This window comes from Cucumis melo, chromosome 10 (genome assembly GCF_025177605.1).
Source record: "Cucumis melo cultivar AY chromosome 10, USDA_Cmelo_AY_1.0, whole genome shotgun sequence".
NCBI classification, from domain to species: domain Eukaryota; kingdom Viridiplantae; phylum Streptophyta; class Magnoliopsida; order Cucurbitales; family Cucurbitaceae; genus Cucumis; species Cucumis melo.
The window spans coordinates 27,028,721-27,100,809 of record NC_066866.1 but is presented as its reverse complement, the minus strand read 5'-3'; the positions used below and the strand labels follow the sequence as shown (position 1 = coordinate 27,100,809).

Here is a 72,089-nt window from a genome sequence, read left to right as displayed (position 1 = left end):
AATTTTTTGTCTTTTTCTTTTAAATACTTGACACGTTAAAATTGTCAAGATTATTTTTAATTACTTGACATTTAAAAAATTGTCAAGTAATATATAATTTTTTCAATTAAAATTTTTCCTCTTCTAATTTTTACTTTCCCAACCTTTTTCCCCCAATTTTATAAAAAAAATTAAACCCTAACAATTAATTTTCCCTCTTCTAATTTTACTCTTTGCCAAATTTTTTCCCCAATTTTGTAAAAAAATTAAACCCTAAAAATTAATTTTCCCTCTTCTAATTTTACTTTCCCCCAAATTTGTAAAAAAATTAAACCCTAACAATTAATTTTTCCTCTTCAAATTTTACTTTACCAAAATTTTTTCCCCCCAAATTTTGTAAAAAGAATTAACCCTAAGTTTTCCCCCTCCCAATTTTTAGAATTAACCTAAGTTTTCCTCCTCCCAATTTCTCAATCTCCCTCACACAAGGTCCTCTAAAGCTTCTGCCGCTCACTATAATGCATATTTCCAAGAAACAACCACATATAATGCATATTTCCAAGAAACAACCACATAGTATTCCTATTGTCAAGAAACAATTACATAATATCCAAAATAGTGCATATTGTGAAGAAACAATCACATACTACCCAATATAATGCATATTTCCAAGAAACAACCACATACTACCCAATATAATAGATATTTCCAAGAAACAACCACATAGTATTCCTATTGCCAAGAAACAATTACATAGTATCCAAAATAGTGCATATTGTGAAGAAACAATCACATACTACCCAATATAATTCATATTTCCAAGAAACAACCACATACTACCCAATATAATGCATATTTCCAAGAAACAACCACATAGTATTCATATTGCCAAGAAACATTCACATACTACCCAATATAATGCATATTGCCAAGAAATATGTGTACACTTACCTTCACTGTTTTCCATATTGGTTGTTTACGACTTGTTTGAATATTCTTCTGAGATCGGAAGATAGTAATAGCCCTAATACCAACAAACAACTAGACGTTATAATGAAGTAATCTTTAAGATGGAAAACATCATATATGAAGAAAGCTTACTTACGTGTTAGTGACATATCTAATATCTACTGTTGATGTTGTTCGAAGTGAGTCAAGATAATAGACTGTCTCATCATATGCGTTAATAGCTAGAAGTGCCCAATGACCATTACATAGAAAGAATAAAGTAGATTGTTTTCATATAATTTAATTTCATAACCCCCCTCCCCCCCCACCACCACCACCACAAGATTGTCTTTACATAATTCATTGATTAGTATAGTAATTACTTACCATGGATTGAATGGAGCAAGAACGAGTTGGTTTGGTTTTGAAGCCATTAATCTACTGCAAAGATTGCGAGCTCTAACTTCTTGGGTGTTGTGTCCAACAGATATAAGGGATGGATCAACGAAGATGTAATTTGAAAGTTCGTCTTGTGAATGCAAATACCTAAGAAAGAAAGAGAAATCAATAAACAAGTATTTATATAAAAAGATTGGAGTGGATGAATGAGTACTTATGCCATATATGCAACCAATGTCAAAGTCTTCACTTCTCGCATGTTACAAAAATTAATAATATCTTCTCGAAGAACACACGTCTTCCTACAGATACCAAACAACGAGAATGGTAATTTCTGAATCTTTGTCCATTGCCTTTTAAGCAAATCTGAGTATTGTCTTCAAAGGTAGTGGCATCTTCATATTAGACTCACATAAAACTTCTTTTTCATTACGAACCTAAGAAAGACAAATCCAACATTAATAAACTTAATAAGACTTATAGAAACTCATGCATCAAGTTGTGCCAAAACATAACTAATTATCTCTATAGCATCCTCCTGTAGATCATTCAAAATAATCACATCTACATTCACCTCCTTTTTAACTACCTCCTTTTCCACATTTTTTTACATTGAATATCGTATTCCAATCTTGGTCTGGGAGCAAGATCCATGTGCAGACGTCGGTGTAGATTGTGTTGATATGTGAATATTCTCTAATTCTTGAACTCTCAAACGAAGCTTTTCATTCTCTTCACTAAGCTTGTCAATTTCTTCATTCCGTTTCTTTGAGCGTTTTGCTGTGTGAAAATAAGTACTTGGGGTGACAAACCCGCCAACTCCACGTACACGTCCACTACTCTCTCGTGTACCTAAAGCTTGTGTCAAAACATCGTTTGGAGACGGCTCTTTATCAGCACAAGTTTTGGAGATATCATTCTAAAAATGCACAAAAATATAATTTAATTTCATAAAACTTTAAAACTTTAAAGAATATAAAATTGTAATATGTCTTACTATATGATTCACAACTTCTTGGACATCTTCATTGTCGTATTATCCCTCCTTATCTACACGAGCCTTCTTCCACATGCTAGCTTGGTCAAGCTCACTTTCTTCTGAAGGTATATTTTTCTACATTTCAACATATACATTCATTACATTGAGTAAGAAGCTTTTAAGACTAAGGCAAACATAAACTATTTCTTACCAATTCCTCTCGAAGATTAGCATAACCTTTTCTTGAAAGTCTATGGTTATACTTATTCTTCTTTCGTCTCTCTTGTTGAAGTTTTCTTTTGACCTACACAATATAACATCGTATTGAAGTTTTATAAAGTTTCTTAACAAATATTTAATACTTAAAATATAAATAAATTCAATGATACCTCAAAATGTGGACATAATCTAGATCTAACAAATTCTTCCCACTGTTTTTGGTCAATATAAGAATACATGTATGGTGGTCGTTTCAAGAGTTTAGGTTCATTCTCGAAAGGCAAAATATACTTCTTCCTCAACCAATGCTTAAATTGACGGAATGTTGTTCCTGCAGTCTTAAGAATGCTCTTCCTAGATCTATTATCGATTATAAATGCAGCCTGAGATTAATGGTCAGTTAGTTTCATATTGCCAATTTAAATAAACTTGTACAAAAATTACTATAATTAAATTTACCTCAACTATGGTATATATCTTTTCCTTCAATTCTGCAGGCACATCTATCCATGTTGCATAGATAATAGGGATATGGTAGTGTACACACGACTCGATAAAGGAGTTAAGCTTCGCCCCATTTTCTCCAATGGGTACGCCATCTTCGTTGTATTCAACCAATTTTCTCTCACCTTTGCTTCGAACACGTGTCACATCAAACATAATCGTTGGTCCCCGCTTTCTTTATTGTTTAGGTTTTTCTACATGTTCATCAACGACTCCAGCAACTAATCTATCAATCTCTGCTCCACCAACCTCCTTGTCTTGATCGTCTCGTACTATCGTTGGCTCCATGTGTAAAGAGAATATCCTGTCAAAGAAAGATGAAGATTATATTAGGCATACTAGGCATATACAAACCAAACATAGCATATACGTACGTAATAAGTAGAAACCCACCCACAATGTGTTATTTAGGAATCCATGTGTCTTCACAGCCTGATCGTACATATGTTGACATATTCTCATCCAAATCGTTACCTCCATCGACATTTGGCATATCACTAGATACTCCTTGACAATGTAACATGATATCTCCAAGTTCATCGTCATTTGATTGATCTTCACAATCTCTCTGTGGTGGAGTAAGCACAATTGACCATCTAGCATCACTTGGATCTTCAACGTAAAAAACTTGTCTTGCTTGGGTTGCCATTATAAATGAATCAGACTTATGACCTATTCTTTTTAAATCAACTAAGACAAAACCAAGGTCATCAATCTTCATACCATTATTGTTCTCAACCCAATCGCATCTAAACACTGCAACATTGAACGTATTGTAATTAAGTTCCCATATGTCTTGAATCACTCCATAAAAGGACATATCTCCAATGATGGGATTTTTATCTTTCGAACTAGACACTTGCATTGTTTTGGCCATTAAACTAACTCCATTATTTTGAACACTTCGATTCTTATCATAAGACTCCGTGTGATAGCGACATCCATTAATGACATAACTATTATACTTAATGACAAAAAGATGAGGGTCATGAGCAATCCCTCTCAAGTTATCTGAAATTTCAACATTTTCCATCCCAACCTCATATGCAACCTACCAGACAAGTACCTTAATGTAATTACAAAATTTATCATAAAACAATATCAGTAAGTAAGTTTAAAATTTTACCTTTTCTCTTAACCAAGATATGAAAGTTCGATTGTGTTCTTCTTGAATCCATTTTTGATGAAGAACCTTATTTGGGTATTTCAATTGCAATACCTCCACGTGTTTACTTGAACATTGAAACATTGTAATATATAGTTAAGTTTATGTCATTAATTAAATAAAAAATCGAAGACAAGGTAATTGAAACTTTAACTTACTCTATATATGGTTGCACATCAATTGTATTAGCCAAAACATACCGATGAGCTTGGTATAGAAGATCTTGTTCAGGTTTGAAGGAAACTCCTGCAGATAATGGTCTACCAAAGCTTGAATTGTCTAAAGATTCATATAATCTATCAATGCCTAGTCCAACAGGCTCAACCCCAGATAAGAAGTCTGAACAAAACTCAATATCTTCTTCTACTATATAACTCTCAGCAATACAACCCTCTGGACGATGTCTATTTCTCACATAGTTTTTTAGAACTTTCATGTATCTTCCGAAGGGATACACCCATCTAAGATATACAAGCCTACAAAGTTTGACTTCTCTGACAATGTATACAGTGAGATGCATCATAATGGTAAAAAATGAAGGAGGAAAGTATTTCTCTAGCAAACATATAGTCACCACAATATCTTCTTCCAACTTTTCCAGTTGTTGCACATCGATGACTTTATTACATATCAGATTGAAAAATATACACAACCGAGTGATGGCATACCGAACATGTTTTGGGAGCACAGATCTTATTGCAATAGGAAATAATTGTTGTAAGAGCACGTGACAGTCATGAGATTTTAAACCATTAAGTTTTAAATCAATCATCGACACAATGTTTTTAACATTGGAAGAATAACCTTCTGGTACCTTTACTTCTGACAATATCTTCAAAACACAACGTTTTTCTTCCTTTGTAAGAGTATAACAAGCAGAAGGAATGAAGATTTTTTTCACCGTTCATAGGTGCAAGCTCTGGTCGAATTTTTAAATGGACTAAATCACGTCTAGCATTCAAGCCGTCCTTACTTTTTCTAGGAATATCAAGAAGCGTACCCAATATATTCATACATATATTTTTTTCAATGTGCATCACATCTTGACAATGTCTAACATGAAGATCTTTCCAATATGGTAGCTCAAAAAACAAAGACACTCTGTTCCAACAACTCCTTGCACTTCCTTTTATAGGTTGTTTTTTTTGTCTTCTTCTTTCCTCTTGGAAATTCAAGGTCTTTTATTCTTGAATATATAGCCTCTCCAGACAAAGGTTCTGAAATTGTTTTAAGCTTCTTTTCACCATTAAATGAACTTTTTTTGACACCGGTATGGATGGTTGCGTGCTAGAAATCTTGGATGTCCAAGGTGGTATGCCATTTTCTTCCCATATTTTAGTCTTATAGCGAATGTATTATCTCCACAAATTGGGCATGCCTTATACCCTTTCACACTAAATCCACTAAGATTTCCATATGCAGGAAAATCATTTATTGTCCATAACAAAATAAATAGAATATTTCTTCTTGATTAGCATCACAACATTCAACACCACTTTCCCATAAGAGTTTTAAATCCTCGATGAGTGGTGCTAAATACGTACCAATGTCATCCCCTGGTTGCCTTGGACCCGATATCAAAATTGATAACATCATGAACTTTCTTTTCATGCACAACCATGGTGGAAGATTGTGAATAAGAATCACTACGGGCCAACAACTATATTTAGAACTCATTTCACCGTGTGGGTTGATTCCATCCGCTGACAATGCTAAACGAATATTTCTAGGTTCAGAACCAAAGTCTGGCCACTTCAAATCTATTAATTTCCAAGCTGGAGAGTCTGCAGGATGTCGTAATTTTCCATCAATTACTCGTTCATTAGAATGCCAAATCAAATTTTTAGCATTGTCAATACTTCGAAACAATCTTTTGAAACGTGGAATCGATGGAAAATACCATACAACTTTTCCAGGAATCTGTTTTTTCCCTCCATTTGCATTATTAGCATACTTCCACCTTGATTCACCACATTCAAGACATTCAGTTGCATTAGCATGTTCTTTTCTATACAAACAACAATCATTATGGCATGCATGAATCTTTTCATAACTCATTCCTAATGCACCTAAAGTTTTCTTTGCTTCATACATGGATGTTGGGATCTCATTGGAAGTAGGCAAAATTTCCTTTAAAGTTTTCAGTAGTTCCGAAAATCTAATATCACTCCATCCATACCTAACTTTTAAATTATACAACTTCACTAATGTGGACAACTTGGTGAATTTTTTGCATTCTTCATATAGTGATTTTTCGGCATCATTAAGCAATTTCTCAAATTCATTTGGATCTTTTGAATACTCCTCATGAGCAACTTCAATCGTTTCATTTATACTTCCAACATCATTCTCTTCATACATATGAGTGTCAAACTTAGAAGATTCCTCGTATAAGGATGACTCAGGTAGTTGTTCACCATGCCAAAACCAAATTTTATAACTTTCATCTATTCCATTGACATATAAGTGATCTCTAATAGTAGTACGACTTTGCTTTTCACAATTCCCACATTTCAAACAAGAACAACGAATAGAGGCATCTTTTGTATTAGAAAATCCAAAACTTATGAAGTTTTCTACACCCAATCCATAATCTTTCGATAACCTACTCTTGTGCATCCATGATCTATCCATATGTGTAAGTCCTAAGAGAATTTATTGAGTAATGGTTATCAATTTGAATTATAATATATGAAAGAATACAAGAAATTCATAATATGAAAGAAATTCATAATATGAAAGAAATTCATATGAAAGAATACAAGAAATACAAGATTTTAGCAACTCCTACTAACAAAAAGAATACAAGTTACTATAGGCCATAACCAAATCTATAACATTAAAATCCAACAATCAAAATACAAAGAAATAAGAACTTTCATGCAAACAAATGCAATTATTAAAACAAAGTCTAAATGGGTACTCTACCTTCTTCACAAAGGAATATCAAAATACATAATATAAGTGCTTATTTTGATTGGTTTTTTTAGGTTTTTTAAGTGGATGAAATCAACTATAAAGTACATACAAAACAATTCCAAAACGTTTCTAGTGAGTATTTCAATATAAGATAACTTCAATATCCTCCCAAATAGAAAAGCTTGGTGGTCCATGATTTCCCCTATAAGATAACTTCAATGATATCCCAAATAGAAAAGTTTGGTGGTCCATGATTTTCCCTATAAACTTAATTGAAAGTAATACAATAACAAAGTCGTATTGGCCAATACACACAGTGGGTTAAAGTGAACACTAAATCTCCAACATCAAGAAACTTCATATCCCCTCAATCTCCAACAACAAACAAAATTGAAAACAAATAATAGATAGATGCAGAAATTAGCATGAAACTAAATAAAAAAAATGAAAAAAGTAAATGACATCAAAACAAATCTAATTAAAATGACTTACGGATAAAATTAGGAGGAAAATATGGCAGAATTCACGATGGCGGTCGGTTTCGGCGGCGGGTTGCGACAGACTGTTGCGGAAGACGAAACTTGAAGCGCGGCGGTTACAGAAGAAGAAACGTGAAGCAGCGACGGGTCGAGACGGGTTGTGTTGTGTAGGGGCGGCAGCTTGCAGCCGAGCGGGTGGGTGGGTTTCGGTCGTGGGGCGGCGTGGCCGGTAGCCGAGCGGGCTGCAGTCGTGGGCGGTGTGGGCGACAGCCGAGTGGGCGTTCATGGCGGTGTGGGCGGCAGATGCGAGCGGTCGTTCGTGGGCGGTGTGGGCGGCAGCCCAGCGGGTGTTCGTGGGCGGTAGACGAGCGAGCGGCGTGGGCAGCAGATGAATCTTCACACGACGGCGGCAGACGACCGACGGATGGTGAGCGGCGGCAACTTTGGAGGACCTTGTGTGTGGGAGATTGAGAAATTGGGAGGAGGAAAACTTAGGTTATTTTCAAAAATTGGGAAGGGAAAAACTTAGGGTTAATTCTTTTTACAAAATTTGGGGGGAAAAAATTTGGTAAAGTAAAATTAGAAGAGGGAAAGTTAATTGTTAGGGTTTAATTTTTTTACAAAATTGGGGGAAAGTAAAATTAGAAGAGGGAAAATTAATTATTATGGTTTAATTTTTTTACAAAATTGGGGGAAAAAATTTGGGAAAGAGTAAAATTAGAAGAGGGAAAATTAATTGTTAGAGTTTAATTTTTTTACAAAATTGGGGGGAAAAGGTTGGGAAAGTAAAAATTAGAAGAGGAAAAATTTTAATTGAAAAAATTATATATTACTTGACAATTTTTTAAATGTCAAGTAATTAAAAATAATCTTGACAATTTTAACCTGTCAAGTATTTAAAAGAAAAAGACAAAAAATTTGGGTTTTTTCAATCTCTCTTATTCTTGACACTCTTTTATGTTATTTGAAAGTTTTTCTTAAAACTGTCAAATATATCAATTGTAAAAGCGTCAAGTAAACCCAGTTTTGTAGTAGTGAGTGTTCCCTTAAATGGTGTCTCCAGAACTTGAACAAAGTGTTCTACCATCTCTATGGCATGAGAGGGGTTTTTGTTTAGTGATTGGACTATAAACAGGTTATTCGTTAAAGGAGCACTGGTATTTAAGGACTATAAGCAACCTAGGGATAAAAAGTTAATTTGACCCAACTGGTGTTACGAACACTTGTGAATGACTAACTTACTAGTATTGGTCTATATCCATGGACACAAAAATATATCTATAGCGAGAAGAGTTCAGCTATGAGTCTTTAGTGGAGTGTACACACAGTTAACGACTCTTAATTAAGGTGGTTAATAAGTTTAGCCAATTAATCTCATATTGTTGTAACTTTTGATTTGTAGGTCTATTAGGTCCATTTCCTAGCTCGTAAAGGGTAATGAGATTTATTTATATTAGTTGTAGTTTGAAATATTCAAATCAACTTTGGGAATTAATATAATGTATGATGATACATTATAATATAAAGTTTATATTTTAATTAAACTTTATTATATAAATTTAATTGTGGATAGGATTTAAAATTAATTTATGAGATAATAAAATATTTGAATGAGTTCAAATATTAATTTAATATGAACGAGATTCATATTAAAACTATGGGTTAAAATTTAAAGCGTATATGATACACATTAAAACTATAGGTCATGAGAGAAATTTCTATTTGAATATGATTCAAATTTGGATTAAATTAAATATATGATATTTAATTTAGTAATTAATTAATTAGAGAATTAATTAACAATTTAGTTTAATTTTCTTTAATTAAATTAATTAAATTAAAACTATAGATTATGTGAGAGATATTCATTTAAATATGATTTAAATGAAATATTAATTAAATATGATTTAATTAATTAATTAGTTAATTTAATAAAATTAAATTAATAGGGAACGTGGTTGGTATTCCCACGTTCCTTGATTCTCTCTAACTTCTTCAGAAGAGGGAGTTATACATAAGGCAGAAGAGATACATAAGGGTTCTGTAACTTTTGCTACTGCATATTCTCTCCAAAAACGAATTTTTCTCTGAAAAAATTTCCTTCCAATTGGTTCCCACAAATCAAATCTCAACCTAGAGAATAGAAATGTTTCCAAATGGTGGTGCCCCAATTTGAAGTTTTGTTGACTTGGTTAATGTAGGAGGGTGGAGGTCAGATAACGAGACCTCAAACCCGGTTACTTGGCTCAGTTGGTGAGAATTCTGGGGGAGAGGATGTCAGGATGCAATTTGACGTTGACCACTATTATCGAAAGTTGGATCATGTTATTGAATAGAACGGTCTAGGCAATTACTGAAATGTAGGGCCCAGCATGCAGTGGGTTTGGATGGAATGACAAGCTTAAGTGTATCATCGCGGAGAAGGATGTTTTCGATAGTTGGGTCAAGGTACGACAATAAGTGAATGTGAGCTTTTTACATCATTATAATCGAAAACTGACGACTATTTTTATATTGTTTCACAGATGCATCCTGCAGCCAAGTGCCTACAGAACAAGTCTTTCCCATATTACGATGAATTATCGTATGTCTTCGAGAAAAATCGTGTGACTGGAGCATGTGTAGAGACATTTGTTGATGTCGAGTCCAATGTGTTGGGTGAAAGCGAGGGATTTCAACCAGAAGATGGGATCGATATGGAGTTCCCGACTATGTACAACTAGGGACAAAACATGTCAGCCGAAGACATGATGGACGCACGACCTGTGAGGTCTAATAGCTGTAGGGCGAGTTCTAGTGGATCAAAGAGGAAGCGTGGAAGACAGACTATCAAGACTATGGTCGTCATTCGCGATGCCATGGATTGTGCGAATGACCAGCTTAGGGTCATTGCGAACTAGCCGAAGATAGCTAGGTAGGAGGAAGACACTGTGGGGCAAGAAGTTATTAGACTATTGCAGGCTATCCTTGAGCTCAGTAGAGCTGACATGGTGTGTTGTATGATGATAATGACACAGAAGCTACCCGTCATGAAAGCCTTCTTGGACATTTCCAATGATATAAAGATGGACTACTGCAATGTCCTTTTACACGATAACCCGTGATTTTTGTCAAATTCAATTGCTTAACCCAAAATTTCTTTTGCTCTAGCATTGTGTTCGATGTAATTGACTTCACTTTATAACTCCCTTTGAATTTGAAACTATTTTGTTCTTCGTATATCGTATCATTTGAATGAAATTATGTTGGCAGTTGGTTTAAATCAATTGTTAAAGATATGCAATTTCTCTATTGCATTTAGAATGTCAATTAGAAAACAAAAGTATAATTTATTCTCACGTAACGACCCAATGTTAAAAAAGTTTGAAAATGGACGCGTCTTTGAAGAAATTACTAGAGATTGTTATACGAAAACTAGGATGATTTAGTAAATTAAATATATATAATTTGTGTATTGGAGTTAGAATATGAATTTAAAAAATTAACAATTTATTAGCATGAAACGCTTGCGTAAAAAACGTTGAAAAAATGGACAACGTATTTCATAAAATTGATGGAACTTGTTTTCCAAAAATATGACATTTTGGCAAATTAAATATACGAATATTTGTCTATCGGATTTATAATACGAATTTAAAATAATAATAATAAAAAATAGTTCTCATAATCCTTCCCCAAACACATTTTACTGTAATACTTCCTTCATAAACCAAGGATTATCATAATCCTTTCCCCCTATAACTCTTTCCTTTCCCGAAACGACCCCTAATCGATAAGGGCAACCATTTATCCCTGATATATTTTGTAATAGAATTTGATTAGTAATCAAACATATCATTAATGACTTCATTATTGAACAAATGGATCAAATTTGATGGTACAATATTGGGTCTTTTCAAAAATATAACAAAGCGGCAAAATATTTACACTGTACAAAACAATTCCAAAAATGGAAAAAAGCCTAAAGGCTCACCGTGGAAAATACCAAAGATACCCCGTCAACAACACGAGTAATATATTTGGTTCAAGATCGTTTATATTTGGTACCCTAAACGATTTTTTTTTTAAATTCTCTGTATACGATCATGCCAAATCTAAACGAATTTTTTTCAAGATTTGGTACATGATCGTTTAGATTGGCTAAAGGATTTTTTTAAGATTCTTTTTGTACACGATCTTTAGATTTGACAACCTCAACCTAAACAAATTTTTTAAGATTCTTTGTACAAGATTGTTTAGATTTGACTATTTTTTTTTTGTACACGATCATTTATATTTGACTACCCAAATCGTCGTTTTTTTTCCAGTCTTTTATATTTATTACACAATCTTGAACAACCAAATAAGAAAGTTTAAATAAAAAATAACATACGATGAACCAAATAACAATTTGGAAAAAAAAGAAAAGAAATAGACGAAGATGGAAGAAAAGAAAAAAAACTTTTATATTTATTACACGATCTTGAACAACCAAATAAGAATGTTTGAAAAAAATAATACACGATGAACCAAATAACAATTTGAAAAAAAAAGAGAAAAGAAGAAACAAACAAAGATAGAAGAAAAGAAAAAAAAAAAGAAAAGAAGAAAGATGATGTAATAGACGAAGAGGGGAAGAAAGACAGAAGGGCAAATTTGGAATATTTAAAAGATAACTAACTTTAGGAACTTTATTATATAGACCGTAAATATTTTACCCGTTATATTTACGAAAGTTTCATACACTATTTGAATTATATATTTTGGATTTTTTAGTGGTCTTACATTAAATTTGGAAAATGTTAGATAATATTGGTATTAATTTAATTTTGGATAAAGTCGCGATTTATGCAATATTTGTTTCATATTAATATTAATAAAAGGAATTGTGAAAATGGGCGGGCTCTAGAATGACCGTTACCTTCTAGACTTCACAAGGTGTTCCGTTGACAGACGCAAAGTTCCTTCAAATCCCTCCTCCACACAACACATCATCTTTCACTCTCTCTTCTACCTCCTACCATGGCTTCTCTTCTTCAAAATCACATCCATTCTTCTCTCTCCTCCCCTATTCCCAACCTCCGTTGGACCCCAAACCTCCACCCTTCCCGTCCAAGACCTCACTTTTCTGCCAAACCTAGGGTTTTAACTTTCCGGGTAAGTTACAAGTCTCGCCTCGGCGTATCTTCTTTTCGTTGCTTCTGCAGCTCAGGGACCGAACTTCAAAATGCATCGCTCCAACAACAAACTGAACGAAGGCCCTTCGATATCAATCTCGCTGTTATTCTTGCCGGTTTCGCTTTTGAAGCATACACTAGTCCCCCTGTAATATGATTACTGCTTACTTCATTTTTTTTTGTTCTTGATGGTGGTATCATTTTTTTTCTTATTAGGAGAGGGTTACGAAGATGGATTTTAGAATGTAAGTTGGATGAAGGGTATTCTTGAAAATTCTTGTGATCTTTTATTTATCTATTTTCCCTTTTTTGGTACAGGAAAATTTTGGGAAGCGTGAAGTTGACGCTGCAGGTTGTACGACTGTATATCTTTCAGAGTATGTAATTGCTATGATGAACTTTAACTGACGATAATTGTTGTGCAGAAGGAAGTCTTGGAATTTTTAGTTGCATATTTGTCATTCTGCAATCATAAGTTCCTTTGACTGCACCATTGGACGTGCCAATTTTTTATTCATGAATCCAAATGCAGGTCATTTGTTCGAGAGATATATGATGGTCAACTGTTCATCAAATTGAAGAAGGGCATTGATTTACCTGCAATGGATCCATGGGTAACTCCTTTCCCCTCATTATTATCATTTTAATGTTCTTAACTCTATAAAATCACCACTTTTTGTTTATCTTATACTATTTTTTATTGATAAACATATTTTTTGATGGATGAAATGGAAAATTACAGAACCATCCCAACCACACACACACAAACACACAAAAACCTTAAATTCAATTGCACCAATTTAAACCCGACCTTAAAACTAAAGAGAATAGTCTTAACTTTTAAGGGTAACTCAAGACATTTATCCTTACTAAACAAAAGGCACAATAAATGACAACTGCTATATCTTGACCAATTACTACCTTGGTCTTCTTTATTGACTTCTAATGCAATGCAGTCTTTGCATGTCTTATTTGATTGTATTTGTTCCTCGTTTTGATATGCTTTTAGGGAACAAGCGATCCATATGTGGTGTTTCAACTGAATGGTCAGATTGCTAAAAGCAAGACAAAATGGGGGTGAGCAATGTATTCGTACTAAAATCCTTCATTGTGTTTAAGTGGTATTACAAGTAATGATTAGTTAACAAAACTATATTATCTTAATAGAAAAATAACAATGGATAAATATCAATCAGGACTTGGTCTTGAAGTCCTCAAAAATTGGGTCTTGGAAGAGCTTTGGTGAGGTTTTTTATGGTATGAAGCTATGTAGGTGTTCAAATGAGAGGTCAAACTTTTTCCTCTTCAACGAAATGTAATTCTTTGTAATGTATTTCATATAATCACGAAGAGAGATTTTTGGTGATATAGATAGCAACACGATTATCTTCTTTGAACTAGAAATAGAGCCCATTGGAGAAATGGATAGAGACTATGCTCTATGTAACGTCCCAAATTTAGAACGAGACGTGAATGAATTGAGATCACATTCGAATGAGGAAGTTTATGAGGATATAAAAGTATGGTTAAGAAAGGCTTAGAAAAATTGAAAGTTGCTACCTATACCAACAAGGTAAACCTTCATTTTCGGTGGCTTAGTTATAAGAACTCCAAAGGTAAACATGCTCAATTTGGAGCATGCTTATGTTGGGTGACTTATGAGAATTTTTCTCAGGAAGCATGCGAATGAGGATAAAACATGATGAATGGACCCGTGTTGGGTTACGAGGATATGCTTCTCTTTTAGCATCAACTTAAGACAAGCAAAGATGACATAGCTGGGTTGCAAGGGAATGTCGGGGCAATCAGGTGCCAAATTCGAATTGCAATGGTTTGGGGCATTAGTTCAATGACAAAATATAAAAGCTTCCCAATTCAAACATGTGACTTGCAAATGAAAGCCTAAAAACAATGTTAGAAATAAAACACCATAATGAGGTCATCAGCCTAGCTGATTCAATTTGATCTATTTGAGACTCTTTTATGTCTTCCAACTAGATTTATGAAATTAAAGATTTGATTACGTTGATCCACAGAAGGTGTGATCTTGGAGGCAAGGAAATCCTAGTGAGAAGATGATATGCGTTGCTCTTGGTGTTAGTTGGAAACGCCTACTTCAAACTGAAGATGCGTAACTATTGTGTTAAAAAATTACTTAAGAACAATTCAAAGGATTCCAAAGCCAGCTCCTTAGTTCATCGTGATAATTTAACTTGGCAACTTCCAGATCTGCAACAAAGGAACTCAAATCATTTATTTCTTCTCCCTTTAAGATCCGTTGGCAATAAATATTCCAAGAAAGGGATGAAGAATCTCACTTTTTACAAAATACCACATTTTTCATTAAGAGAACGAAAAGAAACAATTGCTTAAAGATACAATCTCCAAAAAGAGCCAAATGAAACAAAGTAGGAAATAGAACAAAGCATCAGGAAAGTAAACACAAGGAAATATAAAGTGAAAACTAAAGAGGATCATTGAGTTGCAATACTATCCTGAATTGAAAGCCCTGCAAACTTCTTGCCAACAAAATCTGGAATTGAACCATTTGGTAATGAAGCTACATTGAAGGGATGCTGATAACAAGATTTCCTAACCATTTGTGAAAAGCTTTCTCTTCCCATTTCCAATTTTGAGATGATCAAATATTTTCTCAGGTGGTAATCCACACCCACAGGCTTCTTCCTTTGTAGCAGTATGCCAATCAAAGCGATCAAAAGATTCAAAACTATGTATATTGTATACTAGCGCCAACACCTTTCTCTGAAGATAATTAGGTTCATTTTCTTGTCTACTTGTCGTGATACTCAAATTCACTACTCAAATTGGTCTCTTGTATCCTTAGTCCTTTCCCAATAAAATCTTTATCAAGTCATTTGGTTTCTCCATCTTTTATTGATATTAACTTACTTACAGCTGCATAGAAGAAAAAAGTGGGGGAAATCTCTCAACCACACATCTTTGAATGTTTATACTCTCGGAAATGCTGGTTTTTATTTTTTGTCTCTTTTACCTCAATTCTTAGTCTTTGAGGAAATGCGTTCCAGCTAATTTGGGTGAATGTTTTCGAGTAATTTTTTTTGAGATTTGGTTGGAAAGAAATCAATGCATCTTCTAGAACTCTTCTCAAATTTCTTGTGTTTGATTCAATCCGGCTCGATTAAAGTCTTCTCCATGGTGTTATCTTTCTAAGAAGTTCGAAAGGTTTCAATTCAAGATACATATCTGATAGAACCCGATCCAATAGAATAGAAATTCTAACTTTATTGATGAATGTAGAATTGTTACAGTTTGATTGAAGTGAGTAAAACTCAATTCAAAGGCTAGGGCACTCTTGTTCTTCTATCTCTCAAGAAGTAACAAGCCAAAACTAACTTTTCTCAAAGCTTAACTACCCTTCCCGCCAAACAACTTTCTATTTATACAGACTCCCACCGACCTATTGACTTATCGGTCTAACTAACATCCTACAGCATATTACAGCTTAGCCCATTCACGTGTGACTTCCTTTTATTTCTCCTACTGTATTGTAGTATTATTGGAGGTCTAACATTACTCCTCCCTTCCAAATTCACTTTGTCCTCAAGGTGAAGGTTCGGATACATACGTTGCATTTCTTCATAATCTTCCCAAGTTGCCTCATGTTTCGGCAACCCATCTCAGCACAACATAACCTCCCAACTTCATGTTTTATTCTTGCAGTAATCAAGAATTTCTATAGGTTTGGTCTTCCATTCATAGTTCTCATTTAAATGTTGAATTGTAGGTTGAACATTGATGTGTTCTACCAATTTCTTCAGTTAAGAAACATGAAAAATAGGGTGGATCGATGTGCTATCAAGTAACTCCAGTCTATAAGCAACTAGACCAATCCTTTTGGTCCGAAATACTTGGGAGAAAGCTTCTCATTTCTTTTTCTTCTCAAAGATAGCTGTTGATATGGTTTGATTTTCAAAAAGACCAAATCCCCAACTTGATAGTCTACATTTCTCCTCTTCTGATCAGCATATCTCTTTGTTTGATTTTGTGCCCGCCACAAATGATCTCTTAAGGCTCCTAAGGCCATATCTCTATCTTTTAGCTGTTCATCCAAGGTAGCATTTATTGTTGCACCATCACTATAGTAAATCAAAGGGGATGGCTGACGACCATATACAATCTGAAAAGGTGTCATGGCTAAAGCCCTCTGAAAAGTGGTATTATACCATTATTCAGCCCATGGTAACCACTTTACCCATTCCTTTGGTTTCTCACTGTAAAAACATCTTAGGTAGTTTTCTACTCCCCTGTTCACCACTTTCGTTTGTCCATCTAACTGCGGATGGTACGCTGAGCTCCTATTTAGTTTTGTACCCACCAATCTAAACATCTCTTTCCAAAAACAACTGAGGAACACTTTGTCTCTATCTGATACAATGGATGTAGGAAAACCGTGAAGCCTCGTAATTTCTTTCATAAACAATTCTGCCACAGTTTTTGCTGAATATGGATGCTTCAATGGTAGGAAGTGCCCATACTTACTCAAGCAGTCTACAACTACAAAAATCTCCTTGAAACTGCTTTTGGCAATCCATCCATGAAATCCATTGATATATCACTCCAAATTTGCTGAGGGATCTCTAAGGGTAACAATAATTCAGCAGGAGAAAGGGCATACCAAACACTCTTCACAGTGTCTTTTAATATTAGCCTTCATCCTTTCCCAGTAAAGTTCTTCGGCTATTCTTTTATAAGTTCGTAAAAATCCAGAGTGACCTCTCAGGATTGAGTCATGATAGGTCTGGAGAATTGATGGAATCAATGTGGATGATTTTGAAACTACCAACCGATTCTTATACCTCAGTGTTAGAATTAGTAGGGCTTTGCCCTTGGAGTATTTTCAGAAAGAATAATATAGAAGATTTTATTTCTTAAATATTTCCTAGATCTTTTCCTTTCTTACTCTTATTGTACTCTATTTATTCTCTTCCTTTGTACCTATTGTATTTATTCATCAGAAAAATAATAAAACTAAAAACATCATGGTTTTTCTCCTGGTTCTTGGGTTTCCACGTAAGCCGGTTTCTTGTTTATTACTTCAATATGGTGTCAGAGCGAAGTAACAACGAAACCCTAGAAAAATTTTTAGGAATCACCCAGACCAAAACAGCCGCCGCTGTGGACACCACCATGGAAAAACTACTCCAACGGATTCAGACGCTGCCGATCTATCCAATAGACCAACCCTCGCCGCCATCTGCGCAACCTTCTGGCCAGAAACGACTTCATGCGCTGCCTCTGTCGGACGCATGGGCCCACGTGCCACCGTCCATTAATCTCACCGCCCATCCCATCCGCTTCTACGCGTCGTCGTCTGTCCAACCGTCTTACCCTTCCGGTCATCCGCTGCTGCACGTGCCGCCCATCGTCGTCGGACAACAACCTTCAAAACTGTCAAATTTGTACAGCAATGCAAATCTGTTCGTCGACCCTGTACAGTAACCTTTCTTCTATAGGAAACAGGCTGACCGACACCGTAACAGATCGAGGATTGAAGTGGGCTAGTCATCGGCATCCTTCGGTTATGGACAGCCATATGTTCGTGGTCTTGGGATTAATCAAACCTACAGGAGAGCTGTTTTTGAAATTAGTACATCCTTGGCACAGACCGACCTACCGATGTATTCCAAGAACCCGGTAATTTCGCTTCCTAACGTGCCTTCAGATTATATAACTATGCTCAATCGTTAACCCATGTTAATAGGAAACCAATTTTCATTTATGAGCACTGCAAGAAACAACGGCATACCAAGGATTAGTGTTGGAAACTCCACGGTCGGCCCCCAAGAGGTAACAAACGCTCCTCCAACGAGTAACAGAACTCAGGGCGTATCGATGTTAGGGAGATTGCCAGCACCTCTCAGCCCATTGGCTCTACTGCTAGTCAGATCAGCTCTCCTATTCTAAGCGCCATTGCTCAATCAGGTATGTCTCAGCCTCTCGGCCTTATTAGTGTTGATGGGATGAATCCCTAGATTTTGGACTCGAGGGGCCACAAATCACTTGACAGGTTTCTTGGAGCACTTTGTCTCTTATACCCTTGTGCCGGTAATGAGAAAATCCGGATAGCCAATGGCTCTTTAGCCATTGTTGGGAAAGGATAAATAGTCCTCTTTGACGGTTTCTCGCTCTAGAATGTTTTGCATGTGCCTAAGCTTTCTTACAATTTGTTATCTATCAGTAAGACCACCCATGAGCTGCACCGTAGAGCTACTTTCTTACCGGAGTTTGTTTGCTTTCAGGACTTGAATTCAGGGAGGACGATTGACACTGCCCGGCATAGCAGGGGACTTTACATCCTTAATGATGATACCTCCGGTAGTAGTATCTCTACGACTAGTTTACTGTCTTTCTATTTTAGCACTTCTAAACATGACTTTATGTGTTGTGGCATTTTCGGTTAGGTCACCCGAACTTTACGTATATGAAATATTTATTTCTTCGTCTCTTTCTTAAAATAGATGTCTCCTCGTTATCTTGTGATGTGTGCATTCGGGCAAAACAACATCGTGTTTCTTTTCCCTCACAACCATATAAATCCACACAATTGTTCACCCTTATCCATAGTGACGTTTAGGGTCCCTCCAAGGTCACCACCTCATCTGGGAAAAGGTGGTTTGTAACCTTCATTGATGATTATACCCGTCTTACCTGGGTCTACCTTATCACTGATAAATCTGAGGTTTCCACTATTTTCCAAAACTTCTATCACACCATTGAAACACAATTTCATAAAAAAATTGCTATTCTTCGGAGTGATAATGGTCGGGAATTCCAAAATCATAACCTTAGTGAATTTCTAGCCTCTAAGGGGATTGATTGTTCACCAAAACTTATGCGCCTACACTCCTCAACAAAATGGAGTGGCCGAGCGAAAAAATCGTCACCTTCTGAAAGTAGCCTGTTCCCTTATGCTTTCCACTTCACTTCCTTCATACTTGTGGGGAGATGCTATTCTTACAGCAGCTCATTTAATCAATAGAATACTTTCTCGTATCCTCCACCTTCAAACTCCCTTAGAATGTCTTAAGGAGTCCTACCCCTCTACTGATCTTGTTTCAGAGGTTCCTCTTCGTGTGTTTGGGTGTACCGCTTATGTCCATAGTTTTGGCCCTAATCAGACCAAATTCACCCCTCGAGCTCAGACTTGTGTGTTTGTTGAGCATCTCCTTTACCAGTGTGGTTATAAATGTTTTCACCCACCGTCCAGGAAATACTTTGTCACTATGGATGTTACTTTCTGTGAGGACCTACTCCTAGTGCTGTGTTTGACATCTTCCGTTAGCCATCTTCAGGGGGAAAGTGTGAGTGAAGAGTCTAACAGCACCTTTGAATTTATCGAACCTACTCCTAGTACTGTGTTTAACATTGATCCTCACCCTATAATCCTACCCACAAACCAAGTTCCTTGGAAAACATATTATAGGAGGAATCTCAGAAAGGAAGTCGGGTCCCCTACCAGTCAGCCGCCGGTTCCAGTCCAAGACTCCAAACCTCTTCGAGATCAAGGTATGGAAAATCCTACTGAACCTTGCACTAATAATACAATGAATGAGAATGACAGGTCTAATGTTGCTGTTCTTGAAAATGTGGAAGAAAAGAACAGTGGTATGACTGAGGTTAGAATAGAAACCAGTAACGATGAAGCTGAACAGGGTCATACAAGGAAACTTGATGAGTATGATCCCTCTCTTGACATTCCCATTGCTTTGAGAAAAGGTACCAGATCCTGCACTAAACATCCCATTTGCAACTATGTTTCCTATGATAATCTCTCTCCACAGTTTAGAGCATTTACGGCAAGCCTTGGCTCTACCATAATACCGAAAAATATCTACACTGCTCTAGAGTGTCATGAATGGAAAAATGCTGTTATGGAAGAGATGAAGGCTCTTGAAAAGAATAGAACTGTGCTCTACCTAAGGGGCATAAAATTGTAGTATGCAAATGGGTGTTCTCTCTCAAATACAAAGCAGATGGTATGCTTGATAGACACAAGGCAAGGTTAGTTGCAAAGGAATTTACTCAGACCTATGGTATTGACTATTCAGAAACTTTTTCTCCAGTTGCTAAGTTGAATATTGTTAGAGTCCTGCTATCTGTTTCTGTGAACAAAGATTGGCCTCTATACCAATGTTAAGAATGCTTTTTTGAATGGAGACCTTGTGGAGGAAGTCTACATGAGCCCCCGCCAGGATTTGAAGCGCAATTTGGTCAGCAGGTGTGTAGACTCCAGAAATCTCTATATGGTCTGAAACAGTCTCCAAGAGCATGGTTTGACAGATTCACTACCTTTGTCAAGTCTTAAGGGTACAGTCAAGGGCACTCTGACCATACTTTATTTACAAAGGTTTCCAAGACAGGGAATATCGCTATTCTAATAGTTTTATGTAAATGACATTGTTTTGACTGGAGATGATCAAACAGAAATCAGTCAACTAAAGCAGAGAATGGGTGATGAATTTGAAATCAAGGATTTGAGAAATCTGAAATATTTCTTTGGAATGAAGGTGGCCAAATCTAAAGAAGGTATCTCCGTGTCTCAGAGAAAATACACCCTTGATTTGCTAACTGAGACAGGTATGTTGGGATGTTGTCCTGCTGATACTCTTATTGAATTCAATTGTAAACTAGGAAACTCTGATGATCAAGTTCCAGTTGATAAAGAACAATATCAGTGCCTTGTAGGTAAATTAATTTACTTATCCCATACTCGTCTTGATATTTCATTCGCTGTGAGTGTTGTCAGCCAGTTTATGCAGGCTCCTTATGAGAAACATATGGAAGGTATTAACAGAATCTTGAGATATTTGAAAAATACACTTGGTAAAGGGTTGATGTTTAAAAAAGCAAATAGAAAGACCATTGAGGCATATACTGACTCGGATTGGGCAGGATCTGTTATTGACAGAAAGTCTACCTCTTTGTACCTTTGTTTGGGGCAATCTTGTAACTTGGAGGAGTAAGAAGCAAAGTTTTGTGGCCAGGAGCAGTGCTGAGGCTGAATATAGAGCTATGAGTCTGGGAATATGTGAGGAAATTTGGCTACAGAAAGTCTTGTCAGATCTTCATCAGGAATGTGAGACACCATTGAAGCTCTTTTGTGATAATAAAGCCGCTATTAGTATTGTGAACAACCCAGTTCAACATGATAGAGCTAAACATGTTGAGATTGATCGACATTTCATCAAAGAAAGACTTGACAGTGGAAACATATGCATTTCGTACGTTCCTTCAAGCCAACAGGTTGATGATGTTCTCACCAAGGGGCTTCTCAGACCCCTTTGTGTTAGCAAGTTGGGACTCATTGATATTTACGTCCCAACTTGAGAGGGAGTGTTAGAATTAGTAGGGTTTTGTCCTTAGAGTATTTTTGGAAAGAATAATATAGAAGATTTTATTTATTAAATATTTCCTAGATCTTTTTCTTTCTTACTCCTATTGTACTCTATTTATTCTCTCCCTTTGTACCTATTGTATTTATTTATCAGAAAAATAATAAAACTAAAAACATCGTGGTTTTTCTCCCGGTTCTCGGGTTTCCACGTAAGTCGGTTTCTTGTTTATTGCTTTCAATACTCAGCATACCATTCTGAACAGAGAATTTACTGTCATTCTGCCTATTCATTCCACTCATTTCTGCCATTACTTTCTGTAGCTTTGTATCTTTTTCCACCTCTTCTTTAATAGTCTTCAAATCAATGAGGATTGAGGCTGTTAAATTGCACAATTGAGCAGTTGGAGCGATCCTCGAAAGTGCATCTGCTGCCTTGTTTTCAAGCCCTGGTTTGTAGACCACTTCAAGAGAATAATCCAAAAGTTCAATCCAGTTTTGGTATTGAGGCTGTATTACTCTTTGCTCAAGCAAAAATTTCGAAGATCTTTGATCAGTTTTGACAATGAACCTTGCCCCCAACAAGTAAGGCCTCTATCTTTGGACTGCAAGGACAACGGCCATTAACTCCCAAGTGAGGCCTTCCTATGTCTCTCATAGCCAATGTATGGCTATAAGGGTGTGTTTGGGGGAAGGAAAGAGTTATGGAAGAAAAGGATTATAATAATCCTAGGATTATGATAATCCTAGTATTATGATAATCCTAGTATTATGATAATATGTGTTTGAGGAATAGATTATTATTGGTAGTGTTGTGCTAATATGTGTTTGGGAGAGAAAATATGAACGGTAGTGTTATGATGGTATGTGTTTGGAGGAGGGATTATGATAGTAGTGTTATGGTAATATGTGTTTGGGAGAAGAGTTATGATTGTAGTAATTTAAAAAACAATAATAAATTTTTGATTGGATTGTTTGGGTAGGGTAATGTAGAGTTGTAAAAAAGTAAAAATAGGATAAGATAGGGTTATTTAGGGATTAGGATAACCCTAATCCCCCTTTATCATAATCCTTGGGCCAAACGTGTTTGGCCCAATTTCCTAATCCTTTTCCTCCTAAAACCCCACCCCAAACATACCCTAAAAAGCTATTGGCCGTTTAGCTTGAATCAATACAGCTCCTAGTCCAAAGCCGGATGCATCAGTTTCAATTTCAAAAAGTTGATCAAATTTTGGTAGGGCTAGAATTGGCAAGGACATCATCGCCTTTTTTAGCTTTTCAAATGTCTCATCAGCTTCCTCACTCCACTTAAATCCCCATTTCTTGAGGAGTTGAGTTAGAGGAGCAACAATGGCGCCATATTTATGCACAAACCTTCGATAATATCCTGTTAACCCAAGGAATCCACGTGTTTCTCTCACATTAGTTGGTTTGGGCCAATCAGCAATAGATCGAATTTTTCCGGGGTCCACTTCAACCCCATTTCCAAATATGATATGCCCTAGATACTCCACTCTTGATTTGGCAAAGTTGCATTTCTTTTTGTTAGCGTACAGTTCACTGTCAAAACTGCTTCCATTTGTTTCAAATGCTCCTCAATGCCCTTGCTATAAATCAAGATGTCATAAAAAAAGACCAAAACAAACCTCCTCAGATACGGCTTAAAAATTGCATCCATCAACGATTGAAAAGTAGGCGGAGCATTAGTTAGCCCAAAAGGCATAACTAAAAACTCATAATGACCTTCGTGCGTTCTAAAAGCGGTCTTTTCTATATCTTCCTCAGCTATTTGGATTTGGTGGTAGTCGGCCTTCAAGTCAATTTTGGAAAATAACGAAGCTCCACTTAATTTGTCGAACAATTCTTCAACAACGGGAATCGGAAACTTGTCAGGGACAGTGGCATTATTCAGCACCTGTAATCCACGCGGAACCGCCAACTACCGTCATTTTTCTTAACTAGGAGTACTGGACTTGAGTAAGGGCTAACACTCGGCCTTATGACCCCTGAAGTAAGCATTTCTCCCACTAACTTCTCCATTTTCTCCTTTGATGGTAAGCATAAAGGTAAGGCCTTACATTTATAGGATTAGTATCCTTTTTTAAATGTATATGATTTTGAATGCTCCTTCTAGGTGGAAGTTTTTCCAGCCAACGAATATAACCACTACATACCAAGAATAATATCCACCCCTCCCCGTCCCAGTTCTCTTTAACACTCCATTCATTCATTTGCACCTCTAAGGATTCACATATTCCTTTCCCTTGGATGGCTGTTTCAGACCCTAGGATCACACCATAGTGAGGAGTTTCTTTCATTGGTAATTATAGTAGTTTCACCAACTTTTCAGAAACAAAGTTGTGAGTAGCTCCACAATCAATCAATATCACCACATCTTCATTCTGTAGTTTCCCTCTCACCTTCATGGTCCTTGGATCATTCAATCGTACCACAAAATTTATTGATAGTTCCACACATGCTGCAGTGTCTTCTTTGATCTCCACTATTCACAACTCCTTGTTTTCTCTTTCATTTTCTTTAATTATTTTAAACTCCTCATGTTCATTTGTTACAACAAACATTCTTAGTTCACGTTGCTCCTTCATCTTACATTTGTGATCAGTCGAATACTTTTCATTACATTTAAAACACAATCCTTTTTCTCTCATTGCTTGAAACTCAGCATCGGGTAAGCATTTTGTAGGACCTTCTTTGTGAACTTCTCCAGCATTAGAGCTCCTCAAGGTGATTGTTCTTATAGGAAACATAGTGTTCCCTTTGCTATCACTTGTGGAGTAGATTACAACAGATTTCACATTCCCTAAAGGTTATGGTGGATACTTCCCGCTAGCATATCCATTCAAATTTTCCTTGCCTCTAATGATCTCTTTGTTCTCAACCAATTGAGCCAATTGCATTATCTCTGCTAGGCCTTTTGGTCGACAAAATTTTACTTCTGCTTTTATACATGGAAAAAGTCCATTCATAAAAGTTTCTTCCACTACTCTCTCTTGTAGGTCTGACAATGGAGCTACTAGTTTATCAAACAAATTTCTGTATTCCTCCACTGTTGTTTCTTATCAAATTCTAAGAAATCAACCACAAATTGATCCTTCTCTAGTGGATCGAAAACGAACTAACAACCTTTCTTTTAGATTAGACCAGTTTAAAAGTTTCTCTCTTTCCTCTTGCAATCGGTACCAGTTCAATGCTGGACCATCAAAGCTAATAGTAGAAACTAACATTTTCATAGATTCAGTAAGCTTATGTATTTGGAAGAACCTTTCAGCGCGGAAAAGCCAGGAATTAGGATCTTCACCAGTAAAGACCGGCATTTCAACCTTCTTAAACTTATTTCGATCTCCCGAATTTTCATCATTATTGGTCTTCTTCTCGGTTTTTTTGCTCCGATTTCATGGTTGGATGATGCCTCATTCTCCTTCGACTTCGTCGCTGATGATTCTCGCAGTGCTGATTCAGTCATTTGATCGCTCATCATCGATCGTTCTTTCGCATTCGTCTCCATGTACATTAGTATCGCTTGCTATTGTTTTTGGGTCTCTAAATGCATCAACTCCAAATTCTTCATGATTTCGCTCAACGTAGCTTCGATTGGGGCATCTTGCTTAATTCTTTCTTCATTCCGGCGATCTCTTGATCAAATACCTCCGTTCTTTCTTCAATTCGTGTTTGAACCATCGTCGATCTCCTCCCTTGAATCGATGTCTCTGATACCAAAATGATAGAACCCGATCCGATAGAATAGAAATTCTTTTATTGATGAATGTAGAATTGTTACAATATGATTGAATTGAGTAAAACTCAATTCAAAGGCACTCTTGTTCTTCTTTCTCTCAATAAGTAACCAGCCAAAACTAACTTCTCTCAAAGCTTAACTACCCTTCCCGCCAAACAACTTTCTATTTATAGACTCCCACTGACCTACTGACTTATCAGACTAACTAACATCCTACAGCATATTACAGCTCAGCCCATTCACACGTGTGACTTCCTTTTATTTCTCCTACTGTACGAGGTCTAACAATATCATTTCTGGAATGCTTTTATTGTGCCTTTTAATTTTGTAGTTTTAAATTTCCCCGTTTTCTTTCTAGTGTTGCGAAGATCTTTGTTATTGATGTTTGGTTTTAACTTTTGTACTTCCAGGATTAGTCTTTTTCATTATTTCAATGAACAGTTTTGAAAAGAAAAGAAATCTTATTTTTGTAATTGCTCTTTGAATGATTCTTTTTAAATTGGCACTGTCTTTTTTTGTTTTATTTTTTTGCTATGGGGGGATTCCAATAGTCCGAAAGGAAGTTGGTGGCTTTTAATTGTATTCTATATAGACACACACACACACACACACACACAGTATTTATTTTACATTTTAGTGTTCTCACCACAGCTTTTGATGGACTTATAACTTTCCTCTCATTACCATGCTAACATGACATGACAGGACAAAGCGGCCAACATGGAATGAGGACTTCACTCTTAACATCAAGGAGCCTTCAACTAAATATGTTCAGGTAACACTAACTTGTGTCAGGCTTCATGGCAACAAAATTTTGCTTAACCATTCCATTTTTAGAAAGTATATCGTTCTGTATTCAATAATAATGATGTTTTATGTTTGGTATTGCCGGGTAAAGTTTTGAACATCAACTATTCCACTGCTATGAGTTAATGAGTTGCCTACTTTATGGTATTAGATTGTCATCAGGTTACTCTGTGTTAATCAATTACCTTTTGTCTCAAGTTGTTCAAAATGCTAGGTTTTGCAGTTAAAACTAGTAATTGTACAACTTTGTCAGTTTTTCTGGAAACCTAGAAAGAGATAAACAGAAGGTAGTAGTCATTGTTTTCTGGTTTCAGTTTATCTAGTTTATTGAAGGCAATATCTTTTCTACAGCTGCAACGAGCAAACATTAAAATATTGATTCAGATAAGGAATGAGTTGTGTAAAAAATCAAGCTTAATTATCTCAGCTGTAAATTAGGAATTACTAAGATTGTTTTCTTTTGTTTTTTTTTACACTAAGATTGTTTTCTTGTATATTCTATTTCCATACACATTTAGATTGATTGCTTAATTCTAGGTATTTGATTAAGAAATCTTTTTATATATATGTGAGGGTTTTCTCACCATTCAAAAAATAAAAAAGTCATTCTTTTATGCATAGCTTCAAGTTGTCAGCATTAGTAGCGAAGAATGAGAGTCAAATTCTCCACAACAGAGATTCTAGAGCTCATTTCAAAATATTTACATGGAGGATTTTTAAAATGTATATGGAGACGAAGTTGCAAATTATATCTTGCTTGATAGAATCAAGGGTGGAGCTATCCTTCTATCTTCAAGTTTCACCCTATTTTTCTTCTTTGGTTGACATTTGTAGGCTCCAGTTTTTAAGGGTATCATCCAAATTTCCATCAATATCAACTTGAAAGTGCGAAGCTCTTCTATTTTGACTTGAAATAACTTCTTGAATCTCTCATGGCCATGGGTTCAATTCCATTCTTGTTGCTATAAAACAAATTCTCACAGATAAGATTGCTGTTAATTTGTTTTTGTTGCAAAATTGCTGGAAGTTTGTTAAGGAAAGGTATGTCCTCTCTCCTCTCTCCTCCCCTTCCACCCCTTCCCCTTCTGACTTTCCTAAGCTACTGGTTCAAAGACTGTTGTCACCTGTATTCTCCGGCCGAAAGCTTTCTCGTTTCTCTGTTCCCCGCCAGAGCTGGCTTCTTATTTTTCTGTTTTCCGGCAACGAGTTTAAAATGGAGGTTGAAAGTTGTAGCTTGGTGCTCTTCAAATAAGGAGTTTGAAAATGATTCCATTCAAGACATTTGCCTCAACTGGACTGCTTTTTTCTCCCAACCAGCATTTTAGTTGATGGTTCAGTTTGCAGAATATTCAGTTTGAAAGACTCTTACAGCAGGCCTCTTTCTGTGTTTTGAAGTCTTGGTGGATTGCTTCATTTTTAGCCCTAGAATTTTCATGTTTTTCTGTTTTTGGCCTTCTCAGGTGTTAGATTTTTCTTCTGATTTTTTTATCGTCTTCTGGCACCTTTGTATTAAGCTGGACATCAATTAATTTTTGAAAGATTCCGTTTTGTATGCTTGGGATATGATGATTGACACTATGAGGGTGTTAACCTAGTTGATATGTCCGGTTGTGCCTCATGATTCTCCAGGTTCCCTCCTTTAGACTTCTTTATTACTCTCATTGTATAAATCTCTTGCAATCTGAGTTCTTATTAATGAAAAAGTTTGTGTTTCAGTTAAAGAAAAAGCTGTAGAATTCTCGGAGCTCCCTACTATATTTGGTTTGATAAAGATTTATCCTTGTTGAAGATATGGAAGCAAAGAAAATCTTGCCGTTAACAAGCTTGCAACTTTGTTGGATCCTAGAAGCTATTGAGGAGCTTTGTCAACAACCTGTAAGGCTATACTTTTATTAGAAAGAAAGATTTGACAATGGCATAACAGAAATTTCAAAATTCAGGATAGAGAAAGAGTGGATTTTGAGGTGCAATTTTTGGCCCCGAACAGGTGGAACATCATTCATACATATTCTTTTAAGTGTGGATAAACAGGGCTGGAAGCTAATTTTTAAAATGCTGAAAAGCATCAAGTCAAAGAATGACTGTGATTTTGTTTTCAGATCAGAATAAGGTGGAAAAGAATCTGTCAGGAGGTCCTGTACTATCTCAAGGAGTCAGTTAGCTTTGCTGAAAAGGTTAAGGCACTAAGAAACATCCCTGTTCCAGACCTGAAAATCAAAGCACACAGTAAAAGTGGAATAATGGGTGGTCACACGTCTTTTTGAGTTCTATGGTTGGAATTAAAGATATCTACAATTGTACTTTCAATTAGAGGTACTCATCAACCCATTATTTGCAGAGAATGCTTTGACTGATTTTGATCAAGGTACATTAGATGATCTTATAGAGCAACCTGGGAAATGGCAAGAGTTTGGCGCTTTTTACTTGAAGTTTATGAAATGGGATAAGTTATTTTGTTGTAGACCTTTGTATGCAAAAGGTTATGGTGGTTGGCTCTCGATCAAGAACCTACCTCTAGATTACTGGAATAATCAAACTTTTGAGGTCATGGGGGCTTACTTTGGGGACTTAGTAGACATTTCCAGGGGAACATTGAATTTCTTAAATGTTTCTGAAGCCAAAATACAAGTTAAAGAGAATCTATGTGGATCCATTCTGGCAACAATTGAGATTAATGATAAGAAGAGAGGGAATTTTTTCTTGAACTTTGTGATATTTCTCCTCTGGATCCACCTAGCATAGTCACAGGGGAGCTACTTTTATGTGATTTTTCAAACCCAGTTGATGTTGTTAAATTAAATCAAGTTATGAAGGATGAAGAGGTTGAACTTGCCAGAAAAGTTGCGGACCCAATTTGCCGGAAGCTCTTATGTCAAATCAGAAAATTTCAACAATTCAAAGTCTTAGAAACTATTGGAAAATATTCAGAAGTTGTCGGCCAGCCTCTTCCATTGTCTCATTCCATCAATCTTTGGTCCATTTGAATCAGAAAGTCGTACCTGTTCAAACATCCAAGAGTCGCTTGGTTTTCCTGCTTTCATTTAAATCCTGCCGCAATAAATTCAGGGCAGTGCAAAGGTCTTCCCCAATCTCTAAGGCTTCAGATTCCCATGTTTACATTATTTCACCAGGCTGTACCAAAGCAACGCAAAGGTCTTCCCCAATTTCTACTATGCAAGAGAAAGCTTCCAATTCAGGCATTAATGATAAAGGCATTTCATTGAATGGTGATGGTCCCACTTTTGGAAATTCATCAGACAAAGCTGAAGAGTCTGTTTTAAAGAAAAGAGAAGAAAAAAATTTTCAGTCTTAAGTGTAGCAAAGCTGAAAATGGAGAAGAGGAGCTTTTAAGGAGGAAAGAGAAGATTCCAACCTAGACTACCTCATTGCTCTTTGAAACTTTTGCCGTTCTAGTGACCTCAAACTTTCCCCCAAAAAAACCCATCAATTTCAGTTTCCTCCTCCCCATCCCTTTCTTCCTCAGCAAGATTTGTATCAAGATCAAGGCCCAAAATACTTGTAAAAGCTCGAGTTTTCCCTCACCTCTTCAAACCATTCCCTAACCATTTTGTAAGAAGTAATACAGCAAAGGGCTCCCCAAAGAAGAACGTTATCAAAGCCATGTTGATTTCTGATTTGCTCTGACTTATTGGAAGTCAGTTGCACTCAAGCACTTGTTCCAGCCCCTTCTACTGGGTCCGCTTCACAATCTCTCCTTCCTCCACAATTTGAGCATTCTGTTTTTTCTTTGCCAACTCTAAGGTGAAGTTTCTGAGGGGGCGTTTGGGATGTAGAATAGTTTATTATAGTTTGTTGGTTATAATAATCTGTGTGTTGTTATAGTTTGGTTTATAATAGTTTGTGTTTGAGATGCTAATTACTTCGGTCAGTGTATTGAATGCATATTACTGTAGTATGAATTATAACAATATGTAAATTGAATGTAGGTTATTTTATATCGTATATAATTTTTTATTTTTTTGTACTATTATTCTTTATCATACAAATAATTACGTACATGAAATATCATTTTTTGGAAATATAATTAAAACTATGATTTCCGCCAATTTATATAAAATTAACTGGATTTTAATTTATGTTAAAAAACTATTTATTCTTTTTGTCATTTTCGGAGATACCTTAATTAATATGAAATTGTTAAAAATGTACTGTACGAATGAAATTCATGTCTTTCATTCATAAAGCTTCCTTTTTTGGAGGTACAAAATTGGTTCTAAAATAAAATATACAACTCATAATTACCCTACACTTCTCTAGTTAATTTGTTTAGTATTTTGATATTTTGATTTTTACTTGTTATGAAATAAAATTCCATAGACTTTTGTCACTTTAACTAATTTTAAAAAAATCATAGTTTTCTTTCATAATATGCTAACTTCAAAATTAGTATTTTAATCTTAAGTTCAATTACTGGAAAATTATAATTTTTTTATCAAAATATATTTGAGGAATAAAAAATTAGAAAGTTTGAATTTTGATTTTTATTTCGCCTCTAAGTTTTCTTCAGCATTATAATCTTTAAGTTTAAAGGACAATTTAAGTTTTCAAGCTAGTTAAATTGACCAACGAAAAAAAGATGAACATTTTATTAAACTAAATTAGGGATTTTACGCATACAGCCTAACAAGTTAGTTACACAATCTAATGAGCTATTATTTTACACAAAAATGTGGCCTAATTTACTTTTTTAGCTCTCCTTATATATATACACAGACATTAGCACTGGAGGTTGACCGGTAACGACAGTCACCAGAGTTGGTTGCCAGAAGTACGGCGGTGGAGTCACCGGAAGTGGTGATTGGAGACTGGCCGGCGATGGTCATCGGAAGTGGTGTAAGAAAGTTGACCGACGAACTGAACAACTCTTGAAACAAACACCAACTTAGAATTGAATGATAATAATGAGCGTTATTTGAAATCCTAATTCTAATCCCCAAATAAAATTAAACCTTACCCCAAACAAGGAGTGAGTTGTCACAGCCCACTCCGCCCCACTCCAGTCCATGCCCTGAGAGGTTCACCGTGCATTACATCAAGCATTCCCTCGAAAAAGAAGAGTGTCTTCTATCAACTTTCCTTTTAGTGTTAATAGTGAGAAAATGACTCATTTTGAGAAGTTAGTTGAGCTTGAGAGATTGGGTCATTTTGAGCTTCTAGAGACCGATCCTAGTGCTTTATTTCAATATGAGGAAGTACTGAAAGTTGAAAAGATGTCCACATTTATGCACTCACATTCCTAGACTTACGAAATCCCATATTATTTAAAATCGATAGTTGCTGATTGTGGTCTAATCTTTGTTTGATACTTTAACTGATGATTGCAATCCTCCCCTGATTTTGAACCTCTGTTAGTCTTTCTAAGAAGTTCTTTTATCACATGGGAGAGAGAGCAAAGCCTTCTGATTGATACTGTTAGCTTAAAAGTTAACTTTTTGATGTTTTAGGACAACTTTTTTGGTTTTTTCCATTAAATCTTATTTGGTTATTTTTCTGTTTTTATTTTAAATTTAGTATGGCAGAGTCATCTTCAAGTCATTCCGAAATTAAGTCAAGAATGACTATCGAAGATAAAACAAAATTGTTATGGCAACATGTGACAAAACATGAAAGATTGAGTGGTGGAGGAGGGAATTTTGCATGGCAATGTAATTTTTGTTGAGAAAGGAGGAAAGATTCTTTATACAAGAGTTAGGTCACACCTATTTAAACTGGTCGGATTTGGGATTGGGGTATGTAAGGTCACCCTAAAGATCTTGTTGACATACAAAGGTTAGAAGAGGAAGTTAAAGTTCATGTGGCAAACAATGCTCCTAAACAAGTTCCTTTACCACCTTTACGACATATGCAAATTGAATCTCAATCTTTTGGATCGAGAAGCATGCGTAGCTATTCATATTCTTTTTCACCAATGGAACAAAAGAAAAGGAAAGGAAATGTTAGTGCTCTTGAGAAGTCATTAACTTGGCACTTCGTGATCAAATAGATTTGGTAAGCTAGAATGTTTTATTCTTCGGGTTTGCCTTTTCATTTGGCTGGAAATCCACATTATGTGAATAATTTTACTTTGGTTGCAAATAATTATTTGTCAGATTATTTACCTTGGGGGTATAATAAATTGAGAACAAGTCTTCTTCAAAGAGAAAAAGCAAATGTCGAGATACTGTTGCAACCTATTAAAACTACATGGTATGCAAAGGGAGTAAGTATTATCGGTGATGGATGGAGTGATTGATAGAGGAGACCATTGATTAACTTTATGACAGTTACAAAAGGAGGACCAATGTTTCTTAGGGCTGGAAATTTCTCAAGTGAACAAAAGATAAATATTTCATAGCAAATCTGATGAAAGGAATCATAAATGGGGTGGGACATAAGAATATGATTCAAAAAATCACTACAATGCTGCAAAATGTATGGGTGCAGGACAAATTATTGAATTACAGTTTCCCGACGTAGTTCGGACACCATGTGTAACTACCTCAATCCTGCTTTGAAGAATATACGTGCTACAAGAAACATTGATAGTAATCAACATGTATTTGTTGAGTGTAGCTGAATTTCTGAAATTTTTGATAATGTTATTTTGTCAAACACTTTATCATGAACCATTCTATGAGACTAGCTATATTCAATGAGTTTGTCTTTGAAGTTACTTGCGGTGGCAGAAACACAATTCGCATCTACCATCATTACGCTTAGAAGATTTAAACTCATTAAGGGTGGTTTGCAAACAATGATTATCAGTGATAAGTGGGGATGCTACATAGAAGATGGTATGGTGAAAGCAAGACGTGTTAAGGAGTTGGTGCTTGATGATGATTGGTGGGATAAGATTGATTATACTCTTTCTTTTACTACTCCTATTTATGATATGATCAGAGATTGTGATACGGACATACCTTGCCTTCATTTGGTTTATGATATGTGGGACACCATGATAGAAAAAGTGAAATTGACAATCTATAAACATGAAGGAAACCACATCGAAGAATTTTCATTTTTCTATGACATGTTGCATCAAATTTTGATTGATCGATGCAATAAAAATAACACCCCTCTCCATTGTTTGGCACATTCTCTAAATCTAAACTAAGTCATCTTAGATCTATATTTTATTTTATCAATTCCTAAACACACCCTAAAGTTTGGTCTATTTTAAAATTTTATTTAGGTATTGTAGCGTACAATGGCTTCAAGAAGACAAGTCTCGAGTCCTACCACATCAAGACTTAGAAGTATCAAGAGAGAGGTTGAAGTGTATTAAGAAATATTTTAGTTCAGAGGATGAGCACCCAAAAGTGAATGTTGAACTTGCCAATTTCGCTACAATGTCTGAATAGTTTGCTGAACATGATTCCATAGTAGATATGATATGCCTCTGCAAAGTTGGTGGGCCATCCATGGTGCCTTTACTCCAACTTTACAATCACTAGCTATGAAGTTACTTGTTCAGCCTCATCCTCCTCGTGTTGTGAGAGAAATTGGAGCACATATTCATTTGTGCACCCCATGAGAAAAAACAAGATGACACTGCAACGTGCAAAAGACTTGGTGTACATCCATAGCAATCTACATCTTTTATCAATAAGAACTCCTAAATATCTCAAAGGAGAGAAAAAAAATGTGGGACATTGCTGGGGTTTTGTTTGATTCATTTGAAGATGCATAAATGTTTAATGTGGCTAGTTTATCTTCGGACGAACCAGAATTAGAAGCTGTAGATTTTATCGATGCTGGTGGTGAGGCTCAAGTTCAGGATTGTCAAGAGGACATTAGAGAAGAATGGAGACATGTTCTTTGATTTTATTTTGTAGTTTTGTAGTTTTGTACCTTTTGTTGTGTTGAACAAACTACTAAAACTTGTTATGTCCTGTGGCTCTAAACTTTTGTTATTTTGATGTTTTTAATTAGAATATATGCTTGACATATATATAATCTTTTTACTAAAAAATTGACTTGTCCTTGACGTGTCGTGTCCTACTTTTTTGGAAATTAGCACGTCGCCGTTTCGGTGTCGCGTGTTGGTGTTTGTGCTTCCTAGGATTTATTTTCGTTTTCATGATTTTTCATGGAGGGTAAAGAACTTTGGGGAATAATTTATTTGGGTTGGATAGTTTCGAAGCAGCCGATTGCCTCTTCTTGGTGTTCCCCTTCCCTTTTAAATTAAACCATGTGGCAAAATTTCAGTTTGAAGTGGGCGCTTTTTGACGATGTTTAAATTTTCTTTGTATTAAGCTCTTTACTTTACTAGTGTTTCAATTCTTTGTTGCTTTGGTTCTTTCGTTGTTTCTCCTTTGTGATCATTTGTAGGTCATTTTCATATTTGTATTGCCTGAGTTCATTTTTGTTTAGTTTGTTTGGATGATATTGTCTTTTTCTTATTTTGCTCTTAGTATAATACTCTTGTACGTTGAGCATCGATCTCTTTTATTATTAATAAAGAGGCTTGTCTCCGTTTTAAAAAAATAAATGTTGCAAATTTGCTGGAAGATTACAATTCTTTTGGATCATGCCTAGGCCTTGTTCCCCGTAATTTGGTTTGATATTTATGAACAAGCTTTTCAAGTTTAGCTCCTTTGGAGTTGGCCCGTCTCAAATCTATTCCATTATTTTGCTGACTCCTCTATTCACCTTTATTTATTATTTGGGATGTCATCTGGAATTGGAGTACCCCCATCTCGATCTCTACTAATTGGATATAGTACTAGGTGAAATATGTCCTCTGTCCATGTTGTAAATCTTTATCATTATAGATGTCCATCTAGGTCTATCATGGTCTATCACTAATAGAAACTAAAATTTTGCTACATTTGTAAATAAGTTAGCTTATTTTGCTATATTTGAAAACATCACAAATAATAAATAATAATAATAATAATAATTGTAAGCTTAGTATCCAGTAAACCACTTATGTATATCTATCTATGTATGTAAGCCTATTTTACTATATAAAAATAGATCAAATCATAAATTTTGATTATTCATATATGAAGCATATCTTAGGTTGCTGCATGGGATGCAAACTTAGTGACTCCACATAAACGAATGGGGAATGCAGGCATCAATCTGGAATCCCTTTGTGATGGTGAGGACTGATTTAAAATTTCTTACTTTTCACATTTTGGAATTGAAGTATTAATATATTCTACGACTATTTTTGGAAGATCATTGGCCAGGGGAGAGGGCTCTTTGTGGGTTGTTTCCTTGGTTATATCATTTGTCTTCTCTCAAAATCATTTTGTTGCTGACTTTTAGTGTGGTTTGGGGGTTCTTGTTTCTTTCCTTCGGGTTCCATTGAGCTCTTTTTGATAGGGGAATGATGGATGTGGCTGCTCTTCCTTTTTTATTTGAGAGTCACCTCTTTAGAATCGGAGGAAGGGATGTAGAAGTTTGGAGCTCTAATCCTTTGGAAGGGTTCTCGTGCAAGTCTTTCTTTTGATCCCTGGTTGATCTTTCTCCCTTAGGTGTGTCGGTCGTTTCAATGCTTTGGAAGATTAAGGTTCCTAGAATGTTAGATTCTTTACTTGGTAGGTTCTTAATGACCGTATTAGTCCGTTGGATACGCTTATTTGGAAGTTGCCGTTGTTGGTTTGGCCTTTTTGTTATACTTCTCTGTTAGACCTCCTTATATTAAGTTTGTATATAAGAGAAGAAATAAAAAATAAATACTGTTAGTAGGTTAAGTAGTTAAGAGTTGGTTAGAGTCAGTCGGTTATGGGTTAGTATGAATACTGTTAGAAAGGTGGAAAAGGGCATGAGAGAATTGAGTAAGAAGTGGCTGTTGATTCTAGAGAGGAACAACAGAGATTGTTATGCGAATTGAGTTTCTCTCAATTCGATTAATAATTCCATATTGAAATAAAGTCAAATTTCATACCAAAGGTGGAGTTCCATCATTTTTGGTATCAGAGCCTTTGAAATCTGGGAGCAAAATGGTGCAAACAAGGATTGAAGAGAGGCTGGAGTAGATCGATCAAGAGATCCTCGCAATGAAGAAAGAAATAATGAAAGTGCCAGCGATCGAATCAAGCCTAAGCGAAATATCAAGAAATCTGGAGCTGATGCGACTGCAATTCGATAAACATCAACATATGTTATTATTAGTGATGGAATCTGTGATGCACGAATCCGTATTTGCAAAAGGAAAGGAGAAGGAAGAGTCGACCAGCAAATCGGCCGATAATGAGCGAATCGCCGAAAATGGCCGAAATGAGAGAAAAGCCGAGAACGATGATACTACGGCGGACCGGAGAAAATTCAAAAAGGTTGAAATGTCGGTTTTCTCAGGAGAAGATCCTGACTCATGGCTATTCCGAGCAAAGAGGTATTTTCAAATTCACAAACTCACTGAATCCAAAAAAATGCTCATTTCTACTATAAGTTTTGATGGCCCCGTTTTAAACTGGTATCGATCGCAAGAAGAGAGGGATAAATTTCTTAGTTGGGCTAATTTGAAGGAAAGACTGTTAATCCGCTTTAGATCTAGTAGAGATGGAACTCTGTTAGGCAAATTTCTTTGAATTAAGCAAGAAACAATTGTCGAAGCATATCGAAACCTATTCGATAAGCTGGTAGCTCCGCTATTTGATGTGCAAGAAAACGTAGTTGAAGACACCTTCATGAATGGGCTGCTGCCTTGGATTAGAGCAGAGGTTGCATTCTGCCGTCCGAAAGGATTAGCGGAAATGATGCAGATGGCTCAATTAGTTGAGAACAGGGAGATTATTAGAAATGAAACGAATTTGAATAATTCTTTTGGCGGGAAAAATTCTTCTTAATCTCCATCCGTAAATAAAAATGCGGTAGCAAGCACTCCAACAGGAAACAAAGAGAATACCACCTTTCCCATTCGAACGGTAACTCTACGAAGTTCCAACGCTAATGAAGTTAAAAAAGAGACGAATTACCGAAGGCTACCCGATGCTGAATTCCAGGCGAGAAAAGAAAAAGGACTCTGTTTCCATTGTAACGAAAAATACTCAGCAGATCATAAGTGCAAGATGAAAGAATTACGTGAATTGAGGATGTTTGTAGTAGCTGGAGAGGATGAGGAATATGAAATGATCAAAGAAAAGGAGCCAGCTGTGAAGGAGTTTATATCATTGGAGGTGAAGGAGAATAATCAAACTGTGATAGAACTGTCAATCAATTTAGTGGTTGGGTTAAACGATCCAGGCACAATGAAGGTGAAAGGGAGGATCAATAATAAGGAGATAGTGGTGATGATCAATTGTGGAGCAACACATAACTTCATCTCAGAGAAACTGGTTAAGTCCCTCCCAATAACCATCAAGGAAACAGCTCACTATGGGGTAATCCTTGGTTCCAGTACAGCGATACAAGGGAAGGGAGTTTGTGAATCAGTGGAAATTCAACTAGCTGATTGGAAGGTAATAGAAGACTTCTTGTCTCTTGAATTAGGAGGAGTAGATGTCATTTTGGGAATGCAATGGTTGCACTCCTTAGGAGTGACTATTGTAGATTGGAAGAATCTTACTTTTTCTTTCACTTGCAATGGTGAAGGTGTTTGTATCAAGGGTGATCCCAGTCTAACCAAGACTCGGATTAGTCTTAAGAGCATGTTCAAAACTTGGAGTAATCAAGATGGAGGGTATTTGATCGAATGTAGAGCCATTGAATTAAAAGGGGGCAGGAAACAAGAGGCTGTTGAGAAACAAGAATCGTCCTGGGCAACTAACTCAATACATAACATACTCAAAAAGTTTGATGATGTGTTTACTTGGCCAGAAAAAATGCCACCAAGGAGGGAAATTGAGCATCAAATTCACCTCAAAGGGGGTACTGATCCCATTAATGTTAGACCGTACAGATATAGTTTCCACCAGAAGGCCGAAATGGAGAAATTGGTGGAAGAAATGTTGATGTCAGGGGTAATCCGGCCAAGTAAAAGCCCATTCTCCGGCCTGGTATTGCTTGTTAAAAAAAAGGATGGTAGTTGGAGATTTTGTGTAGACTACCGAGCAATCAATAATGTCACAATTTCGGACAAGTTTCCAATCCCAGTTGTAGAAGAGCTTTTTGATGAGTTTAACGGAGCCAGCCTATTCTCCAAATAGACCTTAAATCGGGGTATCATTAGATAAGAATGGTGGAGAAGGATATTCCGAAAACAGCAGTTAGAACTCATGAGGGACATTATGAGTACCTCGTCATGCCGTTTGGGTTGACAAATGCACCTGCCACCTTCCAAGCTTTGATGAATATTGGTTTCAAACCTTATCTGAGGAAGTTTGTCTTGGTATTTTTTGATGACAGATTGGTTTACAGCAAGAATGAAGATGATCATGTAGTTCACTTGGGTAAAGTCCTTTCTTCCTTGAGGGAGCACTCATTATATGCTAATAAGAAGAAGTGTAGCTTTGCACAACTGAAGGTTGAGTATCTGGGACACATTATATCAGGAGGGGGAGTTGAGGTAGACCCGAAAAGATTCGTTCTATTGCTGATTGCCAACACCAACGAAGGTTAGAGAAATCTGAGGGTTTCTTGGATTAATTGGCTATTATAGGCACTTTGTTAAGCATTATGGCTCTATAGCGGCACCATTGATCCAATTGCTCAAGAAAGGAGGTTTTGTGTGGAATAAAGAGGCCGAGGAGGCATTTGAACGATTGAAGAGTGCCATGATCTCATTGCCAGTATTAGCTCTTCCAAACTTTGAACGACCATTCGAGATAGAAACAGATGCTTCCAGAGTTGGGGTAGGCGTTGTGTTGACACAGATGAACAAGCCTATTGCATTTTATAGTCATACATTGCTATGAGGGATAGGGCAAAACCAGTTTATGAAAGAGAACTGATGGCTGTAGTGCTTGCAGTCCAACGATGGCGTCCATACCTCTTGGGGGCGAGATTTGTGGTTAAAACTGATCAGAAATCACCCAAGTTCCTCTTAGAACAGAGAGCAATTCAACCACAATATCAGAAATGGGTAGCCAAGTTGCTCGGATATTCATTTGAAGTGATATATAAACCGGGTTTGGAAAACAAGGCAGCTGACGCATTGTCAAGGAAACCTATGGAGATAATGAATTGTGGAATGTCGGCCCCTACCCTAGTAGATCTGACTACTATCAAAGAAGAAGTAGAAAAGGATGAGATGTTACAGAAGACTATTGCGAAGGAGCAAACAGATACGACTCGGAGGAATATTAAATTTCTCACAGAAAAATGGTATGTGGCATTATAAGGATCGCCTGGTTTTGTCAAAGGCCTCGAAATTAATCCCAACTATGCTACATACCTTTCACGACTCAGTGGTGGGAGGACATTCTGGGTTTTTGCGAACTTATAAGAGATTAGCAAGTGAATTATATTGGCCGGGGATGAAGAAAGATGTTCAAAAATATTGTGAGCAATGTGTAGTTTGTCAACGAAACAAGACCGTGGCTTTATCTCTAGCTGGCCTTCTAACTCCTCTGGAAATCCCCCAGCAAGTTTGGAGTGACATCTCCATGGACTTTGTTGAGGGACTGCCCAAGACTAAGGGATTTGAAGTGGTGTTAGTGGTGGTTGATCGGCTAAGTAAATACAGCCACTTTATACCGCTCAAACATCCCTATACAGCCAAAACAGTGGCTGAAGTATTTGTTAGAGAGATTGTTCGACTGCATGGATTTCCTTCATCAATTGTCTCAGACAGAGATAGAGTTTTTCTCAGCAATTTTTGGAAGGAAATATTTAGATTAGCAGGTACAAAGTTGAATAAAAGTATTACATACCATCCATAGTCGGATGGCCAAATAGAAGTGGTAAACAGAGGGCTTGAGACTTATTTGCGCTGTTTTTCTAGTGAGAAGCCAAAGGAATGGGTGTGGTGGTTACTGTGGGCTGAGTATTGGTACAACACCACCTTTCAACGCTCATTGGGTGTGTCACCTTTTCAGGTGTTGTATGGTCGAAAACCTCCATCGTTGATATCATATGGGGCCGGTGCTACATCTAATTCAGCTTTGGCCGAACAACTGAGTGAAAGGGATACTATTTTAGCTGCTCTTCGAGATCATTTGTTGTTGGCACAGTAACAAATGAAACAGTATGCTGATATGAAAAGGAAACATGTGGAATATGACATTGGTGACTAGGTGTTTTTAAAGATAAGGCCATATAGACAACTTTCTTTGAGAAAGAAACGCAATGAGAAGTTATCTCTCAAGTTCTTTGGCCCTTATGAGATTGTCGATAGGGTGGGAACAGTGGAATACAAGTTAAACTTACCAGCTACTACTTCGATACACCCTGTTTTTCATGTTTCACAATTAAAGAAGTTTGTAGGAGACAAAGCTGGGGTACAGTCAACTATTCAGTTTATCAATGAGAATTTAGAGTGGCAAGCTCAACCGGAAGAGGCTGTGAAATACCAGAAAAATAGTAAGGGTGATTGGGAAGTTTTTATTCGTTGGAAGGATTTACCAGAACATGAAGCTTCGTGGGAGTGTTATGATGAAATTCAACGTTTGTATCCTACTTTTCACCTTGAGGACAGGGTGAATTTAAAAGGGGAGGGTAATGTTAGACCTCCTCCTATTAAGTTTGTATATAAGAGAAGAAATAAAAAATAAATACTGTTAGTAGGTTAAGTAGTTAAGAGTTGGTTAGAGTCAGTCGGTTATGGGTTAGTATAAATACTGTTAGAAAGGTGGGAAAGGGCATGAGAGAATTGAGTAAGAAGTGGCTGTTGATTCTAGAGAGGAACAACAGAGATTGTTATGCGAATTGAGTTTCTCTCAATTCGATTAATAATTCCATATTGAAATAAAGTCAAATTTCATACCAAAGGTGGAGTTCCATCATTCTTGTTGGAAGGCGGAGGAAGACTTGGTTCGTATTCTCTAACATTGTGGGTTTGTGAGCATTGTGTGGGATTCTTTTTTTCCAGACGTTTGGTTTTATGTGTGTTCACTATTCGTCATAGTGATGCTAAGGCTATGATTGAGGAGTTACTCCTAAATCCACCGTTTGGAGAGAGGTCTTTTTCTTTGGCTTGTTAGTGTGCGTGTGGTTTTATGAGTTTCGTAGGATGAAAGAAATTGTAGTGTGTTTAGGGGTGTTTGAGAGAGATACTAGGGAGTTACAGTCTCTTGTTTGCTTTCATGTTTCCTATAGGCATTATTTTGTGTAACTAGAGTCACTTTGTGTAAAGGGATCCTCTTTCTTTGTGTGGGCTGATTTTTTGTATGGCCATGTATTTTTTCATTTTGTTTCTTCATGAATTGTTTTTCATATATATGTGTCTTCTATGAATAACATCATACTTCGGATGTTTACGTATCTTTGTTTTTGAAACAGAGATAAAACTTCTCTATTAATAAGAACTCTGAGTACAAGAAGGTTATACAATAAGAACAATAAAGGAGTCTAAAAGATGGAACCTGGGGATCAGGAGGTGCAACTAGAGATATGAAGTAGGCTGACATCCCTTTAGCGCCAATCATCATATCCCGAGCATACAAAACCAAAACTTGCAAAAGTTAATTAAATGTCCAGCTTAATACAAAGGGCCAAAGACAATAAAGAACCAGAAGAAAACCTAACACCTGGGAAGGCCAAAATAACATATAACACAAAATTTATAAGGCTAAAATAGGAGCAATCCACCAAGACTTCAGAACACAGAAAGAGGCTTTCTGTGAGAAACATTTAGAATGAATAATCTGCAAACTGAATCAACAACTAAAATGCTGGTTGAGAGAGAAAACTGGTATTCTAGGGTGCGCCTCTTGATCCCTCTATTACACTCATTGTACAATTTTGTTTGTATAATTCTTCTCTTGTACTTTGAATTTTTTTTTGTTAAAAAAGAAGTTTGTCTCCGTTTCAAGAAAAATTATCAAGACTGGTACTCTATAATAAGTTTGGGATTTCTGTAATCCTTTTACTAAGTACTTGAGTTCTTTTGTTATCTAGTCATTAGAATCATGGATGTAAATAGATTTTGTATCGTTGTAAGGTTTATATGTTTAATTTAATGTAACCTATCCACTTAAACTTTTGGTTTATTGGTGATTAGACATGGTATTAGAGCAAGAGGTCCTATTATAGTTTTGACAAAGTCGTGGTGTGACTACCAAGCTATCCTTCATATTGCATCTAACTGAGTATTTCATAAACATAATGAAACTAGTTGCCATTTTGTTTGGTACCTTTTGGATATGAAAAGATTGGAGAGCAATTAGGAGAATTTTTCATGAAGGCTTTAAATGGGAGTTTTAATAGATTACCTTTGCAAAAAATTGGGCATGATTAACACATATATGTGAATATTCATTCCTATTAGTCTTTCGTCCTTACTATTTTGCGTTTAGAGTTTCCATTTTTCCCACACTGTGTACTCATGGTATGCATATAATATATTAAACTCTAAAAATATTTATGCACACACACTTGTGTATATTTAGCAAACACAATCACTTAACTTAATGAAGCTGAAACTATAAAACAAAATCTAGTTTCCTATTAAATAAACTTTTAACATGATTGAATAACCTTTTTTCTTTTTTCAAGGAAATGAGTCTCTTTGTTGAATTAATGAAACGAGACTAATGCTTAGCGCCCAGGTATCATAATTGTAATTACTTAGGGAGTTAGTTATATTGGTTGGTTATAAATAGCCGAGTTTCTTATTAAACACTGGGTCCATTTAGTGGGCTATTTTAAAAATCTTGTGGATGAATTCTTTATAAATGGAAAAATCAATGCCTATGTTCAAGAAAATTTCATTTGCTTGATTCAGAAAAAATTAGATGCTGTGCCGATAAAAGACTACAGACCAATAAGTTTTACACCTCTATCTTATAAGGTGGCGGCAAAAGTGTTGGCGGAATGGTTAAAGCTGATTATGGATTCAATAAAAGAACTTTTCAAAGTTCCTTTATCGGAGGAAGATAGATTTTGGATCCAATTTTAACAGCCAATGAAGCTGTAGAAGATTATCGTGCCAAAAGAAAGAAAGGGTAGATTTTGAAAATTGATCTCCAAAAAGCCTTTGATAGAGTGGATTGGGGCTTCTTAGGGAAAATGCTGTATGGCAAGAACTTTGACCCAAAATGGACATCCTGAATCTTAGGATGCTTGAAGAACACCAAGTTCCCTGTTTTTAGGAGAGGTGTTGGGAGCTTTAGCTTTGAAGCTCTATGAAAATGGGTTGTATGAAGGTTTTGTGGTGGGAAAAGAGAAGATCCACGTTCGTCTCCTCTAATATGTTGTTGATACTCTCCTTTTTTGCAAACACGATGAAGGTATGTTGCTCAAGTTAAAAGGACACCTTAGAGTTGTTTGAATGTTGCTTGGGGCATAAAATCAATCGGGAGAAATCAGCTCTTAGAGGTGTCAATGTGAGTGAGGAGAAGCTAAACTACATGGCCGAAAAACTAGGATGTGACATCGAGAAACTTCCTTTTATGTACCTTGGTTTGCCTTTGGGTGGATATCCCAAGAAGGAAATCTTCTGACAAACCTGTGATTGATTGCGTTCACAAAAAATTGGATAGATGGAAGAGGTTCAACCTTTCAGGAGGAGGAGGAAAATGCTATGCAAATCAGTCCTGGCAAACCTCCCAACTTACTGCATGTCTCTTTTTGTAATGTCGAGTAAGGTAGTGTCCTTCATGGAAAGGATTTTGAGGAATTTTTTTGGGAAGGCCACTTGGGTAGCCGAATTAACCATTTGGTTAAATTAGGAAGAGTTTCCTGCCCCCAACTAGATGGTGGTCTCGGACTGGGAGGGCTAAGTAACAAAAATACGACCCTATTAGTTAAATGGTGTTGGAGATTTATGGAGGAGGAAGAGTCTCTTTGGCGCCAAGTAGTCAGAAGCATTAACGGCAAAGAACCCTACAATTGGCATACCCTTGGAATATCCGGGAATAGCTTAAAAAGTCCTTGGATAGGCATCTCCATCGTATGGACTTGGAGAAAGGTGGAAGCATTGACCTCTTTCAAGCTTGGAAATGGAAGTTGAATTGCCTTTTGGTCTGACGTGTGAGTCAAAGAAACCACTTTTAGAACTCGTTTTCCAAAGCTGTTTAGAGTCTCCTTGATGCCTAATGGATCAGTAGCTGCATGGTGGGATAATTCTACCCTCTCTTGGTCCATAATATTTAGAAGACTCCTTAAAGAAGAGGAGATTTCGGAATTCGAGCAATTGCTTCATCTCCTTTCAAATAGGCCACTTTTAGATTCTATGAGACAGAAAAATTTGGCCTTTGGATCCATCTGGTAAGTTTTCAGTGAAATCTCTTGTAAACTACCTCACTGAATCTTCTCCGCTGAATAGAAAGACATATAAAGCCTTGTGGAAGTCCAATAGTCCTATCCGAATCAGCATCTAAGCCTCGATTATGCTTTTTGGGTTCTAAACTGCTCTTTGATCATGCAAAGGAAGCTCCTAAATAGCTCTCTTCTACCCTCTGTTTGCCTTCTCTGCCTCCAAGAAGAAGAAAATCTGCTGCACCTATTTTTCTCTTACTAGTTTCTTGATTGGAAATGATGACAACGCTAAGGGGGTGTCAACCTAGTTGAGATGTCTAAGTGCGTCCCTGATCCCTAGGCCTTTGTTTTTGTACTCTTAGTATATATCTCTTGTATTTTGAGTTTCTGAATATGAATAAAGAGGCTGTCTCCTTTTCCTAAAAAGATAAAAAAATAAATAAATAGAGGTAGAGGGGATGGAGAAGAAGAGCAATATTTGGTATATGAACTAAGACTTGAGGGTGATCTGAAGGTAGGCTTGGGTGTGATCTCAAGAAGGGGAAGGTCCAATTACTTCAAATCACTTGGTTTATTGTGTATTTATGTTATCTTTTATATTCAATATATTCGGGTTCTATCAATTTCTTTTTACAAACGGAAACAACCCTCTTTATTAATGATAATAAATGAGACTTGAGCTCAAAGTACAAGAGTATTATACTAAGAGCAAACGAATTAGGAGAGAATACAATCTAAGATGAAAATTTAGGCAACAAAGAAAGATGGGAACCTAAAAAATGAATTAAAATAGAAAAGTAATGAGCAGAACAAAGCCTAGATGAAAGACCTGTAAAAATCTAAATACAAAGAAAAAAGTCTCTCAAGAGGAGCCCATTAGAATATAAAACTTGCACACCCAAACCTTCAAGATGAGAGAGAAAGAGAAGCACCAAGTACAAGCAACTGGCTGCCACAATACTGTCTTGTCAATCCATCCAAAATGGGTTCTATCAATTTGGTATGGAACAGTTCTGGCCATGGAGGTTGATGAGGATGTGTATGGAATTCGTGAAGTTTGCATGTGAGAGGTTGGAACATATGATAGCTATCATAGACAACAGAAATGTTCCATTAGCAAAGGTGCTGGTCGTTCTAGTAGCAGAGGTTGTGGTCCGACAAGAAATGGTGATGAAAAACCTAGAGTCATTGAAGTCAAATTCTGATTTCAAAAGAAGCGAATCTAAATCAAGGGAAAGAAGGAGATCGATTAATTGGAAACAACTCGAGGAGCCTTAGTGCTACAGAAACTCAAAGAAGAGAGGCTATCAAATGTAGATTATGTTCAACGGAGTTGCAAAACTCCAAATACAATCAGAATGGACAAAGGCAAAGGGATCAGACATGATGACGAAGAGTTGACGTAGTCTATCATCGGCAATGTTTGCAAAGACAAAATGAGAAACATATTTTGGTAAGGTGCTGCAAGTTTTCATAAAAAAGCGTGAGACATATAACTATCAGAGATTATCGACTGCAAAGGATGCACTGATGGATGGAGTCGAAAAAGTGGATGCGTTGACCAAAGTGCCATGAGAAGCCGCATGGATAGTTGGTTCACACGAAAATAAAAAATAAAGAAAAATGTCGAGCAGAGATAGTTGCCAGCGCATGCAAGTGAGGCGAGGAAGAAGACCTGAGGAAAGTGCAAGTTCCGTGAAGAGGGGTGGAGAAGAAGAGAAGCAGAAGAAGAGAAGAAAAAGAAGAAAAGAAGAAGGAGAAAAAGGAGAAGAAGAAGAAAGAGAAGAAGGAGGAGGAGAGCTAACCATAATCACGTGGTTGACTGATGGGCTGCCTTTAAGGTGTCGGTGGAAGCCCTTGTTCACAAAGGAAGGAAAAGAAGAAGAAAGAGAAGAAGGAGGAGGAGAGCTAACCCAAATCACGTTGTTGGCTGATGGGCTGCCTTTAAGGTGTCAATGGATGCCCTTTTGTTCACAAAGGAAGAAAAGAAGTTGTACTGATGTTAATATTAGTTTTGGGCTATTTTTTTCATGTGATTCCTAAACAAAATGTATGTTTTTTGGTTTATGTACCCACACCTTGAGGACATGGTGGGTTTTAGGGGTGGGTAATGATAGGATTGGTATTAGGGGTTATTAGGATATCAAGGGCATAATAATAATTAGTTAGGGAGTTAGTTATATTTGTTGGCTATAAATAGAGGGAGAGATATTTGGTATACGAACTAGGGCTTGAGAGTGTTCTCAAGATAGGCTTGAGTGTGATCTCAGGAAGGGAGGGTCCAAGTACCTCGAATCACTTGGTTTATCATGTAGTTTTATTATCTTTTATATTCAATATATCTTAGTTCTATTATTATACTTCGTTGTTGTAGTGACATGAGTGAGTGATAGAGAGAAAGCTAGAAGAGAGAATTGTCTGCATAGTGTTGTTTTTGGTTCAAGGAAAGGAACTTTTTAAACTGACGACAAATTTGTCTCTTGCAAGGAAATTCGCATGAAGTAACAGTGGAGTTAGAAGGGATGGGTGGAGGTGGAAAGTTGCTACTGGAGGTAAGCTACCCTAGCATTTTACAGCAACTAAATAAGGCATGCTTGTCATGTTTTCTTAATGAACTGGTAGTTTGTAATAACTGCCTTCTTTAGGAGCTGTTCTATATTTGTGTTTATTTCCTATGTTTAAAACTCAAGAGGTAAAGTTTCTTTTCTTTCTATCTTTTGGCCTTTTAGATTTGGGTGGGATAACAAACTTTTAAGGGGGCGTTTGGGGGAAGGGTTGGGTTATGGGGGGTTAGGGTTATGTAATCCAACCCTCGTTTGAGGGAAGGGTTATGTAACCCTAGTTTTAGCCCCTCAACCCTTCTTCAACACTTCTTAACCCTTCTTCAACTTTTCCTCAATCATTCTTCAACACTTCTTCAACTTTTCCTTAACTCTTCTTCAACTCTTCCTTAATCTATCATAACCCTACCCACATAACCCTTCTCCCAAACACATCTTATCAAAACATTATCATAACACTTCCTTCATAACCCTTCCCCAAACACATTTTATCATAACACTTCCTCCATAACTCTTCCCCCAAACACATCTTATGATAATCCTATGTTTATCATAACACTAGGTTTATCATAACTCTAACCCTCCATAACCCAACCCTTCCCCAAACGCCCCCTCAAAGGTTATTAGTTTTTGTTGGATAATTAATTAGTTTTTGTTGGAGATGTGATGTTCTATATTTGTGTTATATTGATATTTGTTTCTCAATGGTGTCTCTCAGATCAAGTATAGGTCTTTTGATGAAATTGAAGATGACAAACGATGGTGGAGAGTTCCCTTCATTTCTGAATTTCTTCGCAGTAGTGGTTTTGTTTCTGCTTTAAACAAGGTTGTTGGATCCGACACCGTGCCTGTGCGTCAGTTTGTAGAATATGCTTTTGGAAAGTTAAAGTCATTCAATGATGAGTACCAATCAGATCATCTTTTGTTAAGGAAGCAAAACGATGAAGAGGACATATCTTCAAACATGCGAACAAATACCGAAGTCTCTATAACTGATACAAATTCTCCCATAGAGGGAAAATCTGATGAAGTTGAAATAAGCGATAATACTGTGGAAAGTGGACAGTCACTGAAAGAAGTGACACAAGGTCTCTTAGCAATGCAATTCGACAAACAATTTTGGACAAACTTGGCCGATGTAACAAGCCAAAATATTGTCAAGAAGCTAGGTCTTCCTGCCCCAGAGAAATTAAAGTGGGATGGATTTGAGTTACTAAATAAAATTGGTTTGGAGGCACGAAAGAGTGCTGAAGCAGGTTATATCGAATCGGGCCTTGCAACACCCAAAAGTCTGGATGTCGATCACGAACAGAAGAACATTAGAATGGTGGACTCAACACTAACTGATGTGAAGAAAGTAACAAAAGATCTATTAAGTCAAACCGAGTCTGTTTTAGGGGGATTGATGGTTCTGACAGCAACAATTTCTCAATTGAACAAGGAAGCACAGCTCATAGGAAAGAAAGACACTAAAGATGAGGGCTCAAAAAAAGTGGGAGAAAAGGTTGGTGGTGGTTCAGGGGATGGATCATTGTTGGATAATAGGAATTCTGAGGAAATGAAAGCACTATTTGCAACTGCAGAAAGCGCCATGGAAGCTTGGGCGATGCTTGCTATGTCACTTGGCCATCCCAGTTTCATAAAGTCAGAATTTGAAAAGTTGTGTTTCTTAGATAACGAGTCTACAGACACGCAGGTAAAGTATTTGGTTTTTGAATGGCGCTAATATTTGTAAAGTTGTCTCTAATTTTGGTAATTCAATGGCATAGCATTAGCAAATTGTCCCAATGTTATTTTTTCCATTCCTAACTGTAGGAGTCTACAGGTTGCAATTTGGCGTGATTTTATGCGGAGGAGACTAGTTGTTGCCTTCAGGGGCACAGAACAAGTAGGTTATTATATTATGTTGATATTCTGTTTCCCTAGAGTTCAACTTTCCATGTAATAAGTTCTTACTTTGACTTCTCCAGTCAAGATGGAAGGACTTAAGAACAGACCTGATGCTAGTCCCTGCAGGGTACTTATTTTTCTTTCCTTGAAGGATAATCCTTTGTCCGTTACTTTGCATATTTATCATTCTCCTTGTTTCTTATTGATGGATAATAATAAAGAATGTTGTGCATGGGATTAACCTCTCGAATAAAAAGCCATATAACATGAAAACTGTGGTAGTGCAGTTTATTCTGGTTAACTAATTTAAATCAAGGGAAAAAAGAACTATTGAGTTGAGATGTCTGGGTGCTCAGGGCTTAGGCGTAATCTCTTCATTGTACCTTATCTCTATGTATTGCTATTCATTTTCTAATGAAGAGACTTGTTTCTGTTTTCTTTCTAAAGGATAAAAAAAAAAAAAAAAACAAATTTCCCATTTCTTTGCACTACATCAAGTTGTATATTATTTGACTATTGAATCTCAGGAGGGCTTATTCGACTCTTCATCCTTTGGATTTAAGATAAAAAGACCCCCTCTTGCTTTTGAAGTTTGGGTAGAAAGAAGCTAATTAGGAGAGTACATTTTCCATTCCATAGTTGGCATAGTTATAACACAACTTGGCTATAATATTTCAGCAAGCAAGGACCAAAAAACGTTAAATGAGTGAGCATATGGATCTCTGAAGGCTTCAAAACTTATGTTAACAAATAACGTTTGTTATGTTTTCATATCAGCTTCAATTCACAAACTTTTAATGTCATCTATTTTCTCTTGACTTAGGTTAAATCCTGAAAGGATAAGTGGAGATTTCAACGAGGAAGTTCAAGTAAGAAATATTTTTATTATATTACTGGATATGTATTGTTCTGAACTCAATGCACTACAGTCTTCGTGTAATGTTTAACGATGGAGATCTGATTATTCCAGGTTCACAGTGGTTTCTTAAGTGCGTATGATTCAGTACGAATGAGAATTATTTCTCTCATTAAAAAGGCCATTTATTATAAGTGAGTCTGCTGCAATTTTTTTCTTTTTATAAGAAACAAAACATTCCACGAAAGAAATGAAAAGAAGAGACTGATGCTTAGAGGATATGAACTATAATTAGGAGTAAAAAGTAAAACTTTAAAAAGAATTACAAAAGACTAATAAAAGCATTCAAGTCTAAATGAATATCTTACAAAGAGAAATCATTGAAGGTGTTGGAAAGAGGTTAATCCTGTGGAGGCAGTAATATGAACCAACAGAAAACTATCCATCCAAGAATTACATGTGTCATAAAAAACTCTGGTTTCTCTCTAACCACAGTTCTTAAAGCCAAGCATTTGACTTCATTAACACACGATAATTGAGATCTCAAAGGTATTGATTCTCCCTTACAAGCTGAAGAAAATTGTGTTTGGTTGACGTTGCAAATTATAACCATCATGGATTGGTCTATGGGTAAAATAGGAGACCGTCTCAGTAAATGCTAAGAGTTCATGGATTCAATTCATAGTGGTCAACTACTTAGGAATTACTTTCCTACAGGTTCTTTGACACTCAAATGTTACAGGGTCTGGCGAATTGCCTCGTGAGATTAATTGAGGTATACGCAAGTTGATCTGAAGTTAGGACAGTCATGGGTATCAAAGAAAAAAAAGAACTCCCGTCTTAAATTGAAGATTCTGATTATCTTATACTAAGAGCACGAACACTTTAGTTTTGCTGGTGTGTCCATGTTCAACACTTGGATCCTCCGGTACTTGGTGGACTCCTATCAAACACCTGTTAGTGCAGCAAATGCATTAGACATGCATAGAACAACGTAAGACTTCACCTTGTTCGCATAACTAGGATTGTGCTTCTTTTGATGAGGAAGGGGTCTGGGAGCCTAATGTATGTTGGATTGCCAAGACTGATATTCATGTTTCATTAAGAAGCTTTTCATCATTATCAAAAAAAAAAAAAAAAACGAGCCTTGTTTCTCATCGCCTAAATATACATGAACGAAGGAGGGTTTTCCAGAGCAATCTCGCTTAACACATCTTAGAATCTGGCCTGAAGTAGCTTTAAATTTCATCAGCCTTGTGGAACCACTCTTGTCCATACCATCTCTAAGGAAGTAATTTTGAATTGGAAACCATACTAGTTCGGAGAGAGTCTTTATGAACCAAATCAGTTGGTTCTTTGTACTTTGGAGTATTTTTCTAAAATCTACATCTTCAATTTGAAAAAATCCATTTTTGAACTAAATACAATAGTAAGATTCGACGATCCTGCAACTTTCCACTTCCATTCTGATATTGATGAGGTCGTTTGAAGATTCGCTGAATAGAGTGAGTGGTGTGGGTAGCTTTGGAAAAAGGAATATGGCCCTTCTTGCAAAATGGGGTTGACGTTTTTTCAAAGGAAGAGGGTTCGTTGTGAAGACAAATTGTTAGAAGCATTCACGAGCAAGAAACTTTTGATTGGCACACAAAGGAAAAATCAGAGAATAGTTTGAGAAGTTCTTGGATTTCCATCTCTAGATGCTGGAGGAAAGTGGACAGTTTTGGACATATTAGTGGGTTGAGGACATTCCCTTTAGTATCTGATTTACTAAACTCTCTAGGATTGCTTTGTTGCCAAATGGTTCGGTTGTAGAACATTGAGACTTCTTAATCTCCTCATGGTCTATCATTCGTCATCGCTTGCTCAAAGATGATGAAATCTTGGAATACCAAGACTTGCTAGAGTTAATTTCCGGGAAGGCAGTGTCGGACAACCTAGACAAAAGGTATAACGTACAACAGTTTTTATTGGGGCATTCTTTGAGAGGAATTGAGGGACTGTTTGAATTAGTAGGGCTTTGCCCTAGAGTTCTTTTGGAAAGAATAATATATAAGATTTTATTTCCTAAATATTTCCTAGATCTTTTCCTTTCTTATTCCTATTGTACTCTATTTATTCTCCCTTTGTACCTATTGTATTTTGTTCATAAGAAAAATAATAAAAACTAAAGTATCGTGGTTTTTCTCCCGGTTCTCGGGTTTCCATGTAAGTTTCGGGTTTTTTTTAATTGCTTTCGATAAGGACATTTCATGACAAGGAAATGAGGTGGATAGATCATTTTGAGTCGGCAGCCCGTATCGATACAGCTTGGTGCTCACTAGATATAGACTTTGAAGCTTATAGCATTCAGGAGATAAGCTTAAATTGGGTTTTTTTTTTCCAGATTGTTAGACTTTCTGTCTTAATTATAATAGATAGGCTAGCTACTTATATTTACTTATTCTCAGCTGTAGTTTTGTTGTATCTTTGTTCCCTTAGGTTTAGGGACGGGTTGAAGTTGGACTCTTTTGCTAATTGATCTTTTGACGTCAGTAAATTTTTGGTGGATATGACAAGGGGTGCTGGGGTGTCAACCTAGTTGAGATGTCCGAGTGTGCCTACTAATCCTCAGTCTCTTCATCCGAGTGCTCCTTATGACTCTAATGTACTTTGAGCATCGGTCTTATTTTATTAATAAAATTTGAGACTCGTCTCCTTTTCAAAAACAATAGATAAAGGACGAGACACCTTTCGTGACATTTGATGTATTGCACCATGGGCATCCAATGCAGCCTAAGTAATACCTCTGGAACTCTAAATAGTCTTGACAAAATGTTGATCAATACTTTGAACTATAGTTTCTTAACAGATTACAATGGCAACAAACTTTGACGAAGATAAAATCTTCCGGGTCTTAGGATATCTGCACTCACGAGCATTATAGCTTTTCAAAACTAGAAGGGAAGCATCAAACTCAGTTCAAACTTCAACATGAAAATTCAGAAGTGAATGCAATTCAGAACAATCTTTATAAAATATTACCAAGTCATGCCAGGGCTTAAGGGATGACATCAAATAAATCTTTACTGCAGATGGGATAACTTTTGCTACCAAGATTGAGAAGTAATACGAGTTTTTAATATTTTGATTTAAATATCATATAAATATACATAGAACATGTTCATTTGAGTGGGGCACGTTTCCCTCGCCCCCAACCTGGATCCCTCTGGACATGGGTAAAAAAACCTTATTGTGAGAGTAAAAAGAACAATAAAGGACAACACGATCTTACAATCATTAACAATATGACCATACTAATATAAACACCGTAACAAAACAAATAGTCTAACGAACTCATAAAAACCCAATAGACACACCAAAAAGCTATAGCAGTTGCTCATGAGGAAAAACACAATTTTTCTATGCAGTATTCACAAATCGAGATGGGTTATTCATTCAAATCTTTTTTTGTGCAGTCTGTTTGACTTATATCCCTTTTCTTGCAGTGATGATCGTGCTGAATCACCAGTCAAATGGCATGTTTATGTTACAGGTCACAGTTTGGGTGGTGCATTAGCTACACTTCTTGCTCTTGAACTTTCCTCAAGCCAACTTGCAAGGTGAGTGTTTATACTTTACACGAATAAGTGGTGCTGAAACCTGAAGATTGAAAATAGGTCATGGCAAGAAAAGGATTATGGTTACTTAAATACCAACCTGTTAAGATGAGATATTGATGAATTAATTTCTTTTACCACATTCTGTACCCTAGTCAGAAAAATTCTTAATTAATTCATTTCAAGATTACTCTTAGGGACTGTTTGGGATGTTAGGAATGTAATTAGGATTACTACAATCTAAGGGGCATCGGAATGAGTGAGGAATCAAGGGTGGAGCAGAAATGGGATAACATAACTTGACATGCGCACGAGGTTAATTTGTATGCAATCAAATTGGGCATTGAATCTATACCCTAATCAACACATAGCAACATGAATCAAATTCAACACATGTGCTGCCCTCTTTGAGATACCTTTAGTAGTCTAAGCAATTAAACACAAATATTTATGACTAACTTTGAACTTAGATAAAATGAGCATGCAATTTTACATTATTTTTACTTATTTATGTTTTCCTTATTTGTTGTTGGTCTTTCTCTATATAAAAAGGCCTTGTATTTGGTTCAACAATACATTATTTTTACTTCACAACTTAAAGTTTGTATTAGAGCAGAAATAACATTTTTTTAAGGAAACGAATCTCACTATTCTTAATGTTTAAAAATAGAGAGATAAAAGCTCAAAGTACAAGAGGGTTATACAATGAGCAATAGGTGCCGGTGGGGGGATCAGCAAGAGCGCCCGAGCATCTCAACTGGGTTGACACCCCTTTAGTGCCCTTATCATATCCATAATGCAGAAAGAAATAAATAATCCTTACTCTAGGCTCCTATTAGCCAATACAGAGCCAAAATAATGCAAAAATAAATTAATCCGCCCATACAAAACATAAAACAAAAATGATATCAGAGAAACAACTGAAAATCAGTCCTCGTTTATGCAAAAACTCGGTTGAAATAGAGGGCTATTCCAAAGATCATGTTGTTTGAATACTTCAAAGTGGAGAGGCAATAAAGGGGGGCTAGTTTAGCAAAATTTCCTGCAGAGAGTACTCTTGAAAAACTTTGGATAAGGAGCACCACAATGTTGCATTCAGACGAGCAGATGCAAATCGGTTTAACTTTGTACAAACTTTCTTTACTGTACAAGCAAAATTGACTGATAAACTTCCTTTACAGTCAGTTCTCCATGTTCCTAAACTAGCATGTAACCTTTTATCTGTTAGTAAGCTTTGTCGAGATTCTAATTGTCATGTTATCATTTTTTATTCTCATTGTATTTTCCAGCATCAAGATTTGGGACATCAAATTGGGCATGTTGGGATACTGGATGGTCTCTACTACTTTGATCAAGGTTTTTTTAGTAATAAAATAACTCAGGGTTCAATAGTATTAGTTCTCCTGGTCATGAACAAATCATGCTTTGGCATCGTAGATTTGGACATCACAACTTTCATTATTCAAGGATACCATCTACTATGTACTTGAGCGTAAATATCCATTTGCATCCGACAGTCTTGTGTCTCTTAGGGAGTGTGCAAAGATCCTAAGTCTTGTTCTTTTTTAGGGCTCTCATATGACACATAGTTAGAGATGGAGTGCTTTGTATAGGACATAGTACCTTTCCTCAGTGCAATAGGAAGATTAAGAGATGGATTGTACTTATTGGTATTTCTTGAATGGTCTGACTTGGTTTTGTTTTCAGTATGTTCAACAATAGCCTCATTCTCATCAATCAAGTCCTCTCTGTCTATAATGACCTACCAATACTGCCATGCTCACCCATATCTTCAGAAACAACTGTCTTGAAGCTGTCATTCTCACCTCTCTTATTGTTGGTGTGTGAGTCAGTTGAATTCATCTTGGACCTGTTATTCTCACTTATTCTGTTATTACTATGTAAGTTAATCGAATCAATCATACCTTGATCTCTTATTGATTCAGAATCTTGGACTGGAGTTGTTTGAACAGCATGAGACTCAACTTCCTTTCTGAGATTCCTCCTATAGTAAGTTTTCCAAGGAACTTGATTTGTGGGTAGGACTGTACTATGAGGACTAGGGTCACGTAAGGTAACCACAGTAGGACAAGTAGACTCTAAAAGAAGCATATAGTTAGATTTCTTGCTCATACTCTCCCCCTGAAGTAGGCAACAAGAAAGAAAGGACGATCCTCAATAACGGTGACATCCTGTTAGACCTCCCATCAGATTTCAATATAGTGGGAAAAACAAAGGGAAGTCGCATGTGTGAATTAATGTAGCAGGTTAGTTAGTAGTTAAGTCGGTGAGTGCTTGTATAAATAGAAGTTAGTTTGGGCGGGAAGGGAAGTTAAGCTTTGAGTGAAGTTTAGATTTTGCTCAATTCAATCATATTGTATTCAATACTATATTCATCAATAAAGTTAGAATTTCTATCCTATTGGATCGAGTTCTATCATTTTGGTATTAGAGCCTTCGATTCGAGGAGGAAGATCAGCAATGATGCAAAAAGTTGAGCAAGATGGAAGTGTTCGATCAGGAAAACGCCGGAATGAAGAAAGAGTTGAGCAAGATGCCGGTAATCGAAGCAAGCTTGAACAAAATTACGAAGAATTTAGAACTAATGCGACTGCAGACCGAAAAACAGCAGCAAGTACTTTTGATGTTCATGGAGTCAAACGCTAAAGAACGATCGGTGATGAGTGAACGATTAACTAAATCGGCATTGCGCGATTCATTGGCGACAAAAGGGGAAGAAAACGAAGCATCCTCCAGTCACGATATCGGAGCAAACCGAAACGAAAAGATAATTCCGGAGAACAAAACAAGCTTAAGAAGGTTGAAATGCCAGTTTCTAATGGTGAGGATCTAGATTCGTGGTTGTTCCGTGCCGAAAGGTACTTCCAAATTCATAAACTTACCAAATCTAAGAAAATGTTAGTGTCAACTATTAGCTTTGACGGATTAGCCTTGAACTGGTACCAATCACAAGAAGAAAGAGACAAGTTCTTAAACTGGGCGAATTTGAAAGAAAGATTATTAGTACGTTTTCGATCTATTACAGAAGGATCTATATGTGGTAGATTCCTTAGAATTAGACAAGAGACTACAGCAGAGGAGTATCACAATTTATGTGATAAACTAGTAGCTTCGTTGTCAGATTTGAAAGAAATAGTAGTGGAGGAGACTTTTATGAATGGATTACTTCCATGGATCAAAGCAGAAGTAGAGTTTTGTTGGCCAAAATGCCTAGCTGAAATGATGTAGATAGCTCAATTGGTTTATAACAGAGAAATAATCAATCAAAGAGGAGGCCAATTTGAACGGTTTTTCTAGCAGGAAATATCCACAGCAAACCACAATAAGCATGAAACCAAATGTGAACTATGCCACGAGTGAAAACAAAGGAAACACTACGTTTCCTATGAGAACAATCACTCTAAGAAGTTCCAATACTGGAGAAGCATGCAAAGAAGGACCAATGAAACGTTTGCTCGATGCTGAGTTCCAAGCAAGGAAGGAGAAGGGATTGTGCTTCAAGTGCAATGAAAAATATTCAGCCGACCATAAATGTAAGAGGAAAGAGCAGTGGGAATTGAGAATGTTTGTTGTGGTAAATGAAAATGAGGAATACGAAATAATTGAAGAAAATGAAGCTGAAAGAAAGGAGCTGACTATGTTTGAAATTAGGGGAGACAATGCAACATGTCTAGAGTTGTCTTTAAATTCCCTGGTAGGATTAAATGATCTAGGGACCATGAAGGTGAGGCAAGCTGCAAAATGAGGAAGTTGTGATATTGATAGATTGTGGGGCTACTCACAACTTTGTATCTGAAAAGTTAGTAAAGAAATTGCAATTACCTGCCAAAGAGACACCTCAATATGGGGTAATACTAGGCTCTGGAACTACTATTCAGGACAAAGGGAATTGTGAAGCCTTAGAAGTACAGATGAGTGAATGGACTGTGAAGGAGGATCTTTTGCCCCTAGAACTGGGAGGAGTTGACATCATTTTAGGGATGCAATGGTTGTATTTGCTAGGAGTGATTGTGGTTGATTAGAATAATTTATCGTTGACATTCTCTTGTCATGATAAGCAAATTTGCATCAAGGGAGACTCGAGCCTCACCAAGTCACGAGTGCATCTGAAAAACATGATTAAGTCATGGGGAGAACATGATGAAGGATATTTGATTGAATGCAGAGCAGTAGAAGTGGAGGGACTGATTAAAGCTGAATTCTGTGAAGTTTATGTTAATCTGACAATAACAGATCCAGTGATAACTGTGTTAGACAAATACATGGATGTATTTGAATGGCCAGAAAGGCTTCCTTCAAGAAGGGGCATAGAACACCACATTCATTTGAAGAAAGGTACCAATCCTATAAATGTAAGACCCTATCGGTATGCATATCATCAAAAGGAAGAAATGGAAAAGCTAGTGGGAGAAAAGATTTCATCAGGGCTTATTCGACCTAGCACTAGCCCTCTTTCCAGCCCTGTGCTTCTTGTCAAGAAGAAAGATGGTAGCTGGCGATTTTGTGTAGATTATAGGGCTATGAATAACTCCACCATCCCTGGTAAGTTTCCTATACTGGTGGTTAAAGAGTTATTTGATGAGTTGAGTGGAGCTTCCTTGTTTTCTAAGATCGATTTGAAAGCTGGATATCTATCACCAATCTGAATGTCTAATGAAGACATTGAAAAGACTGCTTTTAGAACTCATGAAGGTCACTGTGAGTTCCTAGTTATGCCCCTTGGGTTAACTAATGCCTCGGCCACATTTCAAGCTCTAATGAATGTCGTCTTTAAAGCACACTCGAGAAACTTTTTTTGGTTTTTTTATGACATTCTAATATACAGCAAGAGCATTGATGAGCACTTGCGTCATATGGAACAAGTCTCGACAATTCTTAGGAAACAGGAGTTGTATGAAAATAGAAAAAAATACAGCTTTTCCCTGTCAAGAGTAGAGTATTTGGGGCACGTTATTTCTGGAGATGGTGTTGAGGTTGACCCTGAAAAAATCAGATCTATTGTGGAATGGCGTAAGCCAACTAATGTCAGGGAAGTATATGGATTCTTTGGGTTAACCGGATATTATATAAGGTTTGTGCATCAGTATGGCTCTATAGCTTCCTCCCTAACTCAATTACTTAAGAAAGGAGGGTCTAAGTGGAACAAAGAAGCCGAAGAAGGATTTGAGAAGTTGAAGAAAGCAATGATGTCTCTTCCAGTTTTAGCATTGCCTAATTTTGATCAACCATTTGAAATTGAAATGGATGCATCAAGTTATGACATAGGGGTTGTATTAATTCAATCTAAACGCCCAATCGCCTATTATAGTCATACACTAGCTATGAGAGACAGGACAAGACCGGTTTATGAAAGAGAATTTATGGCAGTTGTACTTGCTGTCCAAAGATGGAGACCTTATTTATTGGAAGCGAAATTTATTGTCAAGACTGATCAAAGGTCTCTAAAATTCTTATCGGAGCAAAGGGTAATACAACCCCAGTATCAAAAATAGATAGCCAAGCATTTGAGGTATTCATTTGAGGTGATATATAAACCAGGGCTTCAAAATAAAGCTGCGGATGCCCTTTCGAGAATGCCACCAGCTGTGCAATTGTGTAGTATATCAGCACCGATCATCTTTGATTTGAAAATTATAAAAGAGGAAGTGGAAAAAGATGTGAAGCTCCATAAGGTGATAGCTAAAATGAATGGGCTGAAGGAACATGTGGATGGTCAATTTTCTATCTAGAATGACATGACGAGGTACAAGAATCGGTTAGTAATTTCTAAGACCTCAACTTTAATCCCAATTATTTTTCACACTTATCATGACTTAGTCTTTGAGGGTCATTCAGGATTTTTAAGAACGTATAAGAGATTGGCTAGTGAACTCTACTGGAAAGGGATGAAAACTAATGTTAAAAAGCATTGCGAAGAATGTTTAACATGTCAACAAAACAAAACATTAGCTCTTTCCTCTGCTGGTTTGTTATTGCCATTAGAAGTTCCTCAGCAAATATGGAGTGATATATCGATGGACTTTGTGGATGGTTTGCGAAAAGCTAATGGTTATGAGTTAATATTTGTGGTGGTGGATCATTTAAGCAAATATGGGCACTTCATACCACTTAAACATCCTTTTACAGCCAAGACGGTAGCAGAATTGTTTGTAAAAGAAATTGTGAGACACCATGGTTTCCCTACATCTATTGTCTCGAATAGAGATAAGATCTTCTTCAGTCATTTTTGGAAGGAAATGTTCAGAATGGCTGGTATTAAGTTGAATAGGAGTACAACTTATCACCCTTAGTCAGATGGCCAAACGGAGGTGGTAAATAGAGGGGTGGAGACCTATCTTATATGCTTTTGCAATGAGAGGCCAAAGGAGTAGGTGAAGTAGTTACTATGGGCTGAATACTAGTACAATGCCACCTTTCAAAGAGCCCTAGGTGTAACTCCCTTTCAAGCTATATGCGGTCGCAAACCACCTTCCTTGTTGTACTATGGTGATGGTGAAACAGGGAACTCAACGTTGGATGAACAGCTAAGGGAAAGAGACATTACCTTAAGAGCTTTACGAGAACATCTACGTTTAGCTCAAGATCAGATGAAGAAATATGCTGACCGTAAAAGAAGGGATGTGGAGTATCAAGTCGGGGATTTGGTATTCTTGAAAATTAGGCCTTACAGACTGTTATCCTTGAGGAGAAAAAGAAATAAGAAGCTTTCTCCTAAATTTTTCGGGCCCTATAAGATTTTAGAAAGAATTGGTTCTGTTGCTTACAAATTAGAACTACCAGATAACACTTCTATTCATCTTGTTTTTCATGTCTCTCAATTGAAGAAATTAGTGGGGGAGCATACTAATGTACAACGTACTATTCAGTACTTAAATTAAATTTATGAATGGAAAGCAAAGCCTAAAGAAATCGTTGGTTATCAGAAGAAACTGGAAGTTAAGAGGTGCTTCTATGTTGGGAAGGCTTGCCGTGACAAGAAGCAACGTGGGAGATCTATGAAGATATGCAACGCCTCTACCTGGATCTTCACCTTGAGAACAAAGTAAATTTGGAGAATGGGAGTGTAACAACCCAACTCTTTATACTAAGCTGAAATCATTACTACTTATAGGAAAATAAAAACTCTATAAAAAAAATGGAAAATAAAACTATCTTTACTGAAAACCTCAAGTATGCATTTAAAAATCATAAATAAATAAATAATGTAGAAATAAATTTAAATTAAACTCCTAATTTGGGTCATATCTACTTTTAAAGAAAAATAGTCAAAGAAAAAAAATATTGAAATCATAACTGTAAGTTTGCGGAAGCAAAAAGTTTTCCTATGGCACGTCATGATCACTTCTTGTCATTCGTCGGTTTTCCTCTACCCTTACCTCTACCTCTGCTTGAAAGATTAAATATAGAAAAAGTGAGTATAAACATATACTCAGTAAGGGATTTACTACTAGTCCCGCTAGGTGTCTGTTAACTTCCCATTAGAGTCCTATAAATAAGTACCCCTAAATTGACGCGTTCCTGAATACACATAATCTAATGATCCCGTAGGAACATCTCTGGTCTTCAGTGAACCCAAAGGAACGCCCAGGACAAAACTGGTCATTGGTGAACTCGAAAAAACACCTAGGACAAACTGGTCTTTAGTGAACCCAATGGAACACTTTTGACAATCGGGTTGTAAGTGATCCCGTCGGACCACTCATATATATAATATCTTATCAGGTTGGTGATCTCGTCGAACCACACAGTCATACAAAGGAGGTGATCCCTAGGGACACCCATGTGGTTACGACTCTAATAGACAAAATTAACAGAACACTCTATCCATAGCATATAGCACATCATAACATCATAGACATGACATGAGTACTAATCATAACGTTCTAATTATTCATGAGATTAATATTTCATGCATTATCATTAACATCGTTAGTAATCATCAACATAACTTAGTCATAACTATCAATCATCATCATACGTCATTGACATTATGCATTTAGCTACGTTAATGCATAATAGGAAAATCACATGCAAACTCTTAACTTCATTACAAGGATCTAGTAGGAGAATCTCTTACCTAAAGATTAGCTTAATCCAAAAAATAATCCTAACAACGATTGTCAAGCTTTCTCAAAGAAACAAGTCCTAAACAGTAACGGAAAAATAACTAAGATAATAAATTTAATGGTTGCTTAAAACCCAAAATCAATTTAATTCAACTTACCAAAAGTTGAAGTTGAATTCAATTTATCCTTGATTTAGGAAAATTCCACAGCACAAACTTCCAACTTGATCTAACCAATCCTTCATGAAAAATAATCCAATATAATCCAAAATTAAATTATTTAGGGTATAAAATTACTATCTCATGGGCATTATCCAAAACTCATTAAAATTTACCCAAAACTTACCAAAAATAGGAAAAGTGGCTCAACTTAGCTCACTAGGGAGAAGGTGGCTCACGCGGCTCTGCTAAAGGAGGAACAGGCTCTACGACTCACTCTCGGCACGAGTAGAAGGGTCGGCTCGTGTGCAACTTACAAATGGAGTAGCAGCTCGCGCGACTTGCAAGGGATGAAGGGAATGGCTTGGCTTGCGGCTAAGGGGAGATGACGGCTTGTTATCACACACCCAACTCAGACAAAAAATAGAGGGCTCGCGTGCGGCTTGGATGGCTTACAAAAATGCGACGATTGGACGATAGATGGGGGTTCGTAGACGACGTTGCTGCACACTTTGCGGAGGGACGACGATCCGAAGGACGTGGCATTGACAGAGGGATTGAATGTTGTGCGGCAGAGATGGGTTGACGCGACAGACTTTGCGAACGGAGGGATTGGCTCACATTGGTTTCGACGAACACAAACGAAGACGTCTGACGATGCTTGAAGATGAACTTGAAGGAGACGATGGAGACGGTGATCTTACGCATGACGAAAACAAATAGAGATAAGTGACATGTGGCGGACGGCGGCAAAGCAAGGGCTGCGACTAGGGTTAGAAGTTTGTTAGGAAAAAGAAGCGATCATGTAGACAAATATAAACGATTGTGTACCAAAAAAATCTTACAAAAAATCGTTTAGCCAATCTAAACGATCATGTACATCGTGTAGAGAATTTAAAAAATAAAACGTTTAGATTTGGCTATCTAAATCTAAATGATCGTGTACCGAATAATAGTCAAATATGAGCGATCGTGTACCAAATATATTACGTGCATTGTTGGTGGGACATTTTTAGTATTTTCTATTGTGGACCTGTGGGCTTTTTCCGTTTTTAGAATTGTTTTATACAGTGTAAATACTTTGCCGCTTTGTTATATTTTTGAAAAGACTCTTCTTCTTTAACATTCTCACAATTTAATTAATTATATATACACATATATATAATTAATCATAATTCCCTTAACTTCACCAAATATAAAATTAACCAATCACATTCCACATAAAACAAATCTTTCATAACACCAAAAATCCCATATCTCTAAATCGAATAAATATTTTCCCAAAATATTTAATTAATCCTACATCCCACAAAATCAACAATTTCAATCACCCAAATTAATTTCAACATGGTTAAAATTAAACTTAAGATAATTAAAATTAAAAATTACCTTATTTTGGGGCTTACAGGAGTAATGTTAGACCTCCCATCAGATTTCAATATAGCAGGAAAAATAAAGGGAAGTCAGACGTGTGAAATAATGTAGCAGGTTAATTAGTAGTTAAGTTAGTAAGTGCTTGTATAAAGAGAAGTTAGTTTGGGCAGGAAGGGCAGTTAAGCTTTAAGTGAAGTTTAGATTTGGCTTGTGTCTTCTTGAGAGATAGAAGAACAAGAGTGCCCTAGATATTGAATTAAGTTTTGCTAAATTCAATCATATTGTATTCAATAATATATTTATCAATAAAGTTGGAATTTCTATCCTATTGGATGGAGTTCTATCACATTTATGGTAGCAAAGTACTTACATGAAGGTGGGTGGAAGCATTTATAGCCTTATTGTTGCGGAGGATACCCAACAAACATGCAAGTCTGAGCTCGAGGCGTGAATTAAGTTTGGTTAAGGCCATGGCTATAAACATAGATTGTGCTTCCAAGCACCTAAAGGGGAACATTAGGGACGGGTGGAGGGATAGGATTCTTTGAGACAATCTAACAGTGTATGGAGGTCAAGGACACGGGAAGGCATGCGGTTGATGAGATGAGCTGCAGTGAAAACGACATCACCCCAAAGGTAGGAAAGAAGAGATATGGACAACATAAGAGAACGTACAACTTCCAAAAGGTAGTTCTTTTGCTCGACAACCCCATTTTGTTTGAAGGGGTGTAAGCACAAGAATTTTGGTGAACAATTTCTCTAGAGAATAAGAACTCGTTAAGAGCGTGGTTTTGAAACTTAGGACCATTATTACTTCGCAGGATTGCAATCTTTATATTGAATTGTGTTTCTATGGTGTGATAGAAGTCCTAGAATGTGTAGGTGATTTGATATTTGTTGAAGATCAGGAAAATCGAAGTAAGACGAGTATGGTCATCAATGAAGGTCATAAACCATCGTGTCTCAGACGAGGTAGTGACCTTGGATGGTTCCCAAACATCACTATGGACAAAAAAGTAAAAGGTTTGGTTGGCTTATAGGGTTGCGAAGGAGAACTGATTCAGTGTTGTTTAGCAAGTATGCACACTTCACAAGATAAAAGAAGAAACATTAAATTTAGAAAAAATGTGAGGAAATAAGTATTTCATATATTTAAAGTTGGGGTGGCCTAAATGGAAATGTCACAAAGTCTTTTTCCAAACTAGTAAAGTAGGAAGATAAAAGACTTTTCCTAGAGAGGCTACTAGAGGAGGCATCATCATCAAGCAGGTAAAGTCTCCTACTGTGCCAGGCAATGCCAACCTCGAGTGCTGTAAACCATCATTAGGACATATCCAGACAATTTCCTTACATAGATCAATTTCTTGCCAGATAAGAAAGAGTTTGTTAAAATAAGACGTCACATCCATCTTCCCTTGTTTGTATTCGTGGACCTAGTTCTGCAAAGTATAAATTCGAGAGACATTTTAACGCTTGGAGTACAATGTTTGAGCCATGTCCCTAAGATTTTTAGCAGTTGCAACATACAGCAATGGTATGCCAATCTAGAGTTCCATACTATTGATAAGGGTGGACCGAATAAGAGAGTCTTCCCCTTTTCAGTATCATTCCTGTGGGTCTCTTGGCGAGGGACGAGGTATCTCTAATAGATTGTGATTCAAGAATCATTCTAATAGATTGTGACCATGAAAAATAGTTTTGACCATTCAGTTTCCCCCTGAAAAATACCTTGGAGATTGTGCCACTATATTAGACACACAAGAAGAAGGCAAAGCAGGGAACGGGGTTACCAGATTCTCAAAATACATCGGTGGGGTCAAGTGGGTGGTGGAAAGGTCCCCTAGTGTAGCTTCAAGTGCTGAAATTTGTTGTCGAAGCATGTCCAATTGATGCTGAGCAACATCGGGAGACAAACCTTGTACTTGTGGTCGTGACTGCACGGAGGATTCACCCACTTCAAAAGTTAACTGGCTTGAGCGTTTCCAACCTCGAGATAGACACTAAGATTTGCGGCTAAACTAGAAGTTGGCGGCTGGACAAGACCTGATAATGGCGTGTGTGATAGTGCGTGAATTGACTAGGCAAGACTAGATGCAGGTCCACACAATGAGTGCACCTGTATGAATGGCACTATGTGAGGGTTTGGCTGGACCGGAGCTGATGGCAAGTTTGATGGAAGAATCGGAGCTGGCGACACGTACTTGGCCTAGTGTGGTTGATGGAATGGAATTGTCGTTTAGGAGTACGGCTGGGTAAGGTTGGTTGGTGAGTTATGTAGCCGCCAAAACCATTCATCCATTGTGTCGCTAATCCGGGCTTCAATGGCGGCAGCAATGGTGGCATTGATGTTGCCAGTTGTCTCGTCTGCTAGGGTTCCACCATGTGTAAGATCTTCTAGGGTTTATTCAATATCATGCTTGATATCATATTGAAAGTAGAGACGAATAACAAACACAATTTTACGTGGAAATCCTAGTATAGGGAGAAAAACCATGGTGTCGATAATTTTTTTATTTTATAATACTCATAAAGGTACAAAAGGGAAGTATTTATAGATAAATGAGCCTAATTAACATAATAAGAAAGGGCAAAGTAAATTACGTAACTACTCATGAGCTTTCAATATCATCGAAGCCCATTATTTCTAACAAAAAGTCTTGCTTATCTTTTTTCCTTTCTTTCTTCTTTTTCTTTCCTTCTCTAAAATAGGCACGAAGCAATAACTGTGACCATGTATAATTTTGGATCTCCTAGAGTTGGCAACCGGCAATTTGCAGAAATTTACAACAAGGTATGAAATTCTCTTGTTTCATTTGCAAAACAGAACATTCTTTTCGTCTTAATTTGTTCAAGATTTTTGCAAATTGCAAGTATTTAAAACCTTTTGTTTTCTCTTAAAAACATTACTGATCTTAATTCAATCTTATTTACATTTGCAAGTTTGCAACTTCACCAATCATCGCTAAATACTGCAGAAAGTAAAAGACAGCTGGAGAGTTGTAAACCACAGAGACATTATACCTACAGTTCCTCGTTTGATGGGTTATTGCCACGTGGCTCAGCCTGTGTATCTTGCGGCAGGAGATCTGAAAGATGCATTAGTGAGTATTATCTTTTTCAATTTTCTATTTGGAATTTAACCTTAAGCTAATAAGGGATGCATGTGCTAAAATTTTCGATCTGACATTTTTCAGTTAAAGAAGGAAAAAAAAAGGAGGAAAAATTGATGGTCGTAAAAAATTCATCTTTACACTTTCAATTGTGAAAATTAAACCCTGAAACTTTTTAAGTGTAAAAAATATACTCCTAACCTTTCAAGTGTATGAGCGAAACCCTCAAAGCCCTGCGCCTCTAGCTCTTTCCATCAGTTTTTTAAATAGTAATAATTAGGGGGATTTTCTTTATTAACTAAACAGTCAAATTTACAAAGTCTAAATGTAAAGTTTTTTGTGTTTAGAGGGTTTTTTGTTTTTCATATTTTCACCTCAACTATATTTTATCTTCTTAATTTAGTACTTTTTATTACTGTATCTTATGGACCTGTGGTGTTAGTGAACGTGAGAACTATTTGATCATCCATGTATTTATCTACGTGGTAATGCTTCGGTGTTTCTACAGAGGGGAAGCTTAATTTGATTATGCTTATCCGTAGAATTCTCTTTTAAGCCTATGGTGTTGCTGTGTACCAACTATTTGGTTCATCATTAGTTGTATTTGGATGCCTTTTGGTTCCTCACGACCACCTTTAAAAAAAAAATACTGTATCTTGTGGCTAAAAAAACGTGCTCTTTTGTGTCTCGTGCTTAAGCCCCAAAAAACTGTTGTGTTTTATTGCGCCTTCAGCTATAAAATATTGCTCTCTTCCACTTTCTCTCTCGTTCAATCCAATACGCCCACCATTTTCTCTCTCGCTAAGAAGATTCGTCAAATTTTGAATGTTAGAGGCGATTTTTGTCAGCAGTCTAGCTAGCAAGTATTTATGTTTCTGTGTTTGGGTTTGGTTCAATTTCTGGATTTAGTAACGGAAAATTGAAAAAATCGAGTGTGGTTCTAGAAGGGATGTTTTCAAGCATGAATTCGTCAATATGGGTAATTGAAGAATGCTTTTTGCACATCCTCCCATCTCCAGAAGGCATTAAAAGTGAATGCTTTTTTTCATTAATGGTTTTGCAAATTAAATTGTTATGGAAGGGAACGGAAGTGAATGAGAAGCGAAAGACAGCAGAGAGAAAATGTGTGATTAGAGGGAAGGGAATGACTAAGGGGGAGGTGGTGGAAGGTAGTGAAAAAAACGAAATTTGAGAGATCGAGAAAAATGGATTTGATTTTTACAATCTATAATAATTAATTATTAGGTTTAATGTTTTACATATCATAGTTTGCGAACTTAATTTGTACACTTGAAAGGTTGGGGATAAACTTTACGTTCTTAAAAATTTGAGGGTTAAATTTTTATTGAGTTCAAGAAGGCATTTGTAGCAACTAGGAATTATAATCTTCAATATTTAGGAGCAAGAAACATTCTACTTCCCCCCCCCCCCCCCCCCCCCCCCACCCCTCAAACATCATTCTATATTTTTTTCTTGATTCTACTTTTTTCCATTTATGAAATGTTGGTGTGAAGTTATACTCAAATGTCGTTTTCTAACCAAATGTTGAATTGACATTCATTTACTTCGGTAATTAACAATCAAAGTGGATTTCAGTTGTAATGCAAGCTAAGAATCGACAAAATAACAGTAGGAAGAGACTGTTTTGAGTTCAACTGAAAATTGATAAAAACAATTTCCACGTTCAATTCAGGAAAATGTGGAGCTTCAAGCAGATGGTTACGAAGGCGATGTCATTGGGGAGTCCACACCAGATGTTTTAGTCAATGAATTTGTAAGTGTATTCCATCTTCATCGTAAAATTGAAAGGAATTGACATTCTAACGTTCTTACTATCGATTCTTTTTGGATATTAATTTAACCATTTGCAGATGAAGGGAGAAAGGGAACTTGTTGAAAAGCTTTTGCAGACAGAAATTAATATATTCCGTTCAATTAGAGATGGAAGTGCGCTAATGCAACACATGGAAGATTTCTACTATATTACACTGCTAGAGGTAAATCTCTACCTCTCTCTTGCATTTGACCTTGGTAAGAGCTAAAGAAAACGAGCCCCTTTTCATTTTTTAAAAATTCATAACTATGGTGAACCAACAGAAAGATCAAAATAAAATTAGAATTAAGAGTTTGAGGCTTGTTGAGAAAATGAAATTGATAGAAAAAATAATGTTTTTTAGAAGCTTATTCTTTGTTAAACTTCTTATTGACGTAAAAAATGTTGCTGATGCAAAAGTATGGTGCTCAAAACGTTGTATAAGAAAGTGATACAAAATTGATATTGGAGATCACTCTTATATAAGTGCGTGCGAACCTAACTTGATTGTAGTAACTTACAAGTTAAAAACTAACATTAAAAACAACTTACATAACTGAAAATGCTAGACCTAACTTTTAAGATAAAAATTTAAAATGTTACACTGAAGAGAAAAACTCAAAACTTAACCAGGCTGAATTAGAAGATGTAGATATTTAGAGACGAACACGAAATAAATATGAAAGACTATGAACTAAAATAAAGTTGATAGATAAGAAAGCCTTCAGAGTTCAGAAAGTACTTTTTTTTTTCTTTTTGTTGACCCCTGAGCTATGTTTGTGTTCAGAATGTGAGGTCGAACTACCAAAATGTTGGCAACTTACAATCAGACCAAGAGGCTTGAGTTGTGAATTTGGATATGATGAGTCACTTCAAACTATGCACTTACGTTTCTACAGTACAGTGATCGTTTGTGGCGTTATTCCATTCCAATTCAGCCGTCTTTAGTGTAGTATCGTGGCCTATTCCTCATGATAGCTTGTACAACTATTATATAAATAAAATAAAATAAAATAAAAAAAAAGCTCAAATAGTATTGGATTTTGGTAAAGAGGTTCAGTCTAAAATTTATTATTCGATATATAATTTTATTTTTATTTTGATGGAGGTGATCATGATGCAAGCATGAAAAAAAAACCTTTTTGAGAAGATAAAATTGCTTGTATGAGCCCATTTCATTAAATATAATGATAATTCATTTTCACCAACAATTTACCTTCGTTTTATTCTTGTTGAATCATGATTAGAGCTTATAGATTACAAATTATGATACATTTAATTATGAAAGCACTGCCTCCTATTGTCAAACGTCAAGTTGGAAGACTTGAAAAACAAAGAATTTCATTTGTAGGTAAGTAAGTTCATCAAGATATTCTAATTGTAATTCTAAAGGTCACAATTGTAACTGAGTTTAAGAGTTCATCGAGATGTTTTAGTCATAATTGAATTTTATCATTATGTACTTTATCTTTCTTGGATAGACAACGATATAATTTTATTGTTTTCTATCTTAAATAGGTAATGTAAAGTTTTATTTATGTTTCTCTTTTTTTTTTCTTTTTCTTTCTTCTATTTCAACTTTTTCATTTTCATGAACCGCAAGCATATAATGAAAAGTAAAAAAAATTTAAAACTTGTATAGTAGTTCAGGATAAGATAGTAGTTCAGGATAAGAAAGTGATAAAGGACTATTAGTTTTCATCTCCAATAAACAATTATAAATCATTGTCTCTATCTCCGATAAATAGAGATTGTGATTAATCTCTGTATGTCTTAGATAGATAGAAATAGAGGACTATCAACATCTATCTTAGATAGAGATAGACCACTATTTATCCCAAATAGATAATGTGATAGATATATATAATTTGAAAAAGATTTAAACCTCAGTCAACAATTGTGTTTTGGGTGTTCCTAAATTTATGGTTCCAATTATTCCTTTATCATCTTCATCTTCTTTATCTATCTGCAACCATATAATGGAAAGTAAGAATTGTAAAAAACTTGATATACAATTATGATAGTTTGGGATAAGAATGTGATAGATCATTATCATTGTCTATCTTAGATAGATAGAAATAGGCTACTATCTCTTTCTATCCCAAATAGATAGAAATAAGTCTATAATTTAGATAATAATCTGTTTTTTTTTTTTAATTTAAAGAAAGGGCATTCTTATAATTATACATAATTGGCATGGACTTGCTCTTGTGCTTTATTTTAAAACATTTTATACAATATAAATATTTTACTAAATTGTTATATTTGAAAAATGTCCATTTTTTAGTTATATAGAGTGCTATCCATTTTTTTTCTTTTTTACTTCGTATTATTTTTTTAATATTTGCATTCCTTCTCTTTTCTCATACCAAAATATGTCAATATCCATTTTGTTTTAAGAATTTACATAATAATACAATCAAACTCAAGCAATCAATACATACAACTCTATAAGAAGTTATATTTGATAAACTAAAAAAATAAATAAAAAGACTTTGCACCTTAAATCAATGGCAACAATGGATGACCAACGGTGGGACGGCGACTATAAGGCTGAAGACGACAGCCGCAAAAGTGAATGGGAGTGATCTTTTTTAGTTGGAAATGAATGAGGTAGAGGTTTACTAAAATAGCAGAAGCGATAGTAGGGTTTTACGAGGAAAGAAGAGAAAGAATGTTCAAGAAGAAAAATATTTAAAAGAGTATACATTAATAACTCGGAAATAAAAAAGATAAATATGGAATTTTTTAAAAATTAATCATATTTCATACGGACCGTAAATATTTATCACTTTTGTTATATTTATGTAAATTTACCATAAAAAATTAGGTCAATTTTATAAATATAACAAAATACAAAAATATTTACGATTCGTATAACAAAAATCAAAAGTCCATGAAGCCGGTACATTATTTTTATAAATTTCATATTTGTCCTTGAATAATGTAGACAATTCTTCACTTCTCTTTATTTTTCTTATTTGCGATTTATTCATTCTCTTTTAGATTTCTTCATCTCCTTTTCCAGATTTTCTTTCTTCTATTTTTAAACGATTCATTCTTCTATTTAAATCTCCTATTTATTCACTAAATCATTTTGTTTTTAAGTTTAATCTCATTTTTCACTTGAAATGTACATACATTTCCAATGTTTTGTTTTTTTATAGAATATTATCAATTTTCTTGTTTAAAACAATTCAAAATGTCAAATTCTCTTTATTGATAAAAATAAAAATTTAACTAGTAAAAGATACATTTAAAAATTCATCCATAAAATTCAAAAATCCATACAAAAAAATCAAAGATCAATTAATAAGTATTCTAACAAAGTCTCCGATTACATCATATATTTTTTAAGAGATAACAACATATTATTTTAAAGAAAAGTTTACAAATTACAAGTCAAGGCACAACGTATATATATACTTTTTAAGAAAAGTTCACCTCATATAAATGAAATTAGGGGAAAAAAATAAAGAAAAGGAATAATGTCAAAATAGGTTTTTTTAACTCTTTTACATATTATTAAATAAGTAAATAAATAAATATTTATATGGAAAACTATTGTAAATGTAACAAAACACCAAACTATTTACGGCCTGTGTAACAAAGCACATAAAGTTAGCCATTTTTTAAATATTCCAAATTTGTCCTTCCATCTTTCTTTCTTCCTCGCGATTCATCTTCCTCCTCTATTTCGTCTTCTTCGTT

The 72,089-nt window shown here is 36.1% G+C and overlaps 1 protein-coding gene across 8 annotated transcripts; it reads left to right on the top strand.

The window, feature by feature from the left end:
* Positions 1 to 12,478: 12,478 nt before the first annotated feature.
* LOC103499378 (uncharacterized) lies at positions 12,479 to 69,488 on the top strand. Of its 8 annotated transcripts, XM_008462378.3 has the most exons (19): positions 12,585 to 12,727; positions 12,964 to 12,992; positions 13,066 to 13,124; positions 13,280 to 13,361; positions 13,757 to 13,824; positions 26,583 to 26,652; positions 35,709 to 35,790; positions 47,421 to 47,485; positions 48,213 to 49,190; positions 49,320 to 49,382; positions 49,465 to 49,511; positions 50,208 to 50,253; positions 50,355 to 50,434; positions 53,726 to 53,839; positions 66,165 to 66,246; positions 66,431 to 66,556; positions 68,259 to 68,339; positions 68,437 to 68,562; positions 69,166 to 69,488. In XM_008462378.3, exons 4-19 carry the CDS (start codon positions 13,350 to 13,352, stop codon positions 69,220 to 69,222), a joined length of 2,097 nt encoding a protein of 698 aa, XP_008460600.1. In that variant the 5' UTR covers positions 12,585 to 12,727; positions 12,964 to 12,992; positions 13,066 to 13,124; positions 13,280 to 13,349; the 3' UTR covers positions 69,223 to 69,488. The 8 variants fall into 8 exon arrangements, with proteins under 8 accessions (XP_050947326.1, XP_008460597.1, XP_050947327.1 ...); XM_051091369.1 differs by lacking the exon at positions 12,964 to 12,992 and having other exon boundaries at positions 12,479 to 12,727; XM_008462375.3 differs by lacking the exon at positions 12,964 to 12,992 and having other exon boundaries at positions 12,479 to 12,895.
* Positions 69,489 to 72,089: the final 2,601 nt, after the last annotated feature.

Coding starts and splice junctions, on each gene's coding strand:
- LOC103499378 (XM_008462375.3), top strand. CDS start 12,593: ATGGCTTCTCTTCTTCAAAATCACATCCATTCTTCTCTCTCCTCCCCT. Junction 35,791..47,420: donor TCTGGAATCCCTTTGTGATG/GTGAGGACTGAT, acceptor GTCTCTTGCAAG/GAAATTCGCATGAAGTAACA. Junction 50,435..53,725: donor AAAAAGGCCATTTATTATAA/GTGAGTCTGCTG, acceptor CTTTTCTTGCAG/TGATGATCGTGCTGAATCAC.